At 42.0% G+C, this 72,089-nt stretch overlaps 1 protein-coding gene across 1 annotated transcript; it reads right to left on the bottom strand.

Annotated features, from left to right (window-relative positions):
- Positions 1–12,131: 12,131 nt before the first annotated feature.
- LOC117522108 (carboxyl-terminal PDZ ligand of neuronal nitric oxide synthase protein-like) lies at positions 12,132–70,497 on the bottom strand. Its single transcript, XM_034183485.1, has 10 exons — positions 70,230–70,497; positions 59,889–59,960; positions 32,257–32,349; positions 30,727–30,785; positions 30,538–30,646; positions 24,121–24,250; positions 23,701–23,828; positions 19,807–19,968; positions 15,908–16,076; positions 12,132–12,737 (listed from the first exon to the last, which is right to left on the bottom strand). The coding sequence occupies exons 1-10, from the start codon at positions 70,332–70,334 to the stop codon at positions 12,217–12,219; spliced, it is 1,548 nt and encodes a 515-aa protein (XP_034039376.1). The 5' UTR covers positions 70,335–70,497; the 3' UTR covers positions 12,132–12,216.
- Between the last annotated feature and the right edge of the window lie 1,592 nt (positions 70,498–72,089).

Raw genomic sequence — 72,089 nt, 5'->3', positions numbered from 1 at the left:
TTATCTCCATAGAAACTACCCAAACAATCTTTCATACAAACTGTTTAGGGACATTACAGTGTTGTGGTGGAAATTACGGCAATAGTGTGGGACAACTACATTTTGTTTTAAAAAAAATCACAACAGTTGTATGACATTGAACACCCCAATTATGTTTTGATTATTTTACTGATATTTTATTGAGAGATATTTTAAAACATTACAAAAAATGTTTCTTTACTATTCATTTTTATCATTGAAGATCAAAAGTCTGGGAGTGGGACAAGCACAAAATGGCAATATTTGCATATAATGATGCTGAAAAGGTGAAAAAGTCATCATAGACTACTAGAACAAATTTCTTAACACACTTTCATTGTAAAGATAACTATAAAAGTGTGAAATTTCCCCTTTTTTCTCTTTTTCATACAATATGATCAAAGGACATAATAAGTGCCCGTAGTCTAAGAATCACCCAAAAGTGTTGTACAAGCTACTTTTTGTGGCTTCACAATATGGACACTGTGAGGGACACAGGCCTGGTTTCTAATGTGACCTTTAATCTACTCAAAATGAGGAATACAATGGTTTGGTTCTTGGTAAGGGGCAGTAAATTACATGAAAGAACCGGGTAAAAAAATAACATACTGAACGGGGTAATCCTGGTTATTGTGACTCAGCTTGTAATCATGTGATTGTAGGTACCAGTGTGGTGAACAATCACTGAACATCCAGATCAAGTCAACAATTATAGGGGTCATGTGGTGCACTGTATGAGGGCAGGTCAGGTTTTTTTTTCTGTATTTTTGAGGGGGAGCCTCACTGGTGGGCTTAAGGACACCACTCGTTTGGCACTTAGAAAATGTGTGGCCATTCGCACTGTTAGCATGAAAACTGTCAGTAGACATTCACTGTCGAGCTGAATGTGAAATTTGTCTAAGTGCCCCATGAGTGGGGCTTTGCAAACAGACACAGTGACATGTTGGTGAGTGCGTTGAGATCTGTGGTTCTGGATGTCCCAGCTGGAGAACACATACTGTGTTTGTATGGACATGAACTAACAACTGTCCACTGTGGTGCGCTTGTGTCTGTTTGCTGTCATCACGTGGACATACATAAAAACATATATTGCTGTTGCAATGGGCTGCAGCGAGCGAGCGCACATCACACACATTGACAGGCTACCCCAGGTGATCCGGACCGTCAGATCATAACACGCAGTAGGCGATCTGAATGTCACGTCACCCACATGAGCTCTGTTCCACATGACGTGGTGTCTGTCCTGCAGTATGCCGTCGACAAGACAGGCGTGTTGGGCCAGACGCGTTCGGGGCCAGCTGGACATGCTGCCAGCACCTGTGGACATGATAACAGTGCCCTGCTTCGTATTCATGTGATTTCATGACTGTACGTCTGTGACCATGGGTCATCTACAGAGGAACAGAGGAATCATGCTTGTATTTACCACTTGATCAGAGGGATTCAATAAAATGTGGTGTTTCTATATAGTGTGTGGTTGGATTTTTTTAAAGTACGTCCATGTCCTTCTTGATATCAGCCATTTTTCCAAGCCTTTTACAGGACAGCGATGGTAGTTCAGTAGTAAAGTTTCTGACTGGCAATCAGAGCTTTTGGAAATTGCAGGTTCGAATCCCGTGGGTGGCATGTCTTTAATTTTTTTTTTCACAGCAGCTGAGCGATGGGGTTCACATGCTGCAGCTGCTCGCACTGTGTTCCCGCGTGCACGAAACCATTGCATCGGCATCGTTCATGCCTGCCAGTCGGCTCAATGTTTTCGTGGTTTGCTCATATGCGCTGTTCCGCTGTGATTTGCCCAGATTTGTGCTTATTCGTACTATGTGTGAAGGGGCCCTTAGACATGTATGCCCATCATTTAGGAGAGAATAAGTCAACTGTCCTATACTAATATGACCCCAAAGATCGACGTGATATGTGCGAAAATCTCTATTGTGGACGAACAGCCTGAAAATGACCACGCCCTTTTTCGTCCAGAGTGTTACTTCAAATACAGCTGTATTTTCTAAAATGCAGCAGCTACTGATTTTCCAAGGTATTCACTATGTTCAGAATGGTAAATGGACTGCATTTATATAGCGCTTTTTCATATGCATCAGATGCTCAAAGCGCTTTACAGTAATGCCTCACATTCACCCTAATGTCAGGGTGCTGCCATACACACTACACACCAGGATTTAAACCAAGGATCCTCTGGTCTCAAGCCCAACGTTTAACCACAAGACCATCACCTCCCCATTACATGTTTAGAAGGGTCATTGAAGAGTGTAAAATATCTAATTTTGATATTTTAAGAAATAGCCACTTGAGGATGACTCCAAAAGCAAGTCAATCGCTATAGTACCTCATCAAAAAACTGTCAAACATTAGACACGTTTACAGCCTGATACAAACCAACATTTTGGTCTCTGTAGTTTCCCCATTCATGTCAAATGTACTTGGGGTAATTTTAAAAAAAAATAAATCATTAGTTTAAGCCGTAATGTTCTGTATAAGTAGAGGTGTGGTTGCTCTGATTGACAGGGAGGTGTCAGTGTGTGTGTACTTAGTCCAAGTAGCCAGCTGAAGCTGCCAGCAGTGGACTTGGCTGCATTTGTTATTTCTGAGCATTTTATTCCAAATATCTGAGATAATATAACTTGCTGTGCAATTAATTCTAACAGACCACCGAAGAAGTCAGTACTAAAGTGTGTTCTGCAAGTGAAATTTTAGGGAAATTAGAGTTCCCACCAGGTAATTAGAAATTTACACATATATTACGCACTCCAAAACGGCATACACAAGGTTAGATGTGATCACTTTCATCTACTCTCCCTCTCACACACGCACGCCAGAGAGTGCACTCTGCTTGATGTGCTGCGTTCTTGTTGGCAGGCTGTAGGTTGCGATGCATATTATGTTTGCGCAAAGTCCGTTGCAGAACTGACACTCCATGCCAGTGAATGGTTTCTTTTTTCCATGAGCTTTGCAGCAGGATGCTTCAGCTGCAGTACAGTCTGTGACTGCTACACAGCAAATACATAGGCAACGGGCCACACCATGCCGTCTTGAATACAGTGCATCCAGAAAGTATTCACAGCTCTTCACTTTTTCCTCATTTTATGTTACAGCCGTATTCCACGGAGTAAATTAATTTTTTTTTCCCTTCAAAATTTTACTTAAAAAAAAAATAATCCTAAAACTCTTGTCATTACAGGATATTGTGTGTAGAATTTTGTGGAAAAAAAATTCATTTCATCCATTTTGGAATAATGCTGTAACATAAGATGTGGACAATGTGAAGCATTGTGAATACTTTGTGGATGCACCATATTAACAGCACAGCACACTTACCCACTGGAGAGATCTTAAAATAAATAAATAAAATACTCCACCCAGAACTAGTTGGGGTGTATCTCACTATAGACACACACACACACACACACACACACACACACACACACACACACACACACACACACACACACACACACACACACACACACACACACACACACACACACACACACACACACACACACACACATTCTCCCTGTGATTCTTTGAGCATCAGTCGTAATTTTTTCGCTTTTCTGTCTCTCTTCCCCCTCTAATATCCCTCACGTATGGCAAGAAACATGTATAGGACAAGCCAAAAACATAGTACGCAGACGTCTGGCCTGGTCATGTTGCTGATGACATGGACAATAATTAACTTCACTAAAAGGTAAACCATTTTGCACAGAGGGTGCACTACCATAACCTACATTTCATAAATCTCTACTATTAATTGTAATACATTTATATGCTGGTGTTAATCGGCTTTTGTTAAGAAAAAATGCAACCTTAATTTTTTTAAGGTGCCATATGCCAGTCACAGTTTTCCCTGTGTGTGTGTGTGTGTGTGTGTGTGTGTGTGTGTGTGTGTGTGTGTGTGTGTGAGAAACCCATTGATTTTTTTTCTCTGTCTCTGCAGGTGAGGTTGAGCTTGGTTGTAAATCACACAATATTTTTATGGGTCAGGTGTTGCAGATTGGCTCCCATGCAGGATTGAACAGATACAGGTGTTAAAAAAAATGCTGACCTGTGCATCACTATGTCACGGTTATTGAAGTGATATGCCAGTCATTATTTTTAATGCTCTCTCCCATACCACCTGTTATACATCCACTGGCCAGTCCACAGATCTATGCATTAACTGGCCAAACTCAGGTTGCCTTACCTCTCAGCCTTAGTTAATCTGGCAACTTCAACATAAATGGGCATATTTGGACCTCATTTGTCCCATTCAGATCACATCAGTCTTGTTCATAGTCCACCCATTTACCATTGTATGGGTTGGCTGAGAGTTAGGCAGAGTCTATTGTCTTATTGATGACACCAGTTCTCCATCACAGCTGCTCCACATTCCAATCATGGTGCCTGTCACTTTTCTGCTCTTTTTGTGTCACTATTTAAATTGGTTACTGTTCTGGTTTGGTTGCTGGATTATTTTCTCACGTTCCTCATTCTGTGTTGTTGCCTGTTGTTGTGCTACTCATTGCTGCTGTTGTTCTTCCTGACCCAAAGATCAACACCCCTTCTTTCACCTGACAGTTCTGGACTGCAACCCCTCTTTGGACAGTTATGAAACTTTTTCTGGTAAATAAAGCAGTTTTTCTTCCATCCACTATGTGGCTGTCTTGTCTGCATTTTGGGTTAAATTAAGATGAATCACAACAATGTCATTTCTTATTTTCTTTTCCTTGAGCAGATAATCTGATCAGAAAAAGATGGCATTGATTTGTTTGAAATACACAGTGGATTATAGTTGATCCAAAGGCACCTTTGATAGTCCAGAGGTAGTCATTTTGTAGGCAGTCCATGTGAGCCTCTACTTTGAATATAACCCCCTTCGTAATGCAACAATTGAATTCTTTCTGAGCAACCGTGGCCTTCTTCAGAGGGGTGAGGATTCTTTCTATGTCTATGACACATAGTGATGGACACTTTACTCATCACATGTTTGGATATGCTTGAAATAAGCTGTATCCGATTTTGAAATCCTCATCTGATCCATTAACAAGATGTTAAATCTATCATAAACATACTTTTACAGCTAGGAATGAACATGCAACTGTTTTACCAAGCTATTAAAACTTCACAAATAGTTACCTTTTACGCTGTTCCAAAATATGTTCCTCATGGAGCAGGATAGAGGAAACAGTCTTCTGTGATTCCAGAAGTGATTAGAGGTGTTTTCAACATCCAAACTCTGACAGAAAATGATTAATCTGCTACAAAATAATGATTTTATATACAGCATCCGGCGCACAAAGCAGGCGGAATTGTGCGCAAGAGGGCTGAGCCTGCCCAAAACGGTCCTCTTAGCTCGGATAATGGGCTTTTAGCAGCTTCGTCCTCAACACACACGCCTCTATAATCCTCGTTAGTTGTCGTAGTAATTCATACACAAAATTGTCCCACGCTGTTGTTGCTAAATTTTGAACATCTTGAAATTAGTGTCACACTCAGAGAAGAGTCTTGTTAACTGAAGATACTGGCTCTAAGAGCCTCTCAATTCTCCCACAAAAGTTGAATAAATCCCCTCGTAGCGGAAAAAAAAAAAAATGCTGCGTAGGTCATTATTCATCCTTCATTATTTGGTGTGACCAGGGCTTAAATACCACCCCTTAAACATTTGACAGATACCTGCTGACAGCACAATACCCAATTTTATTGCTGTTCTTCAAAATTCATGTCCAACTGTCCATCTTGTATCACTGACAAAATATTTTTTGAACTGAAAATAAAAAAAGCAACTTAATCACATGCAAAGTGTGTGTGTGTGTGGGGGGGGGGGACTAAATCCAAAATATCCATCAGCATGCACTCATCCACTCTTAACATTTTTATCCATGCCTTTTGATACTGAGACATGCCAACCAGCTCTAATATACTGGTTTGTATCCACAGCCCTGAATATCGAAGACAATGTATTGAACTGGTTGTTGGATTGTTGTCCTTCTGACTGCAGCATGAAGCCAGTTTTGATTGGAAAGGGGCCTGGCCATTTTTTTCTGGGTGAAAAGGTTTTGTGAAAAACATTTGCTCAACTCAAGACAGAAGTATTTTTCCTCACTGCATATGCACACAAATTTTGCTGCTTGGCTATTTGTAAGTACAAATATTGTACAAAGCAACCTCACGATGAGCTGCACTTACACATGATGGCCTGGACATTGATGCAAATCATGATATTTTGCAAAACTAGAGACTGCCCTATAAGCAGCCAGGAGATGTTTAGGAGCTTAGAACAGGTCTTGGAACATCCACTGGTGCTGCAGATGGCTGAATCCATCACAAAATATAGAACTGCTCTGGACCCTGGTTGGCAACCACTCTGGCACACAAGTGGCACCATCCGTGCCTTCCACTGGAAGCTGTCTATCTGCCACATCCATGATACATGGGCGTCCCCTTTGCATTTTTCAGTTTCTGGGGTTCTCAGCACTGAGGTACCTTGCTTGCTGGATCATTCAGAGAAGTGTGTCACATGGCTTTTATGTAATTGCTGATGCTTCCTCACATTGCAAGTAGTATGCCTCATCTACGTCTTCTTAAGTAGCCATTTGTGTGATACAAAGTCCTTGCAAAGGTACCCAAGCATCCTCTAGACAGATCGAGTGCCAAAGAAATCCAGTCATCACTTTAGTACACTGAGTAGCGATCAGGTCTTACTACCATACACAAAGACAGGAAACACCAGGACCCCAAAGACTCACACCTTCATTTTCCTGCAAAGATAACAGCATTACTCTATCACTTCTTCCAAGGTGTCTCTCAATCTCAAAGACTGAGGTCCCACAGAAAGGTCTTTCACCGCTGAGAAAAATTAATCTCAACAAGTTCAACGTTTTCACCAGAAACATCACAGGCACTTCTAATAGGCTGAATCCAGGAAGTTGTTGAAGACCTGGATCTTTACCTTGACCCAGGGCAATCACAAATGCAGACATACTGACTCATTCAGGTACTAAAATGCTCCAAGCTATCTGTTGATTCCACAAAGATCGCAACATCATTCAAGGTCAACCGTACCTTTTCCTCACTGAAATGGTGACCTATGTTGAAGGACTCAAAAATCCAACCAATATCCAGTTCATAGAAGCTTTGACCAGAAAAGGAGCGAGACCACATCCCAGATGAACACCAGAATTTACTGGGAAGAAGTCAGAGATTCGACCTCCACTCCACATTGCACTCACAATACCTGTGTACAGTGTCGACTGGGCATAATGTTCAGCTACTTGTTGGTAATGCTACAAACTTTCAGGACATAAAAAAGAGCACCCTTGTCAATCGAGTCAAACAATTTGTGAAAACCAACAGAGCAGTTATTGGACACTCTGAGATCACCTTTTCCTTTTCAGAAACTCACCCTAGATTTCCAGCCCCTAAGAGGAGAACAAAGTGTTTGGAAGGACAACTTGGAGACATGGTGTAAAGCAAAATATGGCAGCATATACTGCAGTCTTATTAAACACTCTGGTAAGGGGGTTTGTGTCGTTTTATGATTGTTTTATGCACAATTTCTAAAAAAGGATCTCCATTTGTCCGGTGTGTCAGATATGCCTAGCCTACGCTGTCATGACATGAATGAGTAATGCTAAAGCCATTTGTTACATATTACCCTTTATATTGCTAACAAAACACAATGCAACACATACAATTCACACAAACATTATGAACAAATCCGTTACAAATACAAGTGGTTTCATGTCTTTGCTTTTTTACAGCAAAACCCAAAAACACCCGTGTCTAAGTGAGCACTGTCTCCTTGGAGAAAATATCTTCTAATAAAAATTAAGTCCCCTTTGGCTGCTCCCTTGTTTGCACTTGGGGTCGCCACAGCAAATCCAAGGTGGATCTGCATCTTGATTTGGCACAGGTTTTACGCCGGATGCCGTTCCTGACGCAACTCCACATTACATGGAGAAATGTGGCAGGGGTGGGATTTGAACCCAGAACCTTCCGAACTGAAACCAAGCGCATTAACCACTTGGCCACCACCCCTGCTGAAGAAAATATCTTCTAATCCTTCTTGATAATGCATGAAGGGTAGCAGACAGCTTCACTACTTTCAAGCAAGATGAAAGTCCAAAATTATTGTGTTGAAGAACAAATACAACTGTCAGTAATGCGAGCACAGAATGAAGTAATTAGCTACTGTTTTTTTACCTGGCTGGAGGTCAAAGTGCCCATATGATCAATGTGAAGTCTATTCCAATGTCCTTTGTGTATTTTTATGCAATTGTTGATTTGATGTCAGCAGTGGTGGGCACAGTTCCGCTATTCCGCTAATTATCAAAGCTAACATTTTCATTAGCGGATTAGCTTTCCAGATAACTTTGAAAACCATCAGCAGACCAATTAGCTTCCGATGAATTTAATTCCGTTATCTTTTAGACCGCTAACATATTTTTGGCGGCATAGTGAAGAAAGCTTAACAGTTAAACCAGTGCTTCTCAAACTTTTTTTGCCATGCCCCCCTTTGGACGGAAAAAATAATCCATGCCCCCCCCCCCCCCCCCGCCAATTCAGGGCTTATATAAAACAGCAACTTTAATACTCTTTTCAAATAAACTTACTTTTATTGTGTCACCAAACTGAAAAAGTGCTTTTAGATAGCAATAAAACTTCATATAACTTAAAGATAGATAACATGTAGATAACATGTAACTTACATTAATAATATTGCATAACAAGGTGTGCAACAATGGTCTGAACACAATAACAATTTGTAATATTATTGCAACATAAAGTGCCTACATCTGTGCACCTTCAATCTCAGTGACTACAGTGGGCCTGTTTTCCACTGCAGATAGCATCAAATCTGGGCTCAATACATAACAAAGCCACTCTTAAGTTCATGCTCAATGTTAAGAGTTGTCCTGTACTTGGTTCTTATGCAGGCAACAGCTGAGAATCCAGCCTCACAGAGGTATGAAGTGGCAAAAGGAAGGAGAATATTTAAGGCCCTTTCAGCAATGGCTTGGTACTGATTTGCCACCTCAATCCAAAACTCAGTCAGTGTCTGTGTTGTGAACTTCAGCCTGAAGCTCGAGTAAGTGGTCAAATCAATGAACTGCTCTTCTTCATTACATTGTAGGCCAGTGGGTGGTTGTGCTTGAAAAGGATTTCTCACCCAGTCATAGTGAGCACAGTCATCTGGGAAATATTTTTGGAAAAAATCCTCAAGAGAAGAGATATGACCCTTGAAACAGTTCATATCTGGTGTAGCATCCAGGTGGTAGCTTTCTACAAACTCACTTAGGTTCTCAAATGAGTCAATGTTTCCCCTTTCAATGCGTTTTCCCCACATCTCCAGCTTTCTTTTAAAGCTGTTAATTCTGTCTGCCAGGTGAGGGAGATGCTTCTCTTTGCCTTGTAGCTGCAGATTTAAGTCATTTAACTTTGCAAAAATGTCACTGAGATATGCCAGTTTCATTACAAACTGCTCATCTTTAAACTTTGATGCAAGGTCAAACGTGCTGCTCTTCCATGAAAACCCGAATTTCTTCTCTCAGTTCAAACACTCGAGACAACACTTTGCCTCGGGAGAGCCAGCGGGACTCACTGTGAAACAACACGGCTGAGTGTCCTGCCCCCATCTCTTCACAGAGTGCAGAGAACATGCGTGCTTTTAGGGGTCTTGTTTTGATGAAGTTAACTGCGCTCACAACATCAGATAACACCTCGTTTAATTCACGGCTCAGTTGTCTTGATGCAAGTGCCTCTCGGTGTATTATACAGTGCGTCCACTGCGCGTTTGGTGCCACTCGGCGTATCAGTGCCTGCAGCCCCGACTTGTGTCCTGCCATCGCCTTTGCTCCATCTGTGCAGATTCCGACGCAGTTCTCCCATTTTATGTTGTGTTTCGTCAAATAGTCACTTATGATTTGAAATATTTCGTCAGCTGTGGCCCTGTTTGTTACGTGTTTACAAAACACAAAATCCTCATTCAGGGAGGCTGGCGTGAGAAAGCGAACATATGCGATGAGAAGGCAGTCTTTATTATTTACTGTGGCTTCGTCCACTTGTAAAGCATAACGGGACTGTCTCACTTTCTCTGTTAGCTGCTCCTCCAAATCATGTGAAATGTCATGTATGCGCCTGCTAATCGTGTCATTAGACAGGGGAATGGACCTCAGTTTCAGAGCGTTTTTCTCGTCTATCATAGCAGAGACCATATCTATAGCTGCGGGGAGAATGAGCTCTTCTGCAGTCATGTGTGGCTTCTTGCAGACAGCGATTCTGTAAGCAACTTTATATGATGCTAGTTGTGCCACGTTGTTAGTTGAAGCTACTTTGGTAAAGGTCATGTGCTGCTTGTTGTAGTCTTCTAGTTTCCTTTGGAAAAACTCGAGCGGCTTGTTGACATGGGAGGGATGTGTTGACTCTATGTGTCTTCTTAACTTACACGGTTTCAAACTGTCCGCTGCAAGTGTTTTCAGACAAAGCACACACAATGGTCTCTCTTCTTCTCCGACGAGTCTTGAAGTAAATCCGAGAGCAAGGTATGTTTTATCATACTTCCGTGACTTAGTCTTTGATGAAGGTATGCTGTTTTCATCATCTGTTGTCTTTCGCTTTGCTCCTCCTCTGCATGTCTCCATCGTGACACCCCTCCCTGCCTGCAGCGTGGTGCAACCATGGAAGCGCGGTAGTTTGGTGTGCTCTAAAATGGGTCCGTGTTGCTGCACCTTTCAACATTTCTTTTCCGCACATTTTTGCAGCGCATTTCCAGCCCGTTTACGTGCCCCCCCGATGCCTCTCCACACCCCCCCAAACGGGCGCGCTCCACACTTTGAGAAGTTCTGAGTTAAACCATTTGTAAAGTCTGAAATCAAAATTGTACTGCCTGTCTGTCACAGGTTTTGCAGCAGACAGACAGCCATGAATAGTAGAGCTCTATCCTCTGCAGTCAGAGGAGAGCTGACTACCAAAGACGAAAGAAACAGGAGGGAAGGGAAAAAAAAAAATTCCCTTCACACCATACAGACCTGCTGGTCATTTCACTGGAGTCTTGCACAGGCAGACAGTTTTGACTTATGGTTCTAATTTTAAACAAACTAATTGCAGACATGTTATTGAAATTAACATCAGGTCTGTCATTTTACAAAGTGAAAATATCAGCTATGTTTTAGTTTTAAAGTAATGCACTAATTTTGAAGGTTTTAGCTTTTAGACACACATGCCACATTGCATTATGGGTACATTAGTTTCTTGACATCAATGGTTGGCTTGTCAGTATAACACACAGTTACCAGTAGATGGTAGTCTGAGCAGTCCCACATTTGCTAAAAGTGACGAAGGACTTAAACAGAATTTTCAGTTTTCAAATGACCTTTTTTTTTTTTACAAATGAAAAAAATTACATATTTACAAATACAGAATTATTTGTAAAACCCACCACACGTTTCAGTAACTGTGTGTTACACCCATCCAAGCCAACCACTGACGTTAGGAAACTAATGTACCCATAATGCAATTCGGCATGTGTGTCTAAACGCTAAAACCTTCAAAATGACCAGGTCTCTTTTGCTGAGATAAGGCGGATCTGACACAGAAGCACTGATTCGTTGTTGTGTCAGTAGCTGCCGTGTACTGAAGTCAATACTGAAAATGATCAGTTTAGCTTTTATCTGTAACTTCCACTGAACATTTTAGGGATTTATCGGTTTAGCTTTATAAAAGTAACCTTTTCAGTTAGCGGATTAACGGTTACTGAAGCTAACTTTTTGATTAGCTGTGCCCACCACTGGATGTCAGAAACCTGCAGTTGCTGACTCAAATGTTGACTTATCCACATTTGTGCAACCTCCAATGTCAGTACAGCTGATGGTGACACATAGACTACAGCAGTTTTAAGAATAATAATCTTTATGAAATAAGGCCTGTGTTTGATAATTATCTTAAAAATTAAGAGCAAATTATCAGCTACACTATTATCATATCTGTTTTTAAAATTTTAATTAGTGAATGCCAATGCTGAGACAACCATCATCACAGATGGGAAATGACAAAACTTAATTTTAATGAAGACAGAATATTTTGACTTACTACAAGCCACACAAAATAAAAAATATGGGACCTACAACTGTGATGTGGTATTTTAAGTCTTTCAGACTTTAGATGGTTTCTTCAAATATACTACCTGGTGCAGCTTGAAGAGCATGATTACACAGCCATCTCATCCCCTAAGCAGTCTGGCAGACTCTCTGAATTCAGCACATTTAAGAGACGAGCACCACCATCTGGCCCCGCTGGCTCAACCTGCCCCAGGCTTTCCCGGTCATCGCTCTCATCTGTGTTTGATTCGTACTCTGATCCGATTCCAGATTCCCTGAACCGAAGCAATTCCAGTGCTCCCAGAACTTGCTCCCCCAGGACTGAACTCTCATCCAGTACTCCATCGCTAGGAGTCTCGGCTGGGTCTTGGCCCTGGTTTTCTAGCCCCCGAGAGGAGAACCGGAAACACTGTAGACGTACTGCACTGCTGCTGAGCCCCAGAGGACTGGCATCAGTGACTGTAGTCCCAGGAGAGCGGGGAAGGGGGAAGACCCAGGTGTTGTTACTCATCTGGGTTTGTGGCTGATCAGCCAAGGGAGCCGATGACGATGTTGGGATGAATGGTTCTCGGAATGCACTGGGGGGTTTGGCGCGGAAAGTGATTTCCAGAAGACTGTCCTGGGATCCCACTGAGCACAAACATCAGAACACAAGACAGAGAGAGACATTTGTTAGGAAATAAAGAACAGAGAATTTAAATGTGTAATACACAAGATGCAAAACATAAAGAGGCGTAATTTGAGAATTCATAACGAAGGGCAGTCTTAAGACAATCCTCTATGTTTGGACTATGTGGATACTTGCAGAATTAATTAAGAGGTAAGAAATGTTATACATTATGTTTTACTATTCACTGTGAGTACTCAACAAATTCAGACACGTCTTCTCCAGGAGGAGAAGATGTGGGGATGTTTTTCAGCAGCAGGAACTGGGAGACTAGTCAGGATTGAGGAAAAGATGAATGCAGCAATATACAGAGACATCCTGGATGAAAACCTGCTCCAGAGCGCTCTTGACCTCAGACTGGGGCAATGGTTCATCTTTCAGCAGGACAGTGACCCTAAGCACACAGCCAAGATATTAAAGGAGTGGCTTCAGCACAACCCTGCGCAATGATAGTTTTGCCAAGCTTGTGGCATCATATTCAAGAAGACTTGCAGCTGTAATTGCTGCCAAAGGTGTATCAACAAAGTATTGAGCAAAGGGTGTAAATACTTATGTACTGTACATGTGATTTATTAGTTTTTTTTTTTTTACATATTTTAATAAATTTGTAAAAAAAAAAAAAAAACTTTATCATGTTGTCATTACGGGGTGTTGTGTGTAGAATTTTGAGGGGGAAAAATATTTACTCCATTTTGGAATAAGGCTGTAACATAATAAAACATGGAAAAAGTGGAGCGCTGTGAATGCTTTCTGGATGCACCGTAATATTTAATGAATGGTGCAGTGCCGAGTATTACTGTATGATTCTACAAATCTTTAGCCAAAGGCAGGTGGTAGCATTTAAAGTTGGGTTTATAACCAGAGTTATTAAAATCATTGTTGTGGTTTCTGCTAATGCAGCAGGTTTTATTCTGCAATATTGGGGTGAATGTGAGGCACTGATGTGTAAAGCGCTTTGTGTCTGATGCAGATGGAAAAGCGCTATATCAATGCACCATTTACCATTCATTATTACAGCCTGATGAAAACTTATCCACATAACATGTCCTGATTGTGGACAACGACGTCTGAAAAAAGTTCCTTGTCGTGGCTGAAGAGGCATAGTGTTTTAAAAGAAGCCATGGCAACTGGCATATTTTCCATTGCATAAACAACAAGTCAAAAGGTTGGCCCCTTCAAGGGCCAAGAGTTGTATGGAAAAGAAAAAAATAAGCTGAGAACAAAGAAGGCTTTTTTCTTTTCCAATATGGTCTTAAAGATGTATAAAACAAGACATTTCAACAATATAATATGTACATACATAGACAAAATTACACTTCTGTTAAAGAACAACCCACAATGGTCACTGAAATAACTTCAAACTCACAAAAGCAATAGAAAATAAAATGTACTTAAAATTAACTAATGAAAATAAGACATTACTTTTGAATTGTAACTAAACAGAATCATTTTAAAAACAAGTTATTTCAGTGACCATTGTGTGGTTTTCTTTCTTTAACGGAAGGGTACCAACAATTTTGTCCAAATGTATCATATTTATTTTGTCAAAACGCTTAAAAAAGAAGCCATGATGCATTGAACGTTATAAATTAAAAGAACATACAGAATACATGACCCCTCTGATGTGTGCATAAAGTAAAGATATAAATATATTTTGAACATCTCATAAAATTTACACTAGGTTTCCTTAAGGACAGATTGTTATGTGGTTTCTTTTCACTGAGAAGCTGCAGTTTTATCATATATCTCTGCTCTGCTGCCTGCAGACTGCTGAAACAATGTAATTCATTTAAGTAGAAGTCTTTCATGCATTATAAAGCAGCTGCAGTTTACAGTTATAGATAAGAATTCCATTAATTTACAGACAAGTGCATTCACTGTTATGCCTGCTTTAATGCATCTACAGGCTGGAATGTTTAATTAAATTTCTTAACTTACAGTTCTTGGAAATCTGGATCTGAAATTGCTGCGCATGTATTCAAGCTTGATGAGGAATTCATCACATTGCCAGCTAAGGAATTTTGTGCCAGGAACAGGCCCATTTTCCAACAACATAGCACAAATGCACTTTACTTCAAAATAAAACTTTCACATATAGGAAAAACAAAACAGTAAAAACAGCAAACAGATGGACAAAGTAAATTTCAAGGTCAGGAAAAAAAATTATATATTAATGGTATGCTGAGGGTCAGCTGCCTCTGTTATTATTTTGTTAACAAGCAAGATATCAAACTGAAACTGGTATCAAAGTAATGCTCTACCTATAGACTATAGCTCCATCAAACAGTTTTTATCTGCAATTTCAGGCATGTGCACAATCACGTTTGATGTAACACCTGCACACAATAGTCAATAAAAACTGGCGACGTACACGGGCATGCATCGATGAATGAGTGTTGTCTATGGTGACCCTTGTATAAATATTGGTACAGTCAGAATTTTTGGAACACAGCAACACTCAACTCACACGAATACAGTATGTGGACACTCTGAAAAGGCTGCATGCACGCTTGAAGTGGGTTCATCCTGGAAGAGACGCAGTTCTTCAGCGTGACAATTTTGGTCCACGAGTTGACAAACACAGGATGTATTGCAGCGACGCAGATCTTAGTACATCCACCGTACAGTCTGGATCTTGTGCCCTCTGACTTTTTCCTTTTCCATAAGCTGTAAGTACACTTGAAGGGACGCTGTAATGCGAATGATTCTTCAAAACATTGTGTGGCATTGACGTAAGTGCGTCGAAAGGGAAGGTGACTGTGCCAAAATAATGAGACTACCTGATAAGAATATTCCACCTTTAGGCAGATACAGTATGCAATCCATGTGACTAGCTTTCTTGTTACTGAAATAATCATGTTTGAGCCAGAACCTTTCAGCTGACCCTTGTATGAAAATGAAGCCCTAAATATCAGCTGATTGGCATGAGTTATAAGCAGGGAGAAGAAAAAAGAGAGCAGTGCTGAACCTGCTGAAACACCTGCCATGGAATAATTAATATAAGAGAGAGGAAGCTATTAACATAGGAAGGAGACTAGTAAAATGATGAAGAGAGGTCAAATGAAGAAGGATGACTAATAATAATAGAGACAGCGAAATAAAAACTGAATATAAAACCAAAGGCTGTACTCACTAGACACTAACTGGCCAGCAGATCTGAGCTCCAGCTCCTGGATTTGTTTTACCAGCAGTGAAATGTGCTGCAACAGGTCCGTGTTCTGCTGCAGCAGCTTCTGCACCCTAGCCTGAGCCTCGGCCCGTGCACACGCCTCCACAGACAGCTGCTCCTGGAGCACATACACCTGAACACACACATAAGAAGAGGCACAGTTACATGAGTGTACAAGTCAGATAAACAGCAAAAACTATAAGACCAAAGAGGGGCACGCAACATCTGCATCTTACGTGTTTGATACAGAGTCATCCGAGTTACTTTCTGGGGATACAGTGATACCATAAGATATGACTTTAGTTCTACATAGGGCCGGAGGCCCTTTGGTGCTGGTGATTATTCTGGGTTCCTGTAGCATGAAGCACATGTGAGTCTACTTCTCCCTCTGGGAGGAATGCTAGTCAAACACAGGCAAGGCTGGTATCCACTTACAGCTGACAATGCAGGGACATTACAGATGAAGCTTGCTGTCCAAGGAAAGAAACAGGTAGCATGATCAGAAATTGAACCCAGGTCTACATATTGTTAGCCAACTCCTTATGCCACTGAGCTACCTGCTCTGCATTATATGGTTAAGATAAAAAACAAAAACCTGCTTCATCTACTTTTTGCAGATGATGTGGTTCTATTGTTTTCAGCAGGCAGTGGCACTGAGCAGGTTTGAGGTCGAGAGTGAAGCAACTGGGATGCAAATCAGCACCTCCAAATCTGCGACCATGGTCCTCTGTTGGAAAAGGGTGGACTGGCCCTTCTGGATTAGGGGCCAGTTGGAGGAGTTTAAATATGGAAGAGTCTTGTTCATGAGTGGGGGTAAATTGAAGCATGAGATCAATAGACTGAGTGGGGCAGCATGTGATGTTTTACGGATGCTGTACCGAACCACTCTGGTGAAGAGAGGGCTGAGTCAGAAAGTGAAGCTCTCAGTCTGCCAGTCGATTTATGCTCTTATCCTCACCTGTGGTCATGAACTTTGGGTAATGACCGAAAGAATAAGGTCGCGGATACAAGCGGTAGAAATGAGATTCATTCATTGGGTATCTGGGCTTACACTCCTGGACAGGGTGAGAAGCAAAACTATTCGGGAGGGACTTGGAGTAGAGCTCCTGCTTCTTCAAATCAAAAAGAGCCAGCTGGGATGGTTTGGGTATCTGGTGCAGTTCCCCCCGGTTGTCTCCCTAAGGAGATCTTCCAGGCACAACCAACTGGGAGAAGGTCCCAAGGAAAATACAGGACACGCTGAAGGGATTATATTTCCCAGCTGGTTTGGGAAGGCCTCCAGATCCCCCAGGAAGAGATACAGGACTTGGTGGAGGATAGGGAAGTCTGGGATAAGCTGCTTGATCTGCTGCCACCGCAACCAGGCCCAGGTAAGTATCAGAAAATGAATGAACCTCTGCAACAAAAGTTTTTGGGTTATTTTTGTTTTCCTGGCCCATGTTGGATTTATTCTATGGTCTAACTTGATGATGTTCATATTTGTAAAATCGTTTAGAAATGTCTCCGATGAGACGTCATAGTGGATATTAAGTGTCACGTTTTCATGTCCTGATTTGAGACTGAAGGATAAATTAATGTACTGCTGCTCATCCACACAGCAGCAAATAAGAAACACCATTACAGATTTTACTGTGATGGATGAAATATTGTTCTGCTGCAGGGAGATGATTTAAAGTTCATCAGGAATAAATTCAAAAGAACCAAAACACTGAGCCAAGTTTTTTTTTTTAAATCATCATTTATTCGGAAAAGTAAACACTCCTGCTCATGTTTTTGATGGAATTTGAAGTCAGTTGACATTATTCAAGTTATTTCACACAAATCAAAATCTGTCTTTGGGATGAATTTACTTCAAAGTCTCTCCATGCAAATTCGATATGTTTATTTATTGAGCTTCTCTGCTAAATCTGCATTTTATAGTTCCTTTTGTTACATGCACATGAAATATTCATGTGGAGGAAAATATGATAAACACTTAATATGCTCGAAGAAGTCAAATATTGATGTGAATTGATGTGATTGATGTGCGTTGTTTAGTGTCCCAGAAATCCTGGCGTTGGCAGTGGATGGAAAAATCCATGCTATGACATTTCCCATTCATATAAATGAATAACAATCAAGTTTAAACCCAAATCAGTGTTCATTTTGGTGACTTAATGAACAGTAGATGTAGTTTTACTTGTCTCAAATTTTATTTTTGTTCATTTTAAGACACTATCAGTTGTTATAAAAGCACAAATTGCTGAAACCAAATGTTTGGATAAATGTAGAAAGAGAACAGTAACAGTCCAATGCAAATATGTGGTTTTATGGAACAGTAATAACATTGTTTTCTAATCCAGGTGACAGACTGTATATTATAGTTCTGTCATCCATCCAATATGGGAAAATATGCTTTTTATGACTAAAATGTGACTGAGAAATAGCTCTCATTTAGCTTATTAGTTGCACTAGATTGCACCAGACTGTATGTAATGTTCTATTTTTTGGGGAAGTAGGTGCAGCAGCTCCAAAGTCATAAAAAAATTGCAGGTTTGTTTTTCCAAGGGACTCACATCACTGTGTGCAGTAGCTACAAGAATAGTGAAGCAGATAAGTATGATTTCTGGCCAGAATTGTTCACTTGGTGATGCAAGCATCAAATTTGACATGAATATTCTTCATAAATCAGTGTTTGAGAAAAAAGTGCTGGCCACTTGAAAATCCAATATGTTGGCTAGGTGGGGGTCAGAAGAATTACACAGGGGTCAAAATCTATAAATGATCCAATCATATTGAAAAGTATAACACATTATTTGTCTGATCATAAATATTCCAAAAAGGTATAGATTGGACTATCTATGTCTGACTGTTACGGAGTTATGGGGTAAAAACAGTAAGAATGGTGACAAAGGTCAGTTTCAGTTTGTACAGGGTCAAAAGATAAAGTTGCAACATTTTTTGTAAAATGTGATGCAAATTATTGGTTGAGTTAATAGGGTTTTAAAAAGGAATAGTTTGCACCGTGTATCATACTCAGCTGTCACATTACAGGGTAACATCTGTCACATCAAAGCAGAGAAAAAAAAGAAAAAAACAAGCACTCATAAGGACCAGGAGTGGAGGTGCAGGGCTCAAAAACTAAGTCAGTATAAAAATATAGCCAGCAACACTCAAGTGTCCTTCTTAATAAAAGTTTTAATGACTCACGGCAAGACGACAGGATCAGGAGCACAGACGCGTTTCGACTAGGTCTTCATCAGTGTGTGACACACTGATGAAGACCAGACACATAATGTGGTATAGTTTTCAATATGATTGGAGGATTTTTAGATTTTGACCCCTGTGCAATTCTTCATTGACCCCTACCTGGCCGCCATATTGGATTTTCAAGTGGCCAGCACTTTTTCCTCAAACACTGATTTATGAAGAACATTCATGTCAAATCTGATGCTTGCATCACCAAGTGAAGGATTGTTTCAGTTATCTGCTGCACTAGAAGCAGTTTTTAGCTTACCCCCATGCCATTACATTGTACAGCTGGTTAGCTCGTGACAGCGTTTGTGTTCTTAATCAACAAGCACTAAGTTTGTTTTTGCACTGAGTGAAAAGTGGACGTCCAAAAGACATATCATCAAGTTCAGGATGAAAATTTCAAACTTTGTTTTATAATACAGTCCTACTCCTGGATTACTCCTACACCGTTTGTCCTCACATCCACACATCCACATGTTCCGTCTTCTTAGGACTTTATCAGGAACCAAAGAGGACATAATAATAATAATAATAATAATAATAATAATAATAATAATAATAATAATTAATTAACTGAGAATGAAAAATGTCAAGAAAGGTTTCCAGGAAATGATTATTTGTATTAGTACCTGTGCCAAGGCTGCCAGTGCCTGCTGTTCCTGCTGCTGCAGTTGTTTCTGGAGGAGTTGGACATGGTGCTCCGTGGAGCACGTTGGGTCAGCGGCTGCCTGACTAGACACTGAGGCTCCGAGGATGGGCGAGCTCAGCAGGAGAGATGGGTTCTGGGATATCTAAAGCAGAGGTGACAGCATGCCATGGAATATTACTACGTAATGCGTCGCTTTATATTTTAATCTGTGTACTATAGAAGATGCACAGTGAAGGAGCACAGAGGTGAGGTGCTGACATGAACGTGACGACATGATTTCAGAGACTCTAGCTGTAATATGTACAAACAGATCAATGCGGAAATTCTATGTAAATAAATCCCAAATGTGAATGTGGAATCTCTCCTGCACTGAAGCAGTGAGTCCAACTTTTTTAATTTGAAAGGAAAAAAATTGACTTTTTGTTGCTGAGACAACCAGAGCTACTCAGTGAGAGCTATCCAAAAGAATGAAATGTGTCACAGAAGTCCTTCCACTTCTGCTGGCGATCTCTACAAACTACCACAAAATTACCATCTTTGTCCAAAACGGCTTTCTTTCTTCTGTATGTATATTAAACACAGGGAAGTGTGGTATATTGTTCAAATTGATGAAATACTAAAGTAAAAAGGAAGGCAGAGCAAATGCACCATGACCACTACATCTATAAAATAAAGATCAATAGGCTGTGGCCAGAATGTAGTACGTCAAGGCTGCATTTGATGGAAGTGTGGTGTTTTTATTTATTGATTGATTTTTTGCTGCCGTTTTGATAAAATAGTTCTTTTCTTATATAAATATGAGTACAGAAAGAAGTCCTTGGTCTTTGATCCTCTGTGATAAGAACACCTGCAAAATTAAACACCAACATTTTACACAATTGAACTATTTTGTGGTACATTTATATAAATGTAATAAAAAAAAAATCACATAACACAGAAACAGAGACACTTTGGTCTCTGAAGGGACAGGGGGTGTGGCTGGCTGCCAACAGCAACAGCTGTTGAGATCTCTGGTCCTGGACGTCACAGCTGTAGAACACGTACCGTGTTTTGATGGACATGACCTTACAACTGTCCACAGTGACGCGTGTGTGTGTGCTTGCTGTCGTCACGTGGAAATACATAAAACATATATCGCTTTTGCGATGAGCTGGCGCGTGCGCACAGCGTGCACACTGACACCCAGGTGAAACGGACCATCAGATCATGTGGACACAGCAGGCGATCTGAATGTCACGACTGTCTGACAGGCCATGCGTGTCCTGTGAGCGGTGCGCTGCAGGACTATGACAAGCCAACAGTGCGACAAATACACCACTTTCAGTCATGTATCACCAAAAATACACTGTAACAAATGTCATTTTGTCAGTTATTACAGCGCTTTCTTCGCCATAATTAAAGACGACGGAATCTTCCTCTTCATCTACATCATCTCATTTCTCTCTTTTTAAAAAAATACGTTTATCTCCTTGTTGATTTTAGACATTTTGTGCTCCTGTTATAAGACAGTGATTGTAGCGCAGTGGTAAAGTTTCCATCTGTTAATCAGAGCTTTTTTCGCTTTGTAAGCATCTTATATCCGACAGCGTTGTTGTTGTTGTCATTCCCTGACAGCTGCGCTTCACATCCTCTTTCTGTCGCGTTCGGCTGGAACATACACGGTTTGGAGCCGCTGATTATTTTTACCGTGGCTTCCTTTCATCAGAAACTTCCTCATCTTCTTCAAAAACAATCGATATGTCACTTAAATCTTCGCTATAATCACACACTATGCCTTCTCTGTCCGTGTCTGCCGTATTGGTAAACAGAGCTGCACTGTGACACATTTACTCGCATGACGTCACATCCATCGCAGCGACAAAGTAGGTCAACTTGGAGGCGGCAAATTCAAATTCTCAGATGGGTAACGAAATGTCTAAATCCTTGTTCAGTGTAATTTTATGGTAAAAAAAAAACAAAAAAAAAACAAAGACATGTGGAAAAAGCTTTTTTTATTCTTCAAGAATATGTCAAAACGTCATGGCGTGGCAGGGACACTTTAACAGTCAAAAACATTTGTAAAACCTAAAATCAAACATTTCAATCCCTGTCGTGTGTAGATCAGTGGTTTATAGCAGACCGGCTGTCACTTGCTGATGATGTCATCATTAAGCACAAGACGTGACTGGCCGGTCGATGCAGGGAGCATTGTGGGTAGTGTAGTTCAGGTTCACTTTGGATGTTACACTGTTACCATCCGCTCGACACAAACAAAATTTTAACTTTATTTTATTTTATTTCTTTGTGGCACGGGATAATTCGGTGGGAGAGAAGACATCTCATGGCCCAGCTGTGAGGGACTTTTCTTCACCGTTTACACACCGTTTGGATAATCAGGACGCTTCATGTGGAATATTTTCTTCAGAATTTAATGAATGTTTTACTCTGCTAATCAATGCATTATGGACGTATTTCGGTTTTTTAAGCCGCAGGGTTCAAATCGTATGAAAAAAGCAGCAGCTTTTGGTTCATAAATGACAGTGTACGTATCTAACACTGAGATAATACTGTGTTTTACTATTTTTGAAAGATGATGACAGTGTTTGGGCTTTTATTTTTTTAATTCATTCATTTTTTGTGCATTCTTTTTGTGTTTGTGATCCTTGAATTTACCCAGCAGCCCCTGTGGCATTTAAAGTGAAACTGCTTTATCAGAAGCTAACAGTGTAATCTGATGTGGCCACGTCCAAATGAATACTACAAGTTATCGGTTATCTGTAATAAAGATAAATTTTTTAGCAGTTTATCGGTTTAGTGTCATAAAAGATAACTTTTCAGTTATCGGATTCATGGTTATCAAAGCTAACTTTTTGGTTAGCTGTGCCCACCACTGACTAACCGTCTACTGTTTCACATTGACAGCTAAAGTTGTAGATTAGCCATTTTATGTTAATTGATGACTTTAACGGGCATAACGGCCTCGCGAGCAATGTTGCCAAGAAACGGCTCCAATGCGCAACAGTTTTGTTTACTTCCGGGTTGGTTGTTTTTATGAACTATCCAGCCTTTGTTTTGTTAACTGGCTTTATTAACATTTATGGACACAAATGAACTGGAGAACGATGTGCTTAGCTTGTAGCCTAGCAATTCTTCTTCTGCACTTCTGTTGAGCCTTTTTGTGCACACAATGACGCTCAGCGTAACAGTGACGCCCGGTGGCTAATAAACACACATCACATGACAGTTGTCTGTTGGAACCATAGCCAAAAGTGGAGGCAGTTCTCCTTTAGGAGGAATATGAGCAATGTAGGATTGTTCCATCAAGTAGTGATACATGATAGTCGCCATGTTTGAGGTAAGACACTGAAGTTTTGTCGACTAAAATAAGATTAGCCTCCTCTGTACCAGGCTAAAAACCTTCGGGTAACATAAAACCTTAGCCAACTAAGTGCTTTGTGCAACGAAAAATTAGTCAACTAAGTGAGTTTATTCAACTAAAGATTAATAATGTTAATCTTGTAATCTGGTGATAATGTTAAAGCTGTGTGTAACATAATACATACCTTTTGGACATTAGAACAAGACACCTTGTGGACGAGCATCCCCCCCCCAAACCCCACCCAGAGGAACTGAAGCATTCGTAATGTTACGTGAACAAAGTGCTTCATCTCAGGAACCTGTCTTTGCAGCAGTGAAGCATTACATGTCGTAAATAGCACATTCCATACAGGGATTAAAAGCTCCTTAGGGTGATGATATTTTAGTGGCCGTGGCACACAGATTAACCATAAATTTCACTTTGCAGACTGCGTCATCTCTGCAGGGGCTTATAAAGGCTCAAGTGTGCTTCAGAAAAGTGACGCTGAACTGATCAAGGACATTACATGCAGGCTACCTTGCCGTCACTCCCGAGGGCACCGTCCCTTTTGCTCCTCTCCGGGTCTGATGAGGAAGCACACTCAATACTCTCCTCTGTCGTGGCCTCAAGGTCAGTCTCCTCTGAAAGGGCAAACCTCTTCTTAGCTGCAGGGAGGAGATTTTCTTACATCCTGCAAAGCTTTTTGATTCAGAGACATCAGACAAAGAGCTGGCAGGAGCCCATACAAGCAAAGCCTTCGATCCTTGGCACGCCTCACAAAAACTACTCTGCGGCAAAAGCAGGTTTTAGTTTGTGTGAGAGACAAAGCAAGAGGGAGACGAGGCATTTTGTGGAGGAAAAAGGAGATTTATCTTGTGTGTGTGTGTGTGTATGTGTGTGTGTGTGTGTGTGTGAGACAGGATGACAGCAGCAATAGGAGTGCAGCAGGTGTGTCACCTGGAACTGCCACAGATTCCTCTGCCTTCCCCTCTTCATCATCCTGGTCATCGATTTTCTGCTCTTGGTTCAGCTGGTGACACACGTCAAACGCCTGTCCCACTGTCCGCACAATCCTCATGGCTTGAGACTGGGACAGAAGACAGAACACATCTTTGTTAGGGATTAGAGACCACAAAAAAGGCACACAAGAAGGAAAAATATTAAAACAAAGCAAAGCAAACTTGACTTATAGTCATATTGGTCGTGTTACTCTGTCTCAAGTTATTTTTTTATTTATTTCCAGGGAAGCTTGCTGGCTCCAGTCACTGTGGTCCTGCTTACTGGTCCCAATTATCAAAATTATTTTTAGATTCTGGGAAACTCACACTGGTCTCTGCAGTCACAGTGTTCCAGATATTGGTCACACTTATTAAAATTATTTTTACTTTCCAGGGAAGCTGATTTTTCTGGCTCCAGTCACTACTGTGTCTTGCAAAAGTATTCACCTCCTTGGTATTTCACATATTTTAATTTGTTTATGCCATTTCAAATACAAAAAGTAAATCAGGCTTCTCAGTATAAACATTTCTAAAATTGTCTTCCTTAATTTAAACTCAAAGAAAATCTCTACAATTTGATATAAATTAATTAAAAATATAAAAGCCAAGATGATGGGTTGCACAAGTAATGGGCCCCTTTAGTATAATACCTGTAAATAATCAGTTTTATTGCCAGTTTTCTTCAGACAAGTCAGGGGATGGATACATGAACATTTCCAAGTCACTGAATATGTCTTGGACTTTATTTACATCAGTTATAAAGAAATACAAACAGTATGGCACTCTATGGTAAATCTGCATGGAGTAGACAGTTCTCAAAAACTGAGTGACTGTGCAAGAAGGAGAAGAGTGAGGAAAGACACCAAGATGCTCAGACAACCCAGAAGAAGTTACAGGCTTCTGTGGCTGTGATTGGAGAAATTATGCACAGTGCATGTTTTGCATTTTGTATCCCCAGTCATACAGCTTTATGAAGAAGTTGTATAGAGGAGGATTTTCTTAAAAAGAAGACCTGAAACTTCAGCTCCAATTTGCCAGATGGTACATCTGAGCAGCAAGCCTAACTAGAGCTGATGTTTTGGTGAAAGAAAATCTTTGACAACAGTGTCACGGCTGTGTCATCACATCTTAGTCTGATCTTGAAAATCAGGTTGTAAAATATTTTAAATGACAGATACAGAATAAGGATACAAAAATGAAGAGAGAAAAAAAGTTAGAGAACATGCAAATATAAAGAAAATGAATCACTGTTGCACACAGACACCGAAAAGGGAGAATAAGGAAGAATTCTAGGGACCCATGACTGACAGGGGCCCAGAGAGGCCCCTAATTTAATTATAATACTGACAAAATTATATGACACTCAGTTATAAACTTCCAATCACACATATATTTTATTTACAGTGTACTGGTAACACTAATTTTTAGGGATGTCCCGATCCGATCACGTGATCAGAAATCGGGCCCGATCACATGGTTTCAGACTTGATCGAAATCGGACGTTGCATCCCGATCAGGAAATCGATATAGATTTTATCCTCATTATTTTGATCAGCGCTATTTCAGGCTCATTATTGCAGATTAATGGGCCTTTCATGCGTCGGAAGCGTCAGAGGCGTGAGACACGTGAGACGCGTTGCTTTAGAGGCGTCGCTTTAGCTCGGCTTTTGATGCAACGCTTCTGATGGGAGCGCGCATTGCCGTTTGTCGGCAGGCTGACACGGTCAAAGTTCAACCCAGTCTTTTTTTTTTTTTTAATTGTACAAAAGAAAAAACACAAGTTCAACCGGACATTCTCACACACACGTGCGGCTGAAACCGATTCCAGAGGAGAAAAGGGAACAAGAGTTGCACAGTGAATTTGGGAAGAAGAGATGGAATTGTAACCCGGACAGAGGTGGGGGGAGTTACGCGCGCAAAGTTTCTTTCGCAGAACTGCTGTTTGTGTGTTTACGCACTCAGCCTGACGCCTCAATGGAATGACAAGAGGATGATGGACACTTTCCCACTGAAACTCTTGCTCAGTCATCCTTCTGTGCGCAGCAGGACCCGGTGCTGACCAAGTCCTCAGGACGACGATCTGTCATCTGATTAACAAAAAGAAAAAACAAACTGTACTGTGATCGTTTGTCTGCAAAACGGAGTGAGAGATGATGTGCGCACGAGTGATGTGCGCACTCATCACATTCAGGAGCGTGCCTTAAAGAGCTTCCGTCTTCATTCACGTTCACTGCGCTGCTCTGAACTTGTTGAACACTGATAAAGCATCAGAGGGACACTGAGGACTGTCAGGACGCAAATGTAAGTTGTTTTTTTTCTTTTATTTTTCAAGTTGACTTTTGAACTTTCGATGCTCTGAGCTGTGACGTAGCCTCACGCTGTCCAATAGGAACGACGCAAAACACGGAAGACTAGTGGAAGAAACCACTGATCTGTACAAATGGTAAATGGACTGCATTTATATAGTGCTTTTCCATCTGCATCAGACGCTCAAAGTGGTTTACAATTATGTCTCACATTCACCCTGATGTCAGGGTGCTGCCATACAAGGCGCTCGGGAGCAACAGGGGATTAAAGACCTTGCCCAAGGGCCCTTAGTGATTTTCCAGTCAGGCTGGGATTTGAACCACAGATCAGTGCAGAAACCACGTATCTGAAGAAAAATCCTTGGAAATGTTTTTTGTTATTGTTGTTTGTTACCTCAAAATTTCTGATTACTGTTTAAAAAAGTTTAGAACACTTGTAATTAAAATAGCTAAATCAATAAATGGTTCTTTAGAAACCTTTCATCTATAAATTAAAACCACCTCTTATTTCAGATTACATAATTTCTTGTTTAACATATGGAACCTTGGACATTTATTTTTAGACAAATAAAATAACATGGAAATTTGTACATTTTTTAAGTCTGGTAGATTATTACTTGATTGTTCAAGCTACTCAAGGAGAAGTGCACTGTTTAAGTGGCAGCACCCTGACATCGGGGTGAATGTGAGGCATAATTGTAAAGCGCTTTGAGCGTCTGATGCAGATGGAAAAGCGCTATATAAATGCAGTCCATTTAAGTGATAAATAATAAAATAAGGTGATTAAAATGAAATTATTATATATTTAGCATTTGTTCATTGTTCATTCAGTTTTTTAAAGTATCGGATCGGGACTCGGTATCGGCAGATACTCAAAATCAGATGACTCGGAATCGGATCGGGGCCAAAAAAACCTGATCGGGACATCCCTAATAATTTTATTTATTTTGGAAACATTTCACAACACCCACCCCTCTCTATTTATGTAAAATGGTTCAGTCCACCTGCTCTGTTAAACAGATGCAGAAACTTTTCACAGACAGTGAGTGGAGGAGCAGACAGCAGGATGCCTCAGAGCTCAGAGAGACAAAAGAAGAAAGAAAAAAGCTCAGACAGGAGAAAGAAGCAAAGGGTCGACAGTATGTCACCCAGTTCTTTCATAGGCAAGGTGGGTCTGTGATGGAAAGTTCAAATGTCAACCTGTTGTCTGTTCCTAACTTTGTCCATAGTTTATAAGCTAGCTCATTTTTCTCCCCATATTAGCTCATATTTCTGAAGAAAACTCTGGATTTATACATTTCACTTGTTTTATTTAACTAATCAATGCAAGCAAATATTTAGCAAGCTGTTTTGCTGAGGAAGGTTATGACCAGCTGTATGTTGAATTAATGGATTATTATGGAGAAAAAACATTAAAGAATAAAAAAAATCATTCTGAAATAAAAAAGCTGATAGTTTGTTTTTATTTCAGAGCAATAATGGTTAAAAAAAACATATCACTGAAATATAATATTTGGGACAGTCATACCCTGCTTTGTAGAATGAACAGAGAACATTTCTAGTGTGTGCAGAAAGAAATGATTACATTTTCTGGAAATCAGATTAAATAGCAACAGCCAACCTCACATATGTATTTTTGTCAGTCTAGAGTATCAGTCTTGCTGCAAATAACTGAATCTAAATAAATTTCATTGTATTTTCAGTGCTTCCCCTACCATGTAACTGTCAAATGTCATTTTCTCTTCACAAATATAGGACTGATAGCCAAAAATATAATTAAAATGCACAACTTTATGTAAAACAGTATTAAAATTTTCCACCCACTAAGATTTCTTTTCATGGGGCCCAAAATCCCTGGCAGCGCCCTTGCTGTTGCAATTATGGGGAACTTGCAAATGTGAAGGCACTGTTAGTACATTGAAAACTGAGTCTATTGTTGTTGCTTTCACTTATCAATCATTAAATGTCATTAAAAGGAGACGTGATGTAACAGAGTGGTAATTGTTTAAGCAAAGCATCATCAGCACCATCCTACCAAAAAGGTTTCAGTTTACTATCGTGACCTTTAAAGATTTAAAGTTCATTCTGTCCTGGTGCTTGTATCAGATGGTTGATCTCCTCCTGCTCAGCCATGGATTTGGTCAGCAACACCCAAATACAGAGCTGCAGCTGGGAGCGGGGTATCACCGGCTGGGTCTCTGACAATGTGGTGAGTGTTTGACAGTGGTGGAAATGTCTCCAACTGCAGAGTGAAAAACCCTCTCATCTTCTTCCCACTGGAATGATTAGTATTCAGCTTCACTAAGTCACGCTGTCTGGTATCCATGGTGAAGGGAACAGAGCCAGCCTCACTAATACATTGTCTGTCACGGTGGAAAATTGCCTCAGCTTGGTATGCAGATATGTGGAGACAAGCATGTGCTCCATTTTCACATTTCAATACAACACAAGTTCAGTTCAGCAGTATTGTAACATATATCTGTACTGAGTCATGAACAGGCGTGGACCATCAGGGATGTCTATGCTGGCCAAGATATTGTGAGAATCAGAAAATTTATTTTCATAATATCTTCATTCAAGTTACATGTACTTTACAAAACATTTTTCCAATAATTTATGCATTTATTATTTTGTGACATTTACTTATATGCAATGAAAATATGCAATGTTTATTTGAGATGCTGCATCATATCATACTGTGTTTAATTGAGGGAGGATAGCTCTGAAGGCCAGTGTGTTCAATGCACAGCCGGCTACCAGTATTGCATGCACATTTAGCTGAAGCCTAAATGAGATGTTATAATGCTTTGCTTAAGGGCCCCTTCATACATAATACGAATAAGTACAACTCATGGCGACTCATGGCGAAACAGTTCATATGAGCGAACCACGAAAACATTGCGCCGACGGGCAGGCATGCACGATACCGCTGATACAGTTCATGCATGCTTGAACACAGTGCAAGCAGTATACAGTGTAACCACATCGCGCAGCTGCTGTGAAAACAAAATAAAAAATACATGCCATCCATGGGATTCGAACCTGCACTTTCCAAAAGCTCTGATTACCAGTCAGAAACTTCACCACTGCGCTACCATTGCTGTCCTGTGAAAGGTGGTGGAAAAAACCTGAAATCAACAAGGACATGAAGGAGGTGCGTTCTGTCTAGGTGCTGCAGCCAGGCGTAAAGGCGAAAGATCTTTTATATATTTCCACATGAGGACATGCCTCACGGAGGAATGTTGTAAGTTCATGTCCTTCCAAACACGGAACAGGTTCTCAAGCCGGGATGTCCTGGAGCAAAGACCTTTACAGCTGTGGGTTTGAGCGGACACGACCACCCCGCCCCCCCGTCTGTTCAGCGCCCAGACCAATGTGTCTCTGTGTAATGTGGTCATTCATTTTCGTTATTTGTTATGTAATTGCATATGTAGGTATTGTCGTAATTATTTATATAACTGTCCTGGTGGTGGTTTCTGTGTTTGTAATGTATGCACTGGGCTGTCATCCAGCTGTCAGTGTGCTGCGATCAGCTGACAGGCCCCTCCCCGTGCTGTGTGCGATCAGACCTCGCTGTCTGGCCCCCATGTGATCAGATCTGTACATACATATAAGCGTTCTATGCAAGTGTGAGACACATGCGCCACATGTGTGTGTCTTTTTACAAAGCCACACTCATGAGGCACTTAGACAAATTTCACATCCAGCTCGACAGTGATCGTCTGCTGACTGTTTTTGTGATGACAGTACGAATGGCCACACATTTTCTAAGTGCCATGCAAGCGGTGTTCGATGTTCGTGTGTGTCAGTTGGAATTTGGCCAACACCTGCCATGAGAGGGTTCGATGGGCTTTCACAGTGACACTCTGTCTTTCAGCCGTTGGTGTATGCAAATAGTTGTAGCAACAGGTGAAGCCATGTTGGAGGCAGCTATGATTTTACACATTTTGCATACAATTCCTGCTTCATGCGCACTTCATGCACAATTCGACCAAATTCGCACTATGTGTGAAGGGATCCTAAGATTTATCTCTTTGAACATTTGGAGTTGAATGAGGAATTTTTCCTACCTTCCTCTTGGACTTGAACACATTGCAGCGGAAAACACTGCTCTGTCCGTCTCTTGCGATATAACTGAAGATCTTAAGGTCTTGGGCATCATGTGAGACGTAGAATATCCTGTTGATGACAAAGAGCAGGTTACAAGCTGCCTGATGGTTTGGTTTCAAGGGTATATGGAGTAGTACAAGAGACCTCACCTGTCGATTGGGTCCTGTGTCACCACGACTGTATTCTCATCCCACGACCATCCTTTTCTCTGGTTTAAGAAAACACACAAGGTTGGAAATGTGAGTTGGATGAAAAGTAACTCATAATGCAATTAGATAAAAAGTACCCTGAGAGTACAAGAATGCCACCCAAACACATTTTTAAAGTATCCGACAAAGAGAAGAAATTGTATGTGGGTTTTTCCTGATCATAATCAATAACATTTCTGAACTCATTTTTATGAAATTAGCTATATTCTTATATATAAGCATGGTGTATTAAATTTGTCCCTGACATCTGACAACACTGACTAATCCTAATCAAAATCAGATCACTTCTTCCTACCTGAAGGCCCACTATACCTGCCACATCTTATCAAAACCGGATTAAGACGCAAGATATCTTGACAACTTACATACAGACAAGGTTACTTAGAAGCCAAGGTGATCATGAGTGTATGACTCCGGCAGAGACACTAGTAATCAAAATTAAATCAAAGGGAGGATTTTAAAAAGCACGTACAGGTGTTATAGGCAGTTTAGCTTCCCCTGGCCAAATGAGTAGATTTTTTTTTTCTTTATAACATTAAACCAGAATTTAAAAAAAAGATTTCTTTGTATTTTTTATTTCTAGTCTTTAATTTCATATTTTAAAAATCCACACAACTTGATATAATTTTTTATAAAAATACTGCCATACTCTTTCAGTATCATTTATTTTAAGTGACAATCAGTGCCTTGGGAATATTCATTCATTCATTCATTCATCTTCTACCGCTTAGTCCAATTAAGGGTCGCGGGGGGCTGGAGCCTATCCCAGCAGTCATAGAGTGCGAGGCGGGGTACACCCAGGACAGGACGCCAGTCTGTCGCAGGGCCACAAATAGACAAACAAACACAAACACAACCACACACACACCTACGGACAATTTCAAAGATTCCAATCCACCTGACCCGCATGTCTTTGGATATATATTATATATATATATATATATATATATATATATATATATATATATATATATATATATATATAGGTCCTTCGGCCAAGAAGGAACAAATATTGAATTGGCATAATTTCTTACATCACCCCTGTGCAAAGGAATAACTCATGCAAACAGATTCTTAACCATAACCAGACCACCATGACAATTTACTTGTCTCTCTGTGAAGTGTTACTGATTGCAAGACTGAAAGGTTCCATGAAAATCAGTACATTAGATTTTCAGAAATTCTACTAAGTTTTTTGAAGCTCAGGGAGATTTTTTATTTTTAGTAATCCGGACAAGACTAAAACTACGGAAGCGTATTGCATTCACTGGATAAAAAAATTTGAAAGCTGATCTCTGATAATTAAGAGATCAGCAGTCAAAGAACACATTGTTACGAGATCAAGATCTTGTAATTACGAGATCAGCGGTCTGATTTTTTTTAATCCAGTCAATGCAATATGTTTCCGCATAAAACAAACAAACTCAAATGAAATATATTTCAACAGAGGTTACATTTTGAAAAACTGACCTTTTTCCTTTTGCGCATAATCACTTTGACACAGTCAGTTGATACAACAATGTTGACCTTCTTTTTCTTGACATTCTTCAGTTTAAATTCATACTGTGGAAGGAGAATGATATTCAAATTAATTCAAGTTCAGCAGAAAAAAAGCCCAAAAGTTAAGTTCATGAAAGTGAATATCAAACATTCAACACCACACAGCACCAATGAGCATGTTGCACATCATTACTGAAAAGATATTGAAAATGGGAAATAAAGACATTAGGAGTGAAGATATTTTTTACTTTCTTCTGCTCGGGGGGGATGTGAGATTGAGCAGACATTGGGAAACTGTCAGTTTGTATTTCTAGGAGCTATTTTAGCATTCAGACTTTCCACAGTGTGGCAAATGTATGGGACGCTTTCATCTTTCTCTGTGATTAATGCTGCAGTCTGAACCCTGTGCATCCACTGCACCAAACACCACGGCAGGCTGATCATGTCAAATAATATGTTACTTTTACAAATGCAACATCAAACATCAAAAGAGGGACTGATTCGGTTTGTGAAATTAAAAAAGGAACTGGTGATGTAAACCAAAATGAATTTACAGCTTGTACATCAGTCAATGACTTCTGCAACATCCAAAACCACTTCACTTAAATGTGTCACAAGTGTTTGCAAAATATTTTGTTTTACATAAGCAGCAAAATCTGGTATTGAAAAATAGAAGCCTACATGGAAATGCCAAAACCTGCAAATCCTTGAATGGCCACTTCAAGCTGGCTACAAAAGTGAGTCAATTCCCATAGAGTGGATAGGTCAATACCCATAAAACCCCATGTTAAAATGTCCAACTTAATAGCAGAAATAAATATGTCTACACCCTGGTACAAAATGGTTTTGGCCTTGAAAACTACTTCACCAGATAATGACAATTAAAATCCACAACAACAACTCATCCCTTTAAGCAACAGTTAGCTACACAGTTGCGCTAGATTTAAGGAAAAAAAAAGAAATAACTTTGCAAGCATCACCACCACCAACCACTGCAAAGCAGCCAAACATGTTTATCTTTGCACTCTCAAATCCAAAATGCGATCTTTGCTTTTACGCAGCACTTCTCTGAGAAAATTTCTAAGAAATTAAATAAAACAAAATAGCCACACCAGACAGTTTTGTTGAGTTAGTTATCCCCTTAACTATAAATAGACTACATTTTCCATCTGCATCAGAAGCTGAAAGCGCTTTACAATTATGCCTCACATTCACCCAAACACACTCACACACTGATGCCATTGTGGTGCCATTCAAGGCGCTCATTACACACTGAGAGCAACTTGGAGATTAAGGACCTTGCCCAAGGACACTTAATGATTTTCCAGTCTGGTGGGTTTGGAACATCTGGTCTGAAGCCCAGCACTTAACCACTAGACCATCACCTCCTAAAGACCATCACCGGGAGTTGGTGATGGTCCTGGGGAGGTGTTAGCACCTCCCAGTGTTAACACCAATTATGTCCTTCACTCTAGCAGGAGCCGATCCCTGGGCATGTGTGTGCGCGTCAGTGTGTGCGCATTTGGAGTCCAGAGCGCAGATGGCCACCTTGTCACCCTGCACAGTCTCCTCTTCCTCAACGGGGACACAGATTCAACCTGTCATCTTTTATTTTCTTGTCTTTTAAAGTTGTTTTATGCCACAGTCAAACATGGCACGTGATGCTCAGCGTCACAGTGACAGCCCAGTCAGCCAGCTCTGAGACGCATTGACGTAGCGACTGTGGTCGCGGTATAACGTGTAGAATGAGCATGTAATCACACATCCATTCTCAGTCCACCGCATGTGTCAGAGGATTCATCTGCAGTATCATGTTATCATGGCTGTTAGACCCCATCCAGACTGCTGCAGTGCGCGTCAGTGTGTCACTCGCTGTGACACACAGTGTATTCAGTGTGGTTTCACAATGTTCATGTCTGCTGCATGATGAATGAGTGCCACAGACTTTGCACATTACAATATTTCCTTTGCAAACCTGAACAGGATGCCAGTTCAAATGCCATTCATGCTAGCAGTCACACAGCAGTATGACCACCATACAAATATTCCCCAGTTTGAATGCAGCACCATGACAGTAGAGTGCCTGTTCTCTACATTCGTGCTGGCTGTACCAATTTGGTGTATTTCCCTAAGTGCCAGATGAATGCTGTCCGAGGAATTTGAATGCAGCTCGAACGCAGTTCGAGTGCAAGTTGAATTGCTCGAATGACATTCGAATGTCCATTCAAATGTCCATTCATACAGCAGTAAGACAAGGAGATGATGTGACCTTTTTCGGGAGTTTAGCCCACAATATTTGTGAAAAAGTGGCATAAGACAAACTACTCTTTGAAGAAAATGACTTCTGGCTTCAAATAGCTCTGCAGAGTATCTTTAATATTTCTTGTCATATTCTGTCATCACCTTCACTTGCTTTGTTGTTACATGTCCATTTGTTTCAGTATAGCTGCTCGGGTGAAAGACACAAGTCCCATCATGCTTTGTGAGAGTTTGTGCCAACTCTCCTTCCATACATCTCAACTAGAACTGGAACAAGAGGGCCATCTGTCTCCTGGCCCTGCTGTCAGAGGGAGATGGAGTGGGGCACAGGAGGCATTCGTGCCACATTTTCAAGTACATCAGCCTGAAAATCTCTTTTCTGAGTGAGAATAACACTACAGAAGAACTGCACTGCAGATGGTGCAAAGACATGTCAACTTTAACCTCCTCTCTGTGTCACTGTGAGTAAGCTGGACTACTATTTTTACCCGAGGCCATCAAATATGGTCATTGGGTATTGCAAAGGCTTTACGTCCGTCCGTCTGTCTGTGCTCAGCATAAGTCCAGTCCTATTACTGCCACAGTCTTTAAATTCACAGGGAACATTCTTGGGACACAGACCTTGGACAAGTTCAAAGATGGCTAACCTTGACCTATTTTAAGAGGTATTTAAAGAGGTTAAAAGGTTACATTCTGTTTCATTGTGCTATATATATATATATATATATATATATATATATATATATATATAGCATTTCATTGTTACGCAGATGATACCCAGCTTTATCTATCCATGAAGCCAGAGGACACACACCAATTAGCTAAACTGCAGGATTGTCTTACAGACATAAAGACATGGATGACCTCTAATTTCCTGCTTTTAAACTCAGATAAAACTGAAGTTATTGTACTTGGCCCCACAAATGTTAGAAACATGGTGTCTAACCAGATCCTTACTCTGGATGGCATTACCCTGACCTCTAGTAATACTGTGAGAAATCTTGGAGTCATTTTTGATCAGGATATGTCATTCAAAGCGCATATTAAACAAATATGTAGGACTGCTTTTTTGCATTTACGCAATATCTCTAAAATTAGAAAGGTCTTGTCTCAGAGTGATGCTGAAAAACTAATTCATGCATTTATTTCCTCTAGGCTGGACTATTGTAATTCATTATTATCAGGTTGTCCTAAAAGTTCCCTGAAAAGCCTTCAGTTAATTCAAAATGCTGCAGCTAGAGCTCTAACGGGGACTAGAAGGAGAGAGCATATCTCACCCATATTGGCCTCTCTTCATTGGCTTCCTGTTAATTCTAGAATAGAATTTAAAATTCTTCTTCTTACTTATAAGGTTTTGAATAATCAGGTCCCATCTTATCTTAGGGACCTCATAGTACCATATCACCCCAATAGAGCGCTTCGCTCTCAGACTGCAGGCTTACTTGTAGTTCCTAGGGTTTGTAAGAGTAGAATGGGAGGCAGAGCCTTCAGCTTTCAGGCTCCTCTCCTGTGGAACCAGCTCCCAATTCGGATTAGGGAGATAGACACCCTCTCTACTTTTAAGATTAGGCTTAAAACTTTCCTTTTTGCTAAAGCTTATAGTTAGGGCTGGATCAGGTGACCCTGAACCATCCCTTAGTTATGCTGCTATAGACTTAGACTGCTGGGGGGTTCCCATGATGCACTGAGTGTTTCTTTCTCTTTTTGCTCTGTATGCACCACTCTGCATTTAATCATTAGTGATTGATCTCTGCTCCCCTCCACAGCATGTCTTTTTCCTGGTTCTCTCCCTCAGCCCCAACCAGTCCCAGCAGAAGACTGCCCCTCCCTGAGCCTGGTTCTGCTGGAGGTTTCTTCCTGTTAAAAGGGAGTTTTTCCTTCCCACTGTCGCCAAGTGCTTGCTCACAGGGGGTCGTTTTGACCGTTGGGGTTTTTACGTAATTATTGTATGGCCTTGGGGCAACTGTTTGTTGTGATTTGGCGCTATATAAATAAAATTGATTGATTGATTGATATATATATATATATATTGCATAGCAGGAGTGACAGCCGATCAGAGTACAGCGGCACCATGATCAGTGGTGGGTCTGTCTAAAATCGCTTCTTTGATGTGTTAATATAAGGTTTTTCGTACATTATGTAAAAGCTAGTGAGAAATAAACCCTTCTAAAACTGAAAATGCTGTTTTTTTGGAACCTAATAACACCTCTTAAGTGCTTTAGAAGACATTTTGCTGACGTAAGCATGATGGCATCACATGCTGGTTTAGCTAGCTGCAAAACTCTGTTTTGTTTGTGTGTTAACATAACCTCATTTTCACATATTATGCAAACGTTATGGAGAAATAAACATGTCTAAAACTGAAAACGTTGTTTTTGGAACCTAATAACACCTCTGCAGCAAAATCCTGGACGTTAGTATGCACGCTAACTTTCACTAACTCAACGCTAACTTCTTATGGAGTTAAATTTGTCTAACTAATACCCGTAAATGCACAGAGAGTGATGGTCTACAAATATTCCTTGATTTGCACAACTTCTGCTCTTGTCAAAAGCTCATGTACCCGCACACGTAAGGCCTCCTGCAGATGCCGTTAAAACATAAATATTGTTTTTGATTAATTAATTTATTGATTGATTAATAGAGGAACTTTATTCTGTATTTTAACGTTTCCCATAATACCCCTGCACTTCCCAGAATGCACCACAGTGCCAGCAGAGTTCCGTCTCACAGCCAGTGGTGGGCACAGATAACCAAAAAATTTACTTCGATAACAGATAATCAGATAACTGAAAAGTTACCTTCGATGAAGATAAAACGATAGACCACCCAAAAATATATCAGAAGTTACAGATAACCAATAAGTGATAAATTCCAGTATTGTCTCTGGTACATTTGCGACTACTAATAAACTGAATTTGAGTTTTCACACCACGATCGCTTCTGCTTGCATCAAAAGCGACAACAGACCCAAACAATGAGCCCACACTTCTGTCTTTGAACATCTTGCCAGAAGCAAGCTGAGAGCAGCCAAAGCCCAGCTCTCTACCCAATCACAATGCTCCAGTCAGGCGGAGTGTTTGGAAAATAAAGCAGTGCTGACTTATGGTTTTGATTTATAAATAACATTAATACAGATAGAATAACTCCATTAATGTCAATTCTGTCATTTGTACAAAGTTAAAATATAACATATATATTTTAATGTTGAATAAAGTACTAATTCTGAGGTTTTGTAACAAACACAGACAGATCGCAAAGGATTCTGGGTAAAATGTGCCTCTGTTAAACACTGATTGGTTCAGTCATCCATTATGTAAACAAACACATTAATGTGACATGTGTCGTGTGTTGGTGTTTACAGATAAATGTGCTTTTGTAAAATATAAAAATTTTTTATTTGTAAAAACAGGCATTTTTACAGAGCCCTGGAAGTGTCATCGCAAAATGTTTTGCATGTGGAGAGAATGTGCGCTCATTTTATTATATTGTGCCGTGCGCACGTTTTATGATGTTGTGCGCATGTTTTATGATGTGGTGCGCACGTTTTATTATATAATTGAGCACACATTTAATTATATTGTAAAACGTGCACTCAATATTGTCTTGACACATAGATGTTGGCTTTACACTGTGCGAGTTTTGGCTCTTTTTCAGATTATTTTTCATTCATGTGAGAATTTTTTGGACCGAGTTTCAGGTTAAATGCGCATTCTGCATCGTGTAGTGTACATGGAGTAACAAGCTGCGTTTAACATCTCATGACCACCTCCTGATCACTGATCGTATGGTCGAATGAAAATCAAACCTGTTTAATATTATTCTGGTCAGCCGTCGTGAGGGTATCCTGCTGCTGAAGAGCTACAAGCGTCCAACCGCTCACACTTGCGTCTCACGTCTTGCAAACCTGACCTGCAGCACAGCTGCAAGAGCTCAGCTCATAGGTATGGAAATACATTCATGCCAATAATAATGTCTGAAAGGAAATGCTTTTGACAAAACTATCAGATTTTATTTGTTTGTGTCCAGAGATCAAGGATCCACCATGTAGAGTTTATTATGTCCAGAGTTTAAGGATCCAGTAGCCAATTTCATATTTATTTACTTCAACACTCAATAAAATGTTGTTCAATTTCAATTTAATCAGCTTATAAAGCGCCAAATTACAACAAAAGCCGTCTCAAGGTGCCTCACAAAGAACAGTTCAACATAAAAAAATTAAAATAAATAAATAAAAATAAAAAAAATTCAAATACCTAATTAAAAACAGAAGTAAAAGAATAAAACGTAAAATAAAAACTACTCATAAGAAAGAGAATAAAAACAGATTTTAAGTCTTGACTTAAAAATGTCCACGGACTCCGACTGCCTCACTGAGAGCCATGTACTGGCTAACTGAGAATGAGATTGCCCACTCAACAAACTTCCTCAGCCTTCTGGACATGATGAAGGGACTTGGGCTGTCGTACCTGGCTTTCCCCCTTTGGGTACCCCTAGAATGGCCAATTTTTAGCTTGAATTTCAAAAGCTTCCCCCATCTTGGCAGCACCCCCCCGGTCGCTTCACTCCCTTGACATTACCACGTTAAAATTTTATCCTAGCTAGAACCCTGTATCTGATATTTTCACTTTATAAAACTTCAGATGTGACAGCAATTTTAAATAACTTGTCCAAAATTAGTTTGGTTAAAATTTGAACCATAACTTAAAAATGTATGCCTCTGGATGACTTGGGTGATATTGCCAGCGTATCAGTATGGTGCTAAAAGACATTTTTTTTTTTTTTGTGACTGGTTCTCCTTTGCCTGTAGAGGATAGGGCAGTTTCTCATAGAAGCAGCTCTCTTCTGTTTGCAGAGAGTAGAACTATACTTCTGTTAGGAAACTTTTAACAGGTAGGTGCTCAATGATTTAAAATTTTAAAAATGTTTGTCGCTGTTCAGCTTTGTTTACTACGTTATCGGCCTAAAAGTTATCGGACAAAAATTTAATGGAAGATAATTAGTCCGATAATGGTTTTTAAAGTTATCTAAAAAGATAATCCGATAATGAAAACACTATCTTCGATAATTATCTCTTATTGGATTATCGGAACTGTGCCCACCACTGGTTATTGGATTATTGGAACTGTGCTCATCACTGCTCACAGCACATGTAAACAATGGCTAGCGAAGAAATGGATGGCGCCGATTCAGTAAGTTCATGAGCGATTATGATGATGACACAATCTCTCAAGGTGAGAGGGTTATCTAGAGGAGATGTAGCACCTGTGATGAACTTCTGCCATGCCCCGATGTTGTCTTGTTGTCCATACTTCAGGAGGTGTGGTTACATTGTGCCCTGAACCGGAACTCTGCTGAAACCAACCTCTTGCGTGAGTCACGGGCCGCGAGACAGCATGAGATTCACAACTGCGAAACACTGAATTGAACATGTACAATTTGTACGTAAGGCACTAGGATCTTAATAATTAATTAAACAACTGCTAATTATAAAGAACACAATGCTCATACGGCTGAGAGTATTTTAAGATTATTATTTTTAACATATTTAGAGAGGAGCAGATTTGTATTTATGCTTTGCATTCTGATGACAGCAGGCATACTGTTCAGATCCTGCAACACTTTTGTCAAACAGTATGACAGCTTCAGCACTCATTCTCACGTGATTACACGGTGTCTATAAGCAAAATTTAGACTTGAAATGGATCGTTTTACACTTCCTTTTACATACAGTTGTGCATACAGCATCTGGACCTCTGCTGGATGTGTGATACTCCTACTTTGTCTGTGATGTATCAGTGTGGTCTGTGGGAGAGAGAGAGGGCGCCTCTCCTTTTATTTTGTAACAGGCACAGAAACAGGTGCCTGGAGTTATGAAAGGAAATTTCTAAGTCAGTTGTTGGTTTGTGGCCCATGTCAGATAGAACAATTATGACAAAAGTAGAAGGAAAACATTTTCACATCAACATTATATAGAAATGACCAAGAAATGACCAGAAGAAACATTTTATGAATGCACTGAGAGGTGTTTGGAATACATAAAATCAAACAACAACACAATTACCCAATGAGGGGAGGTGATGGTCTAGTGGTTAAAGCGTTGGGCTTGAGACCGGAGGATCCTCAGTTCAAGTCCCAGCCTGAACAGAAAATCAGTAAGGGCCCTTGGGCAAGGTCCTTAATCCCCTAGTTGCTCCCAGGGTGTAGTGGTGGCCTTGTATGGCAGCAGCCTGACATCGGGGTGAATGTGAGGCATTATTGTAAAGCGCTTTGAGCGTCTGATGCAGATGCAAGCGCTATATAAATGCAGACCATTTACTATTTACATTTAGCTAAATGCAAAGTTGGGAAGTGAAATTAAATCAAGTTGAAGAGGAAAATTTGCTGTTGGAGAAAGAGTGGAATTTTCTGAAAAGCACCAGAAGACAAACATCAGTGTGGGGTTTCAACACCCAAAGCATAAATGTTACACATGGAAGAGCCCGTGCAACTTCATTAGCTACCAGAGAGATTACCTGATGAACAATGAACAGTATCAGATCAGGGTTAAGGAATGAAAAATCATTTCCATTAGCAGATATACTGCAATTTCAGGACTATGAATAATGCTTTATTTTTAACTTGTTTCTAACCGTATACTGATCTAAATGAGGTACTTTCTGAACAATAATGCAGCACTAAACTGGATGCCAACTGCCATAAAACAAGAAGTACAAGATCTGAATGAAGCAAATGTGTTGGGTCTTACAGAAGAAGGAAAAACTTGATGAAACTTCTAACACCTGTTGTAGATCCTGATATTATACAAATAACGAATGTTTATGAGTTCAATGGTACGAATATTTCATTAAGTGAAAGATGGAATGTTCCATTCAATGAGGCAAAGCACTGACATTGTGTACTTCCTCACTCCAGCGATAAATGATGTCAGAAATGAGTCCAGTCCTTTTCATCCGAAGGGCCCTGTCCCACTGGGGAGAGGATTAATTGCACATGAATTGAATACACAAATTATGGGCATTCATTTTCGTCCGCAACAAAAATGGCTAAAAATGACAAATGTCCCAGTATGAACTATGGATATATTAATTATGGATATATTAATAATGTATAGTGAATATATGATGAACAATCACAGTTGTATAACGCATGTAGTGAGGAAACGGATCCGATGCATTGCGATTATCACAGCAGTATTACGGGTGTATTATGAATGCATCGCTCACGTGTTTGCACGTGCACGGCATCTGCATTGTGGTCATAAAAGAAGCGCACTCGCTCCTTTCGGCATCACTATTCACACCAACAATACAGCCTCTGGAGCATTTGCTGGACTTGGACAAGTTGATTGGAGTAAAGAAGCAGTGAACAGTGCGAGTGGTGACGAGTGGCCGATCGCATCAGAGCGCAGCTCGTCTGAACGATTATAACAAGATGTTAAATCTGTTATAAACAGGAATAAATACTGTAACAGCTGCAGACAAGAAGGAAAAAACATGCAACTGTTTTATCAAGCCTTGACAATGTAAACAAGCCAAATAATTACCTTTTTAGCGCGACCGCAAACAGCCCAGCTACAGCTTCATCTGTGATTCAGGATGTGATTAGAGCCATTTTCAACGGCCAATTTGCACAATAAAATGATTAATCCACCACAAATTAATTATTTTATATACGCAGCATCCAGCGCAGAGCGTGTGGCAGCTGGTAGAACAAAGAACGGTGTCCAGCTGTGAACACAGCGCATCTGATTTGCATCCGCCGCAAATCAGATGCAAAGCAGACATAATAAAAATGCTTTATTCGTGGCCAATCTGTATGCAGTCGCTACAACTTATTTTAGTTCGTGATGTGGACATGATAGGCACGCAAAATATCCGTTTTACACACTGTCCCAGTCCGCTGCCAAGCCGCAAATCCCCGTCAGTTGCGGATATCAGCAGATGATGGCGAATATACAGCGCACAGATTGAGTATGTATATGTATGTATTGTGTATGTATTGAGTATGTATGGAGTATAAATTGAGTATGTATGGAGTATGTAAGGCGGATGTCATCCTCAGCCAAAATTTTGTGCAGCTCAAAAATCCTGGTAATGGAAAAACGTGCCTCTGAAGATAATTGCGGATGTGTGCGGGTGTCGGCCAACTCATACAAGCATGTTTCACGTGTATTGCGGAAGCGAATATGAGCCAATTTTGTGCGCAATCCATACGCAAATCCTCCTAAACGCCAGTGGGACAGGGACCTAAAAGCTGTTCATACCCAAAGATGTGCATCACAAGGGTGCGCACTATAATACTCACTCATCTTCAACCGCTTACTCCAGTTAAGGGTCACAGGGGAGCTGGAGCCTGTCCCAGCAGTCATGGAGCGTGAGGTGGGACTCACACTGTCGCAGGGCCACATGCAGACAAACAAACACATTCACCCCCGCATGCACCCCTACGGACAATTTAAAGTTTCCAATCTAACCTGTATGTCTTTGGATGTAGGAGGAAGCCGGAGCACCTGGAGGGAACCCACACAGATACGAGGAGAACAGAAAGGTCACAGGGTAGAATCAACCCCATGACCTTCTTGCTGTGAGGCAACAGTGCTAACCACTAAGCCACCGTGCTGCCCCACATATAATACATTTTTATGAATTCAAATATGGAATCAACAACCCAAAATAATCAAAGCAAAGTGAAAACACGGATCACATCATCATGCCTTTTTTTAAAATAACAATTGTACGTCACTGTCGTCATTTCCAATGTTAATGCACTCCTCATAACTAAACATTTGGACTGTGGCAACAGCAATGCACCGGTCAGGATACTATGACCTTATATCATTCGCAGGCCCCTGGAATTAACCCTCTGGGAGCCGAGGGCATATTTTGGACAGTTCACTCGCCTGGCATAAATGTTTTATTATTGCTGTTAACAGCTCTCCCTGCATCCCACAATCAAGTTTTATGTCTCTTTTTTTTCAGGACAACCTGTGCTTTCAGAATATATATGTTTTTGTTGTGTTTTATAAGTATAATAAACGTTTACAATCAAAAGTAGGCAAGAAAAAATAACGTGAAAAATAATTTTCCACACACATTTATTCAAAACACACAGCAAACTATAATAAAGAACTGTTTTGACACTTTATAAAGGTAATTTGAGGTCTTGTGTGAAAGACTGTACAACAAAAAGGTTCAAACAATAAACACAAATGCACATTTTGATCAATATATACAAAATGGTCTATGCGTTTTGTAGTCCATTGATATGGTAAACAGTGCTTTACGCAGAGAAAGCAACAGAGTTATCCAGTAACATTCACATGAAACTAGTGGAGCAATCCTGATAGTTACACACTCTTTGTTTGAGCACGTGAGATTGTCATCAGAGGCTTTCCGTGTGCTCCTGCTTTCACTGATCGCTGTGCGTAATGGTGCAGAGCACACTGAGTATGTACTAATAGTATGTACTCATTGGAGCACCAAGGGAGCTATTCAAACAGGCCAACTAGTAACATATCACTCCTGAAAATGATCTTTGGCTTTTCATGTGAGGTAAATCTGCCCTACGATTGGATTTTGGAAAACCATGTGACGGTGAACCAATTCTGATTGGACGCTCACATTGTACACGTCATCACACAGCTTCTATGAGGAGTACAAAGATGAACGATGGCTGGCTCATATCATTCAAAAGTTATTTATAATTTAGTAAAGCTTGGTCTTAGCCATCGTACACGACGGCGTCGGCCCAGAGGGTTAACAGAATGCTGGAAGACGTTGCAAATATCATATGATTGACCAAAGGATTGAGATAATATCATATCGTGATGAAACTTGTGATTTATACCCCTCGAGCCTGATTTACTTGCATGGGCAATCCAAATTTTTTCATGTTGGGGCAGAGACAGTTTTTGCAAGTGATTTATGAGTAAATGTGCAATTGATAGCGGGTGATAATGTGACGTAACAGCAATATGTACAGTAAATGAGGATTGTGCACATGTTAATAAAATTAAATCAGCCACACTTTAAGTTAAATTAGTGGACGCAGGTGCAGTGCATTGATTTATCCAGATCTAATATATGCTGAAGACAACTCCGTAGTAAAATAACAGTACATGTTATTACATGGACTTAATGAGTGACAAACAGTACTCTTCATCTATCTATGTGTCTTTTTGCAAGGAATGTTTTCACAGTTTTTGCTCTATGGCAAGATGCATTATCATCTTGAAAAATGATTTCATCATCCCCAAACATCCTTTCAATTGATGGGATAAGAAAAGTGTCCAAAATATCAACATAAACTTGTGCATTTATTGATGATGTAATGACAGCCATCTCCCCAGTGCCTTTACCTGACATGCAGCCCCATATCATCAATGACTGTGGAAATGTACATGTTCTCTTCAGGCAGTCATCTTTATAAATCTCATTGGAATGGCACCAAACAAAAGTTCCAGCATCATCACCTTGCCCAATGCAGATTCGAGATTCATCACTGAATATGACTTTCATCCAGTCATCCACAGTCCACGATTGCTTTTCCTTAGTCCATTGTAACCTTGTTTTTTCTGTTTAGGTGTTAATGATGGCTTTCGTTTAGCTTTTCTGTATGTAAATCCCATTTCCTTTAGGCGGTTTCTTACAGTTCGGTCACAGACGTTGACTCCAGTTTCCTCCCATTCGTTCCTCATTTGTTTTGTTATGCATTTTCGATTTTTGAGACATATTGCTTTAAGTTTTCTGTCTTGACGCTTTGATGTCTTCCTTGGTCTACCAGTATATTTGCCTTTAACAACCTTCCCATGTTGTTTGTATTTGGTCCAGAGTTTAGACACAGCTGACTGTGAACAACCAACATCTTTTGCAACATTGTGTGATGATTTACCCTCTTTTAAGAGTTTGATAATCCTCTCTTTTGTTTCAATTGACATCTCTCGTGTTGGAGCCATGATTCATGTCAGTCCACTTGGTGCAACAGCTCTCTAAGGTGTGATCACTCCTTTTTAGATGCAGACTAACGAGCAGATCTGATTTGATGCAGGTGTTAGTTTTGGAGATGAAAATTTACAGGGTGATTCCATAATTTATTCCTCAGAATTGAGTGAGTCCATATTTTTTTCCCTCTGCTTGGTCTAAAAAAGTAACCGTTACTGACTGCCACAATTTTTTTTCTTGATTTCTTATAGTGTTTCTTAAAGCCAGAAAGTTGCCATTTGAAATGACTTTAGTTTTGTGTCATGTCTGTGATCTGCTTTTTTTCTACAAAATTAAACAACTGAATGAACATCCTCCGAGGCCGGTGATTCCATAATTATTGCCAGGGGTTGTGTATATATATATATATATATATATATATATATATATATATATATATATATATATATGTTGTCATGTTAACGCATTAATTAACGCCAACAATTTTTTTCATCACACATTAACGAAGTGGTTTTTTTGTAAGAGTCTGTTGCTCACAAGGCTTTTGTTTTGCAAGTCTGTTGCTGAATGCTGCCATGCTCACAGGAACCGGTGTGACGAGTCCCTGACTGGAAAAGAAACTGAACTGGCAGATAAACCAACCAACATTGAGACGGGCACAGAACTTTTACATGGTCATTTTCATTTTAAAGTGCTTCTAGATGGCGTAGTCGACAGAACCAAAGTTATTTGTAGCCACTGCAAAGCTGAACTTTCTTATCAGTGGAGTACTTTGAGTCTTAAAATTTACCTAAATGCAGCACACACAGCTGATACCAGCAAATGATTCAACAAAACACACTGTGGTGCGAGGCTTTGGAAGACAAGGTTGCGTAGGATTACTTTGAAATGTAATCCAAAAGTAATCAGATTACAAGTAATCCAAATGTATGTATAAGATTGATAAAGAAAGGCGAGAGAGGCTTGTAAATGCAACAGTGAAATGGATTGCTACAGACTGCAGGCTGATTAGTGTTGTGGAGGACGTCGGTCTAAGAGACATTCTGAGAATCGCAACAAATGATGGCATGTATGAGATTCCCTCACGACGCACCAGAAAGGAGAGGCCTGCAAAAGCCACAACTTTACAATGTGCACCTGCTGTTGCTCTCACTGGGGATGACTGGACATCACTGGGTAACCATAATTTATTTTTATTACCTGCAACTGCATAAACAAAATTCTGCAATGTTTGCAGAACAAATGTTATGGCAGTTTCATTTATATCTCAACTCAACTCAGCTTTATTTATAGAGGACTTTTGAACAGCAAAAACTCAAAAGTGCTGTACATGAAAGCCATAAAAACAACAAAGCAGCCCAACAACAAGAAAAACAAAAATAAACAAGCAAAACAACTAAAACAGAGCAAGTCTCATAGTGTGTTAAATAATAATAAAATAAAAGTGGATTTTAAGATTGGTTTTAAAAACAGACAGTGAAGAAGCCTGCCTAATGTGCAAAAGTAGATCCGTCCAAATTTTTGAAGCTGCAACAGAAAAAGATCAAACCCCTCTGAGCATTCGCTTGGACCTTGGTACCTCAAGAAGCAGCTGATCAGCTGACCAGAGGCAGCATGCAGGGGCGTGGTGGTGAAGCAGCTCAGAGAGGATTCAAGGATTCAAAAGAAGTTTATTGTCATATGCACATAGGAACATGTTCCCTGCACAATGAAATGTGTTTACTGCATTTTACCCATCCTAATTGCCAGTTAGGAGCAGAGGTCGTCTTTTTGGCGCCTGGGGACCAGCTCCAGATACACAACAGACGACAGACAACAGCCGAGACTTGGATGTGTCCAGTGTCCAGACAGACAGCCCGGAAAGGCCGCCCTTGAGGCGCCATCAGGCCTTATCTATCCATCCTGGGGGGGGGGAATCCCAGTCCTGAATCAGTCCACCAGAGTCTCAAGGTCCCACAGTCAACATCTCAGGACTGGGAAGAGAGGGAGGCAGGGGAAGACAAGGAGGTGGAGGAGACGAGGAGCGAGGCTATCAGGAGTGTTCTTCTGGGGGAGGATTTCATCCCAGAGGCCTTGAAGGACAGCTGGTGTTTGGAAACCAAATAGATATCCAGATTAACAGACGCCTGGCAGATTCCACAGTCTGAAACTTCAGAGTGGCTCCCAATACATCTGAATAGAGAAGAGATGTGGTCTTACAGACGATCAAAGCGGTTTTCCAGTGCAGCCATTCTCCCCGAGATGGATTCCAACGTGCGGTTGACACCCGTCAACTGAGCTGACACTGCCCTTCCAATCGAATCAATCATGTGGGGCAGCCTGGACGGACCAATTAATGCCACCTCCACCTTCTTAATTTTCCGGTAAATGGCCCTACCAGAGGTAAGGCCATTTAAAGATTTAAAAATAAATAAAACAATCTTAAAATGAACTCTAAAGTGCACAGGCAGCCGGTGAAGAGAGGCCAGGATCGGTGTTACGTGCTCTCTCTTTCACATATGGCAGAACATTTAAAATAAAATTGTGCTATACACTACTTTTGAATTCATTTTTATATTTTGCGTATAACAATGTGATTAATCATGGAAATCATGTGATTAATTGTGATTAAATCTAATATATATATATATATATATATATATATATATATATATATATATACACACGTGGGCTGTCCGTAAAGTATCGGTCCTTTTTATTTTTTTTTAAAACTATATGGATTTCATTCATATGTTTTGGGTTAGGGTTAGTTTGAACCCTCGTGCGCATGCGTGAGTTTCTCCACGCCTGTCGGTGACGTCATTCGCCTGTGAGCACACCTTGGGAAGGAGTGGTCCCGCCCCCTCGTCGGAATTTCATTGTCTGGAAATGGCGGAATGAAAAGGACTTTTTTTCCCATCAGATTTTTTTCAGAAGCTGTTAGAAACTGGCACCTGGAAACCATTCGAAAAATTTATCTGGCTTTCGGTGAAAATTTTGCGGGCTTCACAGAGAATAAGGACTGTTAACTGTCGCTTTAAGGACCCCTTTAAGGACGCTTGGTGCACCGCGCTCCGAGCTGCAACAACGCGGCACAAAACACCGTATCATTTCTAAACGGATAGCTCTGTGGATACGAGACGTCGTGTGCTCTTTCTCCGGTAATCACAAGAGCTGGACATCAACCATTTTCCGGCAGATTTCACTTTTAACCAGAGATTTTGTCGTGGAACGCCGCGTGGAGGCTTCGCGCGTCACGACCGATTCGCTTGATGAGCGAGACAAAGAACGCCTCCGTTTTGGCGTGTCAGAGGACAGGTTTGGACATGCCTATCTCGGCTTTCAATGCTTACCAGTCCAGTAAGTATCAGAGAAATTATGGAGAGCTAGACATGTCCAAGGCCAGCTCAGAACCTCCATGACCAGTAAAAAATCAAGGACCGAGACGTCGCCCGGTATGGCGGAGCCGGGGTCCCACCCTGGAGCCAGGCCTGGGGTTGGGGCTCGTGCGCGAGCGCCTGGTGGTCGGGCCTTAGCCCATGGGGCCCGGCCGGGCTCAGCCCATGCTCACAGCCCCTGGTTGTTGGGACATGGAATGTCACCTTGCTATGGGGGAAGGAGCCTGAGCTTGTGCGGGAGGTTGAGAGATACCGAAGCCTTCGGGCCGGGGACAGGTCTCTCACCATTGTCTCGGCCAACGGGCCGAGCAGCAGTGCAGAGTACCCGACCTTCCTGGAGTCCCTGGGAGGGGTACTAGATAGCGCTCTGACTGGGGACTCCACTGTTCTCCGGGGGATTTCAATGCCCACGTGGGCGGCGACAGTGAGACCTGGAGGGGGGTGATCGGGAAGCATGGCCTTCCCGATCTGAACCCGAGTGGTGTTCAGTTGTTGGACTTCTGTGCTAGTCACAGTTTGTCCATCACGAACACCATGTTCGAGCAAAAGGGTGTTCATAAGTGCATGTGGCACCAGGACACCCTGAGCCGAAGTCGATGATCGACTTTGTAGTCATGTCATCTGACCTTCGGCCACGTGTCTCAGACACTCGAGTGAAGAGAGGGGCAGAGCTGTCGACCGATCACCACCTGGTGGTGAGTTGGATCTGCTGGGAGGGGAGGAAGCCGGTCAGACCTGGCAGGCCCAAACGTATCGTGAGGGTCTGCTGGGAACGACTGGCAGAACCCTCTGTCAGCGAGGTCTTCAACTCCCACCTCCGGGAGAGCTTCTCCCAGATCCCAGGGGGAGGTTGGAGACATGGAGTCCGAGTGGACCATGTTCTCCACCTCCATTGTCGATGTGACCGCTCATAGCTGTGGTCGTAAGGTCTCTGGTGGCCGTCGCGGCGGCAAGCGGTGGAAGGAGTACTTCAAAGATCTCCTCAATCCCATTGTCACGTCTTCCAAAGCGGAAGCAGAGACTGGGGACTCAGAGGCGGACTCATCCATTATCCATGCCGAAGTCACAGAGGTGGTTAGAAAGCTCCTCGGTGGCAAGGCTCCTGGGGTGTATGAAATCCGTCCTGAGTACCTTAAGTCTCTGGATGTTGTGGGACTGTCTTGGCTGACACGCCTCTGCAACATCACATGGCGATCAGGGACAGTGCCTCTAGATTGGCAGACTGGGGTGGTGGTCCCTCTGTTTAAGAAGGGGGACCGGAGGGTGTGTTCCAACTATAGGGGGATCACACTCCTCAGCCTCCCCGGTAAGGTCTATTCCAGAGTACTGGAGAGGAGAATTCGACTGATGGTCGAACCTCGGATTCAGGAGGAGCAGTGTGGTTTTCATCCTGGTCGCGGCACACTGGACCAGCTCTACATGCTCCATCGGGTGCTCAAGGGTTCATGGGAGTTCGCCCAACCAGTCCACATGTGTTTTGTGGATCTGGAGAAGGCGTTCGACCGTGTCCCTCGGGGCACCCTGTGGGGGTGCTCCGGGAGTACGGGGTCCGGGTTCCTTTGCTAAGGGCTAGCCGGTCCCTGTACAACCACAGCAGGAGCTTGGTTCGCATTGCCGGTAGTAAGTCAAACCTGTTTCCAGTGCACGTTGGCCTCTGCCAGGGCTGCCCTTTGTCACCGGTTCTGTTCATTATTTTTATGGACAGAATTTCTAGGTGCAGCCAGGGTGTAGAGGGGGTCTGGTTTGGGAACCACAGAATCTCGTCTCTGCTGTTTGCGGATGATGTGGTTCTGTTGGCTTTGTCAAATCAGGACCTTCAGCGTGCACTGGGGCGGTTTGCAGCCGAGTGTGAAGCATCCGGGATGAAAATCAGCACCTCCAAATCCGAGGCCATGGTTCTCGACTGGAAAAAGGTGCTTTGCCCTCTTCAGGTTGATGGAGTGTCCTTGCCTCAAGTGGAGGAGTTTAAGTATCTACGTTCCGATCCTCACCTATGGTCATGACATTTGGCTCATGAGCGAAAGAACGAAATCGCGAGTACAAGCGGCCGAGATGAGATAGGGCCTTAGAAATAGGCCTTAGAGATAGGGTGAGGAGCTGCTCCTCCACATCGAAAGGAGTCAGTTGAGGTGGCTCAGGCATCTTTTCCGGATGCCCCCTGAATGCCTCGCCGGAGAGGTGTTCCGGGCACGTCCCATTGGGAGGAGGCCCCGGGGAAGACCCAGGACACGCTGGAGGGACTATATCTCCCGGCTGGCTTGGGAACACCTTGCGGTTCCCCCAGAGCAGCTGGGCGAGGTGTGTGGATCGGGAGGTCTGGGCGGCTTTGCTTGAGCTGCTGCCCCCGCGACCCGACTCCGGATAAAGCGGAAGAAAATGGATGGATGGATGTATATACACTCAACAAAAATATAAACGCAACACTTTTGGTTTTGCTCCCATTTTGTATGAGATGAACTCAAAGATCTAAAACTTTGTCCACATACACAATATCACCATTTCCCTCAAATATTGTTCACAAACCAGTCTAAATCTGTGATAGTGAGCACTTCTCCTTTGCTGAGATAATCCATCCCACCTCACAGGTGTGCCATATCAAGATGCTGATTAGACACCATGATTAGTGCACAGGTGTGCCTTAGACTGCCCACAATAAAAGGCCACTCTGAAAGGTGCAGTTTTATCACACAGCACAATGCCACAGATGTCGCAAGATTTGAGGGAGCGTGCAATTGGCATGCTGACAGCAGGAATGTCAACCAGAGCTGTTGCTCGTGTATTGAATGTTCATTTCTCTACCATAAGCCGTTTCCAAAGGCGTTTCAGAGAATTTGGCAGTACATCCAACCAGCCTCACAACCGCAGACCACGTGTAACCACACCAGCCCAGGACCTCCACATCCAGCATGTTCACCTCCAAGATCGTCTGAGACCAGCCACTCGGACAGCTGCTGAAACAATCGGTTTGCATAACCAAAGAATTTCTGCACAAACTGTCAGAAACCGTCTCAGGGAAGCTCATCTGCATGCTCGTCGTCCTCATCGGGGTCTCAACCTGTCTCCAGTTCGTCGTCATAACCGACCTGAGTGGGCAAATGCTCACATTCGCTGGTGTTTGGCACGTTGGAGAGGTGTTCTCTTCACGGACAAATCCCGGTTCACACTGTTCAGGGCAGATGGCAGACAGCGTGTGTGGCGTCGTGTGGGTGAGCGGTTTTCAGATGTCAATGTTGTGGATCGAGTGGCTCATGGTGGCGGTGGGGTTATGGTATGGGCAGGCATCTGTTATGGATGAAGAACACAGGTGCATTTTATTGATGGCATTTTGAATGCACAGAGATACCGTGACGAGATCCTGAGGCTCATTGTTGTGCCATACATCCAAGAACATCACCTCATGTTGCAGCAGGATAATGCACGGCCCCATGTTGCAAGGATCTGTACACAATTCTTGGAAGCTGAAAATGTCCCAGTTCTTGCATGGCTGGCATACTCACCGGACATGTCACCCATTGAGCATGTTTGGGATGCTCTGGACCGGCGTATACGACAGCATGTACCAGTTCCTGCCAATATCCAGCAACTTCGCACAGCCATTGAAGAGGAGTGGACCAACATTCCACAGGCCACAATTGACAACCTGATCAACTCTATGCGAAGGACATGTGTTGCACTGCATGAGGCAAATGGTGGTCACACCAGATACTGACTGGTATCCCCCCCCAATAAAGCAAAACTGCACCTTTCAGAGTGGCCTTTTATTGTGGACAGTCTAAGGCACACCTGTGCACTAATCATGGTGTCTAATCAGCATCTTGATATGGCACACCTATGAGGTGGGATGGATTATCTCAGCAAAGGAGAAGTGCTCACTATCACAGATTTAGACTGGTTTGTGAACAATATTTGAGGGAAATGGTGATATTGTGTATGTGGAAAAAGTTTTAGATCTTTGAGTTCATCTCATACAAAATGGGAGCAAAACCAAAAGTGTTGCGTTTATATTTTTGTTGAGGGTACGAGGGCTGTCCATAAAGTATAGGTCCTTTTTATTTTTTTCAAAAACTATATGGATTTCATTCATATGTTTTTACGTCAGACATGCATGAACCCTCGCGCGCATGCGTGAGTTTTTCCACGCCTGTCGGTGACGTCATTCGCCTGTGAGCACTCCTTGTGGGAGGAGTCGTCCAGCCCCTCGTCGGAATTCCTTTGTCTGAGAAGTTGCTGAGAGACTGGCGCTTTGTTTGATCAAAATTTTTTCTAAACCTGTGAGACACATCGAAGTGGACATGGTTCGAAAAATTAAGCTGGTTTTCAGTGAAAATTTTAACGGCTGATGAGAGATTTTGAGGTGACACTGTCGCTTTAAGGACTTCCCACGGTGCGAGACGTCGCGCTGCGCTCTCAGGCGGCGTCATCAGCCTTTTTCAAGCTGAAAACCTCCACATTTCAGGCTCTATTGATCCAGGACGTCGTGAGAGAACAGAGAAGTTTCAGAAGAAGTCGGTTTCAGCATTTTATCCGGATATTCCACTGTTAAAGGAGATTTTTTTAATGAAAGACGTGCGGACGGGTCCGCGCGTCGGGACGCAGCCGGCGCAGTGCGGCAGCACAGGAAAAACACCTCCGTGTTGATAACCATTTGTAAAATCCAGGCGGCTTTTGATGGCTTTCAGTGGAGTGAGTATATGAGAAATTGTTTAACAGCTGGACATGTTCCAACTTGTCCTTAAGGCTTCCAACGGAGGTGTTTTTCCTGTGGCGGAGCGTCGCGGCGGCTGCGAGCCGACGCGCGGACCCCTCCGCACGTCTTTCATTAAAAAAATCTCCTTTAACAGTGGAATATCCGGATAAAATGCTGAAATCGACTTCTTCTGAAACTTCTCTGTTCTCTCACGACGTCCTGGATCAATAGAGCCTGAAATGTGGAGGTTTTCAGCTTGAAACAGGCTGATGACGCCGCCTGAAAGCGCTGTGCGACATCTCGCACTGTGGGAAGTCCTTAAAGCGACAGTGTCACCTCAAAATCTCTCATCAGCCGTTAAAATTTTCACTGAAAACCAGCTTAATTTTTGGAACCATGTCCACTTCGATGTGTCTCACAGGTTTAGAAAAAAATTTTGATCAAACAAAGCGCTAGTCTCTCAGCAACTTCTCAGACAAAGGAATTCCGACGAGGGGCTGGACGACTCCTCCCACAAGGAGTGCTCACAGGCAAATGATGTCACCGACAGGCGTGGAAAAACTCACGCATGCGCACGAGGGTTCAAGCATGTCTGACGTAAAAACATATGAATGAAATCCATATAGTTTTTGAAAAAAATAAAAAGGACCTATACTTTATGGACAGACCTCGTATATATATATATATATATATATATATATATATATATATATATATATATATATATATATATATATATATATATATATAATATAACCAACATGCGTGAAAAAACTCACGCATGCGCACGAAGGTTCAAGCTTGGCTGACACAATCACACGTGATTCAAATCCATATGGTTTTTGAAAAAAATAATAAGGTCGGATACTTTTCTAATAGACCTCGTATATATATATATATATATATATATATACATACAGTGAGGAAAATAAGTATTTGAACACCCTGCGATTTTGCAAGTTCTCCCACTTAGAAATCATGGAGAGGTCTGAAATTTTCATCTTAGGTGCATGTCCACTGTGAGAGACATAATCTAAAAAAAAAAAAAAAAAAAAAATCCGGAAATCACAATGTATGATTTTTTAAGAATTTATTTGTATGTTACTGCTGCAAATAAGTATTTGAACACCTACCAACCAGCAAGAATTCTGGCTCACACAGACCTGTTAATTTTTCTTGAAGAAGCCCTCTTATTCTGCACTCTTTACCTGTATTAATTGCACCTGTTTGAACTTGTTACCTGTATAAAAGGCACCTGTTCACACACTCAATCAATCACACTCCAACCTGTCCACCATAGCAAGACCAAAGAGCTGTCTAAGGACACCAGGGACAAAACTGTAGACCTGCACAAGGCTGGGATGGACTACAGGACAACAGGCAAGCAGCTTGGTAGAAGACAACAACTGTTATGATTATTTATTAGAAAGTGGAATTAAAAACAAGATGACTGTCAATCTCCCTCAGTCTGGGATTCCATGCAAGATCTCACTTTGCGGGGTAAGGATGATTCTGAGAAAGCTCAGAACTACACAGGAGGACCTGGTCAATGACCTGAAGAGAGCTGGGACCACAGTCACAAAGATTACATTAGTAACACGTGATGCTGTCATGGTTTAAAATCCTGCAGGGCAGCAAGGTCCCCCTGCTCAAGCCAGCACATGTCCAGGCCCGTCTGAAGTTCACCAGTGACCATCTGGATGATCCAGAAGAGGCATGGGAGAAGCTCATGTGGTCAGATGAGACCAAAATAGAGCTTTTTGGAATCAACTCCACTTACCATGTTGAGAGGATGAGAACAACCCCAAGAAAACCATCCCAACCGTGAAGCATGGGGGTGGAAAGATCATACTCTGGGGGTGCTCTTCTGCAAAGGGGACAGGACGACTGCACTGTATTGAAGGGAGGATGGGTGGGGTCATGTATTGCGAGATTTTGGCAAACAACCTCCTTCCCTCAGTAAGAGCATTGAAGATGGGTCATGGCTGGGTCTTCCAGCATAACAATGACCCCAAACACACAGCCAGGGCAACTAAGGAGTGGCTCCGTAAGAAGCATTTCAAGGTCCTGGAGTGGCCTGGCCAGTTTCCAGACCTGAACCCAATAGAAAATCTTTGGATGGAGCTGAAATTCCAAACCTGAAAGATCTAGGGAAGATCTGTATGGAGGAGTGGACCAAAATCCCTGCTGCAGTGTGTGCAAACCTGGTGAAAAAGTACAGGAAACGTTTAACCTCTGTAATGGCAGACAAAGGCTACTGTACCAAATATTAACATTGATTTTCACAGGTGTTCAAATACTTATTTGCAGCAGTAACATACAAATAAATTATTAAAAAATCATACATTGTGATTTCCAGATTTTTTTTTTTTTTAGATTATGTCTCTCACAGTGGACGTGCACCTAAGATGAAAATTTCAGACCCCTCCATGATTTCTAACTGGGAGAAGTTGCAAAATCGCAGGGTGTTCAAATACTTATTTTCCTCATGAGCTCAGGTGCATCCTGTTTCTTTCAGTTGATTGAACATGATTTGGAAAGGCACACCCCTGTCTACATAAAATACTTATTCAAATCAAATCAAATACTTATTTTCCTGACTGTATATATATATATATATATATATATATATATATATATATATATATATATATATATATATATATATATATATACACACACACACACACACACACACACACACACACACACACATAGTGCATCCAAAAAGTATTCACAATGCTGCTGTTTTCCCACATTTTTTATGTTATAGCCTTATTCCAAAGTGGATGAAATTCATTTTTTTCCTCAAGCATATGCCCACAATACCGCATAATGACAATTTGGAAAATGTTTTTTTTTTTTTTATTTCTGCAAAATTCTTAAAAATACAAAAACTAAGTCGTCACAGTCTTTGTCATGAAGCTCAAAATTAAGCTCATGCGCATCTTGTTTCCACTGATCATCCTTGAGATGTTTCTCCAGCTTAATTGCAGTCTACCTGGGGTAAATTCAGTTGATTGGACATGATTTGGAAAGGCACACACGTGTCTACATATAAGGTCCCACAGGTGACAATGCATGTCTCGAGGCACAAATCTGGAGAAGGTACAGAAACACTTCGGCTGGTTTGAAATCTGTAAATGAAATACAAGGTCTGTGATAAAAGTAACGGACATTATTATTTTTTTCAAAAACCATATGGATTTGAATCACGTGTGATTACATCAGACATGCTTGAACCCTCGTGGGCATGCGAGAGTTTTTTCACGCCTATCGGTTACGTCATTCGCCTGTGGGCAGTCTTTCAGTGAGGAGTGGCCCACCCTCTCGTCGTTTCTTCATTGTTTAGGAATGGCTCAGAGACATGCTGCTTTGTTTGATAAAAATTTTTTCAAAAAATGTAAGGCACAACTGAGTGGACACCATTCGATAAATTCAGCTGGTTTTCGGTAAAAATTTTAACGGCTGATGAGAGATTTTGGTCTGGTAGTGTCGCTTTAAGGACGGCCCACGGCACCTGACGGCGATCTGTGCTTCGAGGCGGCAGCGTCTCGCCGTTTCAAGTTGAAAACTTCCACATTTCAGGCTCTGTTAACCCAGTAAGTCGTCAGAGAACAGAGAACTTTCAGAAGAAGTCGGCATGAGGAGTTTATTCGGACATTCCGTTGTTAACGGACATTTTGTAATGAAAGAACGTGTGGGCAGAGTCGCATGTCGGGCCGGACCCGACCGCGGGGGGTCGCGACAGGAAAAACACCTCTGTTGGAAACCTTAACGGGCAAGTTGGAACATGCCCAAGCTGTTAAACAATTTCTCAGTTACTCACTTGTTGAAAGCCATCAAAAGCCGCCTGAATTTTACAAATGGTTTTCAACACGGAGGTGTTTTTCCTGTCGCGGCGCACACAGATTCACACAGAATTTGCGCGCACGTCTTTCATTACAAAATGTCCTTAAACAGTGGAATGTCCGCATAAAGTCCTCATGCCGGCCTGTTCTGAATCTTCTCTGTTCTCTCACGACGTCCTGGGTGAATTAAGCCTTAAATTAGAATGTTTTCAGGTCGAAACAGGCCGACGGCGCCTGGAAGCACTGCTCGACGTCCCGCTCCGTGGGAAGTCCTTACACCGACAGAAACATCCCATAATCTCTCATCAGCCGTTAAACTTTTCACCGAAAACCAGCTTAATTTCTCGAATAGTGTCCACTCGGATATCCCTCACATGTCCAGAAAAAATGTTGATAAAGCAACGCGCGCCGTCCGCAGCAGCTATTCAGACAAAGAGATTCCGACGGGCGGGGTGGAGCACTCCTCACTCAAGGCCTGCCCACAGGTGAATGACGTCACTGACACGCGTGAAAAAACTCACGCATGCGCACGAGGATTCAAGCTTGTCTGACGTAAAAACATATGAATCAAATCCATTTATTTTTTGAAAAAATAAAAAGGACCGCTTTTTTCATCACAGACCTCGTAAGTTGGGATCCATCGGGACTCTTTCTAGAGTTGGACGCCCATCTAAACTGAGCAATCGGGGGAGAAGGACCTTACTGAGAGAGGTGACCAAGGACCCAATGGTCACTCTGTCTGAGCTCCAGCATTCCTCTGTAGAGAGATGAGAACCTTCCAGAAGAACAACCATCACAACCATCTCTGCAGCAATCCACCAATTAGGTCTGTATGGTAGAGTGGCCAGACAGAAGCCACTCCTTAGTAAAAGGCCAATGGCAGGCCGCCTGGAGTTTGCCAAAAGGCACTTGTAGTACTCTCAGACCATGAGAAACAAAATTTTCTGGTCTCCTGAGACAATGATTGAACTGTTTCAGGTTTGGATGAAACCAGGCACCATCCCTTCAGTGAAGCATGGTTGTCGCAGCATCATGCTGTGGGGATGTTTTTCAGTGGCAGAAACTGGGAGACTAGTCAGGATTGAGGGAAAGATGAATGTAGGGTGACCAGATGTCTCACTTTGTGCCACAAATTGAGATGATTTCCAGCATTATTATTGACAGTCAGGCTTCAGTTTTGAAATGCGTGTTTTAAAAATGTGTTTTGAACACACTTTTTAAAAACTGAAGCCTGACTGTTAATAATGACGCCAGAAACATCTCATTTTGTGGCACAAAGCGGGACATCTGGTCAACCTAAATGAATGCAGCAATAATCAGAGACATCCTGGATGAAAACCTACTCCAGATCACTCTTGACCTCAGACTGGGGTGATGGGTCATCTTTCAGTAGGACAATGACGCTAAGCACACAGCCAAGATATCAAAGGAGTGGCTTCAGGACAACTCTGTGAATGTCCTTGAGTGGCCCAGCCAGAGTCCAGACCGGAATCAGGTTGATCATCTCTGGAGAGATCTGAAAATGGCTGTGAACCGCTGCTCCCCACCCAACCTGATGGAGCTTGAGAGGTGCTGCAAAGTTAAATGGGCAAAACTGCCCAAAGATAGGTGCACAAACCTTGTGGCATCATATTCAAGAAGACTTGTCGGATGTACAGGTGATTTCTTAGTTTTTTATTTTTAATAAATATACAAACTTTGCAAAAACATTTTTTTTCATGTCATTATGGGGTGTTGTGAGTAGAATTTTGAGGGAAAAAAATAACTTTACTCCTTTTTGGAATAAGGCTGTAACATAACAAAATGTGGAAAAAGTGAAGTGCTGTGAATACTTTCTGGATGCACTGCATCTACACACAATATACTCACACAGGCAAATGTTAAAATGTATTATTAAGAGGACAACTACAGTATAGTGAGAGACAGAGACGACTACAAGATCGCTGACTTTGCTCTACAACACGCAAACGAGGAAACTCAAACAGCAAGCTTTGCTGCACCTTACACAAGGGATGATGATTAAGCCCTCTGGGTGTCACGGCTTGACCTCTGAGTGACACAGTAACTTGGTCAGATTGGATGTAACAGCTGACATGGCAGCTAAATCCTCTCTTCTTCTGCAGCCCTGCAGTGAAATGTAATGACAAATTCTACTAAAGCAGGGATTGAGACATGTTTTTTTTTTTTCTCTTGGTATCAAATATAAACCTACATTCTGTTTCTCTCCTCAGCCATGAAATCAGAGATGTACAATAAATCCGGCAGTGATTTAAACAGCTCCTGACAGCCCGCTGAATCTGCAGTGTGTGTAGTTTTACACAAACGATTTATGTGCAAGGAGGCCAGTAAGGATCCCCAAGTTACCAGGCACAAAGTGAGACATACAGCCCGGAAGAGAGAGAAAAGGAGCGACAACATGCTGTTAACTGCTGGACTGGTGATAATGTTGGTGGTTCCTGCCAGAGGTCACATTCAGCAGTCTTACTCTTATTCTCCTCATTGCGGCGACTATCTCCATCCTGCTGCCCGGCCGCCCCACCTCCAAACTGCCGATGTACTGCAGAATGTAAAAGGAAGAGAGATAGACAGATAGAGAGAAAGAGAGATGTAGTTAGGGTCATATATATTTGGACACTTCCAAACATTCATTTAAGCTTTATATGATGATATAGTGGAGCTAAATGAATCAATCAAACCCCTGAATGAATATGAGGTCAAAAAGTCTAAGTTAATTTAAATCAGCACAAAATAGAAGCCAGAAACACCAAACTGCTGCCAACAACCAAACTACTTCTGTCACTACAAGGTGAGATAAAGGTCCTTCTGTCTAACACCATGTCCACATTAACAGGGCACAATGTAAAGCCGCCGGTTATGAAATGACAAGTCACACCACTGTGGATAGCGCGAGCTGATTAAATGCATATTGAAATATTTTGACCGTTTGCAAAAATCGCATCATTTGTTGTTCTCTGCTGGAATTTGGGCTGAAATTAGAAAGGATATTTAAAGGTAAAAACAGACAAGTAGCGGCTAACAATCGAATGCGCGGCGAACGCATGTTGCAGAGGTGAACGGAATTTAAACGTATAAAGAAGAAACAAAATGAATGTCTTCCTGCTCACCTACAAAATGTTTACATGCAGATGATGTCTTGGATGCTAGGGGTGGGGGCATAAATACAAGGTCTGGGCACCACGCACACACCATTCATGCAACTGTGTACTTTGAGCAAATGATAAAATGGTAAATGGACTGCATTTATATAGCGCTTTTCCATCTGCATCAGATGCTCAAATTCACCTCGATGTGAGGGTGCTGCCATACAAGGCGCTTACTACACACCGGGAGCAATCAGGGATTAAAGACCTTGCCCAAGGGCCCTTAATGATTTTCCAGTCAGGCTGGGATTTGAACCGAGGATCTTCTAGTCTCAAGCCCAATATCTTAACCACTAGACCATCACCTCCCCCTTTCAAGATTACTGATCTAGGAATATGCCGCCATAATGGGATCAGAGGCCACCAGCTACCCAGGGCAGGAGGTTTGCCCCTGTAATGCTTACACCAGAGCCAACCCGCACAGAACCAGTGCAAAATCATGTTTTGGACTGGGAGTATTCACCCGCAGATGTCTCTCCGATGTTGTTTTGAGATAGTACACCATCGTCCAATGAAAACAGAGGCTTGTTTACAGCAACGGAGATCAAAGAAAAGTTCTAGGCTACACAATGAGGAGGAGGAGGCACAGGTGCTGGAGTGGGTTCTCCTGAACCTACTCCTGTGGAACCAGAAGTACCTTGAGTATGGCCACAAAGCCAAGAAGGACACAATGTGGGAGGAAAAGGCCACAGAACTGGTCTACAGTTTCAAACAAAAATGGCAAGTACAAATGTAAATAACTGATTTTTTTTTCTGTCAAACAGATGCATGTATAATTAAACCTCTATTTTTAGAGATTCTGCAGTGCACAGTGTGTAATGTCTTTGAAAATGGAATTCATAGTGCAACGCATAAATGTCTTTCCAAAAAAAGGGTCATAGTTTATGCCAGTAGTACGACTACAAACGTTAAGGTTATTTTCAGATTCAGCACTGTGGTGATTCAGAAGCAAAGCGCTCACCACATCATGTATTCATTTGATGACATAGTAAGTGCTTAGTTCAGTTAGTGCAGGGGTGGGCAACTTGTTCCAGAAGGGGCCAAGAGGGTGCAGATTTTCTTTGCAGCCACTGATTCCACCAGGTGATTTCACTGATTAACTGATTCCATCTGCTCAAAGTGATATTAATCAGTGAATTCACCTGGTGGAGTCAGTGGTTGCAAAGTAAACCTGCACCCAATTGGCCCTTTCTGGAACAAGTTGCCCACCCCTGAGTTAGTGAATTGGCCCAGTCCCTTCCAAGTCATTGGATATGATAAGTGGATTATGTCAATATCAGAGGCCCATTTTTACTGCTTTCCTTTATTTTCATCTACTGTTCAATGGATGACGTCAACCTGTAATTGGTCTGAAAGTCCAAACAGACCATGGTTCAGTCTGATTCACCTCTTTTGTTCAGATCATATTTTGGTCTGACCAAAAATGCTGGTTTTATAACCAGATAACACCTCTAAAGTGATTTGCAAGACATCTTTTGGAGATGTTGGGGGCACGTCCGGGGAACATCCATCAAGTGACAAAGCCAACTGTGTGTTGCCGTCATCTCTGTCTGATGTGATCGCTGGGTCAGGCACTCAGCATGAACACGCTTCAAAGTCTGTGAGTCAGTGAGAGCAGATTTTGGAATGGGGCCTCTTTCAGAGTTCCGATGGGTGTCTTGGTGGCTTCCCTCATGAGTCTCCTTTGTACAGGGCCACTTTTTACATTTCTTATTGACTACTTTAGCTGAACTCTGATGTAGCAGTTGAAATCAACTTTAGAGCTTTTGTTTGAGGGTTTATAGATTAAATAATGAAAACCAAGACACACCTGACCTGAATGTAAACAGCTCAGTAGCCAAATGTGTAGTTATTTTGCTCACAGTTTTGAATATAGGGGGTAACGGGGGATTCTGTTGCCCCCTGTTAAGATGTGGACCTCCCTAAGAGGTAAAAACAACAGTTGGGGGGGGGGGGGGGGTGTCAAATAATTTCTACATCCCTGTTACTTGTAATTGTAAATATTACAATATATTTCATATATTCATACCTTGAAGGAACTTAAAATGGAACTTAAAAGGAACCCCTAAAATGGACCGTACCATTTCTTACAATGGCTCATTTTCACTTCTCCAGTGCACGACAGAAGCCAAACGATACAACAGCAAGTTAATCTAAGTAGCTATCTAGCTGGTTTAATATAGTTTACTTTCTTACCTTCAGAGGTTTTGAATTAGATTGTGTCAGGTGTCTACAAATACATTAGCTAGCTAATGCTAACATTTGATTTACCCATAGACTGTATACAAGTATACTGTATACGTATGTTCTGGACAAAGTCTGCGTGACGTCATCCACTGTTTTTCTATAGAGACCCAAAACAGCCGAAATGACCCCTTTGTCTGGGCGTCACCATGTTGACAGCCCTGCCCACACTGATTCACAATAAACTCATTAATGGAGTGTGGGTCACTCAGTGTGTGATGAAAAAAAGCCTGAACCTGAACACACTCCCTCTCTTTGAGTCCGAAGCACCAGCTAACAGGCTAACCTCAGTTCAGGTGTTTATTAAATCATATTTTTGGGGCCTTCATGGTAATTCTCACAGTTTACTTTGGTCTGGACAGTTAAAGTTATGAGCCGCTTATTTTCTCACTGATCATGCATTAAGTGGATGACCTTAGATGACCTTACCGACACCTGCTAAACATGCTAACACCGTTAGCACACAATATTAAAAGAGAGGAGAGTTTCACTCAGCGCAAACATTGCAATGGAGATGTCATAGAGGCTCTGTTAGGACATGTCACCACACAACAAGCTCCATTATTCAGGTGTTTGTAATAAAATACTTCAAACAGACACAGCAACAACACAATAGGGCAGCGCAGTCTCTTTTGAACCCTGCATGATATCGCGGGATTTGACCACTTATGGTGACACCCGCTCTTGTGCAATATATACACAGCATAACTTCACACGGAAAAATGGTGTACTGTTTTGTTTTCAGCTGCAATCACTGAAGCAGTCGTGAAAAGTGCAGTTTTCCGAAAGACAAAGCAAAAGGGAGAGGTTGTGTCAGTAAGTGTTAGCATACACAGCTAACCAGAGTAGCTCCGCTCTCTCACCTGTACCACCGCCTTGACATGTTTGAGCTCTGGGTCATAAACAAACCGCAACATATGTCCACTATTCACCGCATGGTCACTCTTTCTTTGTATTTTCACTTTGTTTTTGTGTAATTTGCACAAAAATTCAGAGAAAGTGCCATGTTTCTGTCCCTGGAAGTAGAGAAATTATGTCATATGCACCTTCAAACGAGACTGCGCTGCCCTATAGCGAATGGCTGCTGCTGGAGGACTCTGAGTTATAGTCCGAAGCTACGAGAGGAGGAGTCTCTGAATTTAGCAGCTGTCACTCAATGCAACCATGCCCACAATTACAATTTTTTTAAACTAAGAAGTTAGAAAAAAATTCACCCGTTATACAGTTGGAGGAGGAAGCTGTCTACAATGACCAAAACTGTGTTTTGTACCAGGTTATAAACATGTTTATTTGTGCCCTAAAATTGGACGTTTTAAAATGGGTTTCTATGGGAATGTGCTCTGTTTTGGAGCCAGCCTCAAGTGGCCAGTCAAGGAACAGCACTCTCGGATCGGGGTCAAAATACGGGCTCGTGTTGCCGCTTGGATTTACCGAACATTACCAAAACCCTGCAAGCGATCCACACACAAAGAATTTGTAGTAAAGCAAGAGTCACCGCCCCAACCCGGCCCCCACAAATCAGTAACACAAAGTGTTGGGAGATCACCCATGATAAATATGAATGAAATTGGTCAAGCGATTCTTGAGAGATCATAGTAAGAATCAAAAATGAACGGACAGACAGATACTGGGGGATAATATACTAAAGGTAATGCACAAAATCCCCTACATATCCCAGGTATTTGCCAGCTGGGAGTCAGTGATGACACCATCGAAAACAAGACAGCAGATTTTTCATCCCAATAAATCCTCCCTGCAGAAATGTGTCTTATTATTGTTGTTATTCTAATCCTAACCGTCAGCCTAATCAAAATGCAAATGCATTTCTGGAGTTTAATGTGAAATGCATGTTTTGTAAATGAGAATCAGTTGCCCCATGATCAGTAAACCCCCTGGAAAATCATGGCACCCTGTTTTTGGTCTCTTTAACATGAGGGTGACCTTGCATGACCAAATGGTATGTGTTATGTGTCGACGCGGGTTGAGGAGCGGACCTGCGTCAGACGGAACCCAGCGCTACAAATAACCAGAAAAGCGGTTCCAAAAACAATATATTTATTTCACCCGCTGTGCTTAAAAAGTGTAAAAACAAAAATAGCATCCTTCTGGTGGAGTGACTGTTGGTACGCTCTCCAGCGCTCGCAAGGATCAAAGCCCGGCGCTCCTGGACCCACTACCACCGCCAAACACCCCCCAGGTGGACACGACAAACTGACTCTCTGTGAAGCAAAGAAGAGGTGAGGTAAGTCAGCAGTTCCAACAATAACTTTCAAAAGACACACGCCACCAGCAACACATTCAGGTCTGTATTTTTTAACTTTATGCAAATGAGCAGCTTCTCACAACAAGTGAAGGATCACTTATCCTGCACACCACAGCAGTGAGAAGCAAACTGCACAACTCTTATCACAATTCCAGTATACTGCGTAACAAAACACCAAGTTACTATCAACAATTAGTCGAACACTTAATCACCTTTAATGTGTGCTGACAGCAAGTGTCCTCACCCTTCCTTGCTTCACGGGCTCGATGTGTCAAACCCAGGCGCGGTCCTCAGCGTCTCACAAACGGACATCACAAGGTCGAGTTCCCGGCAGTTCTGCTTGAATCACACATGACTTAAATGCAGAACACCATCCAATTATCTGCTTCAGCTGAAAGTCTTTAAGGTTGCATGTGAGCACCAGTCACAGGTGCTACACATGATGTTGATAAGGGTGAGGACTCTTCAGCCAGCACCTTCTCCACAGACAAATCAGTTTCCATGCCACCTGAAGAGCAAAGAAAAGAAAAGAACACCAAAATATCCAGCCACACCCCCCAACACACAACAGTAGCCCCCCATCAACGGGAAGCCTCCCGGCGGCCGAACAGACCAGGCCCGAGAACAGCACCTCCCTCCGGGGTCCACGTCAGGAAGCAGACAGCACCATGCTCCCAAGGTCCACCACAGACAGCAGGACAGGCACCGCAGCTGGAAGGCCGGCTGGCATCAACAAAAGCCCCAAAACATTCCCCAGTACAATTCAACACACAGAAAAAAAACATAAAACCCACCCAAAACCTCCCCAGGGGACGGTCCCATCAAACCCCGGGAAGAAAAGAAAAACTCCCAAACGCAAAAACCCAACACAGCCCCACAAACACAATACAAACATAAATGCATAAAAGAAAAATAACAAACAACCCCCCCAGAATGACCTGCAGAGCCCAACCCCCCCCAGAAGGCCTTCATCGCCAGTTCCAGGAGGAACAGCCAGAACCATAATCCCACAAAGGTCCCCAGGTGTACATGGAGCAAACGGCGCCCCCCAGAGGACCGTACCATCAACCCCAGGAGGTACCCTCCCCACAACCCCGGAACCCCAGACCCGGTCACACTTGGCTAGTTGGCCCCAAGCCAATTCCCCCCCAGAGGACCGTCCCATCAACCGTGAAGGTGGAACCCGGAAGGAAACAGAACAAAATCAAAAATCAACCCCCGGAGGACTACCAAAAACAACCCCGGGGGGATGTAAAACGACCGTAAACCCTGTTACCCTCCCCGGCACCCCGAAAGACCCCGGGTCCCTCCCAGAGCCCCTCGGCGGCTCAACTTTGGCAAACGGCTCAAAACATTAAGCCGGAGAAGGGAACAGGAAAAAACTAACCCAGCTCCAACCCCAAGGCGCAGCAGAGAACCGGAAATACGTCCGGTGCCCCAACTCGACCATACCCCAGCCTCTCGGGAGGGGTGGAACTACCGAAATGGCGAACGGCAACAGATCGGCCCACCCCTCCGACTGAGGTAAGTCTCCACTGCACCACACCCCGGCAACACCAATGACGAACGGTACAAAGGCTCACCGAGGCTGGAGTGGAACCGGGCCCTAACCAAACCAAGAAAAACGCCTCTAACACCCCCCCCCCTAGGTGCAGAGGTCTTCTGAGAATGCTCAGCGTGACCAACCTGCACCACCCCACAACCCACAAGACAAACGGTCTTGGGGCAAGTGAGGTTGGGGTTAGGGATGTAGAGAAATAAAAAACAACAAAATAAAACGACCCAACAACCCAAACAGAAAATACCTAAAAACACATAAAAAATTAACAATTAAGTGAGCCCAGGCGGACTTCTAACCGCCTAACAATCACTCCACCAGATACGCCTCTGACTCCCCATACAATTATAACCCCTATTTAAAGAAAACAAAACATTTACTCGTGCTAGATTTTTTTTGATTTTTTTTTTTATGTGTGTTATTTTGCCTGTCCCAGAACACTTGGAGACACGTCACCATTATTTCTCTTGACGCTTACATGTAGGGGCAATACAGTAATCTCTGCTCATCCGAGCTGCATGGGCTCGTCAACAGGAGGAGCCAGAGGTCCCGTCGGAGGAGCTTCAGTGGGGCGAAGAAGAGGCGGCCCAGATCTGTGTCGGGGAAAGCCCCGAGACGAAAAAACCCGCTCTGATGGGCGTCCTCTCTCGCGTCCACGCTCCTTCATCCGATCATCTAGACGAATCACCAACGATATTAGCTCATTAAATCGTTTGGCTCGTCACGGACTGCCGGCTCGTCTTTTAATGACTCATTTAACCCATCTACAAACATTCCTCGTAAAGCTGCGGCGCTCCAACCTGACTGAGCAGAAACCAGAGAACATTGCATCACCGCACAAGGCTCCGGACGACAAACAATCGGTTCGGACGCCAAATCTCTGGGTGACGGAGTTATCTGCACTAGTATCGATGATGCCGCAGCTGGAGCAGCAGGAAGCGGAACGGCTTGCACTGCAAGCTCCGTAACACGGGCGTCTGCTTGTTTAATTTGGTTTGCGAGATGCTGTAATTGCTCCCATATTTTCTCCAAGTGTTCTTGAACTTTTTCGGCAAAAGGAACCGCTTCTGCCGCTGGGTCCATTATGGAATGGCCAGGAACTACTGTTATGTGTCGACGCGGGTTGAGGAGCGGACCTGCGTCAGACGGAACCCAGCGCTACAAATAACCAGAAAAGCGGTTCCAAAAACAATATATTTATTTCACCCGCTGTGCTTAAAAAGTGTAAAAACAAAAATAGCGTCCTTCTGGTGGAGTGACTGTTGGTACGCTTTCCAGCGCCCGCAAGGATCAAAGCCCGGCGTTCCTGGACCCACTACCACCGCCAAACACCCCCCAGGTGGACACGACAAACTGACTCTCTGTGAAGCAAAGAAGAGGTGAGGTAAGTCAGCAGTTACAACAATAACTTTCAAAAGACACACGCCACCAGCAACACATTCAGGTCTGTATTTTTTAACTTTATGCAAATGAGCAGCTTCTCACAACAAGTGGAGGATCACTTATCCTGCACACCACAGCAGTGAGAAGCAAACTGCACAACTCTCATCACAATTCCAGTATACTGCGTAACAAAACACCAAGTTACTATCAACAATTAGTCGAACACTTAATCACCTTTAATGTGTGCTGACAGCAAGTGTCCTCACCCTTCCTTGCTTCACGGGCTTGATGTGTCAAACCCAGGCGCGGTCCTCAGCGTCTCACAAAGGGACATCACAAGGTCGAGTTCCCGGCAGTTCTGCTTGAATCACACACGACTTAAATGCAGAACGCCATCCAATTATCTGCTTAAGCTGAAAGTCTTTAAGGTTGCATGTGAGCGCCAGTCACAGGTGCTACACATGATGTTGATAAGGGTGAGGACTCTTCAGCCAGCACCTTCTCCACAGACAAATCAGTTTCCATGCCACCTGAAGAGCAAAGAAAAGAAAAGAACACCAAAATATCCAGCCACACCCCCCAACACACAACAGGTGTGTGTGTGTATTTACTTCCAAAACTGAAGGTTTACAATTCAAGACCACCTTTGCCCATTCCCAACCCCAACCCCATGTGGAGTTGGGACAGCAAGGACATCTGGTGTAAAACTTACCAAATTAATATATATGGTGACCACAAACAGAAAAGGAAACCTTTAATAAAAAAAAGTGATGTAATTCCTACATGTGAAAACACATAACTACTGTAGATTATGACTGCAATAAAAAATTCATTACTGATTAAAAAATTTGTTTATGAGAAGAACAGTGGCGGCACCAGGACATTTTTGTTTGGGGGGGGGGCTGGGGTAAAAGTTGGAGGGGCTCCACAAAATGTCGTCAAAATGAACAATATATAGTAAACTGCTTTATAAATACCAAGGTATATGTTTTAGTCACCCGTGCTCCTCTAAAATGTGGTATCAATGCACACACACATCACTTAGAATGATTACAAGTTCAGTAAACTTGCACATAGGTATACAAACTGAATTCATTGAAATGGTGCTCAAGGCAATGCATGGAATCAACCTTACACAAATCGTCTATATCAAAGATTTATTGCCAATTTAACACCGAGGTCATAACCATTCGATAAAAGTAAGTAAAAGATATAGCCTGAGGAACTTAGTTGCAAACAATATACAAAAAAGTGATTCTTTATGAAGTTTGTATACAATCTAGTCCAAATATCCTTTGATTTGTACACTCTTAGAAATGAAACATACACTCTTAGGCATAAAATGTTGAATTTAATTGATAAAGGTAAGGTAACTTTTTCCATATAACATTGTTAATGAAGTGCAAAACAACACTGTCATTGACATTAATTAAATCAAATGAAACATTATTACTTAAATCCCAATATTGTTTTGCACTTAATTGACAAAGTTATGTGGAAAAAGTTAACTTTATCAATTAAATTCAACATTTTATTTCTTAGAGTGTACACGTGCTTTGTGATCCACAAACACAAATTTCTGATTTGTAACTTGTGTGTGGGTTTTTACAAATAAATGTTTATTTGCAAAACTGACAATTCTGTTTGTGAAGGGTGATTCAGCATTGGTGGATCACCAAATACACACATTCATCACTTTGCTCAGTTATGCAATATTGAGACATTCTCAGCGCAAAACAGCAGTTGAGATCCACAAATATGTCAGTTGCTATTCACATTATTGGTAGAATTATTGGGGGGGCTTAAGCACCCCCCAATAATTCCCCAAGCCCCCGCCCTTGGCGCTGCCACTGGAGAAGAAATTAGCAAAACAGCAGCCGTTAATTTTTTTTTTTCCATTAATAATTATTACAGATTACTGTAGTTTTCACAGCCTTCCCATTAATGGAAATATTTCACAGAAGAGAACCGCAACCTGATTATTAACTTTAAGTGCTCGACATAAATCAGTTTTTGTTTCCTTCAAAAATTCCAAACAATGATCATTTTTAAAAGTAAATGGTAAATAAAGCATAGCAGCATTAACATGCAGTAATGATGGCAACGACCGCACAGCGCGCGCGCGCACAGCATCACGTCAACATCTGTGACATGTTGCACATCTGGACAAAAAAACCCACAGAAAAAGTCGGTGCTGCAGCAGCAGCAGCTCGTTACCTTTGCCTCGAAGCACACCCCATGTTTGAACACCTCCTCGTTGTGCATGGGGATCCTCAGATCGTGCGCGTCGTCCACTAAATTATACTTTGTGATGCCTGGCATGGCTTTAAACGCGCCCACGCTTGTTTGACGACGCCGCTGCCAACGTGCATGTATGCGCAAAGCGCGCGCTCACGCTGCGCGGACGCGTCACTCCGGAAGTCATCGGTTGGTCGGACGTATCGATCGATCGATAGATCCCAATGCGATGGCTGATCGCCGCGTGCGCGCTAGCGAGCCATCTGTGGCACAGGGGAGGAGCAGTGAGCTTGCACCGCCGCCAGGGGACGCTCCACTTCAACACATCTTTGTTTTTCCTCTTCAAGTGTTGTTGTTGACGTTGATTTCTCACAGAGGAGTGCTATTATTAGCCTTTTAAAAAAAGCAAATGAACACTGAAGAATAATCCTTCCTCTCACGAGCGCCTGCGGTGTTCGGTAGGCTGACATCTAGTGGCATAACAGGGAACGCGCAAATCCTCACATCATAGAGCATTCAGGTGCCCTCAGGGGTCAGAGGCTCTTATTTCTCTCCTGGGGTTAACACTGGGAATTTATGCAAGCCGTTAAAAGTCCATTTATCTGCGCTGAGGGAGTCTCAAAGCTGATTAAACAGCAGAGCGAGTTCAGTGGATTTTACTCTTTGATGGCACAGCAGCCTGTTTTTGGAGCTTAGACCTGATTACTGCTGGAAATACTGAAGATGTGAAAATAGATCAGCACTATATATATATGTAGGGCTGTGCAAGCCAACAATAATTCTTAAAGATACACAAACCAAAACACTATGCATTGTCCATACACAGATCAGCCATAACATAGTGACCACCTGTCTCATACTGTAGGCTGTGCATATTATAAGAAAAATCTTAGAATTTCTCAAATTCTGAGACATTTCTTAGAATTTTCCCTTGGTAAGATGAAAGTTGTCCACAAAGCACCTTAGGCTTCAAGAGAGCTCCTAAGGTGTCAAACTGGTAAGAGTAGTGAGGAGGACATTAAATTATTTTCATTATTACGCATTTCCTAGTGAAGTTATATGATCAGTTGATTTTACTGCTCATTCATATGTAGGCGCGCAGAGTGCATTTATTTTTTAATTTCCCCTTCCCTTTCCATGACAACCAATCACAGCTCTTATAGGACCATGTCATACCTAGCAACAGGGTCAAACCTGCCTCCTCACTAAGATAGGAGTTTCTGTCAACTCCTTGCCCCGAGTTGCTCTCAGACACCTCTTGGGGCTCTCTTAGGCTGGGAGTCCTTGCCAGGATATTTTAGGCTAAGTTAGAAGCTCTTTGAAAGGACTTTGAGATGCACCGAGCATATGGGCCCAGGTGTTTATGTTCAGGGGAAAAGTTCATCAGCAACCCACCTGCTGAGGTGATTGGCTACAAGGCAAAACTGCAGTGTTTTGGCCCTCATTGCCCACCCCTGGTGTAGGCTGTGCATATTTCAACAAATTACTTTATGCCTATCTAAAGTGCATGCTGTGTTTGCATTTTGCTTAAGGTTACGATTAAGGTGCCTTGACACATGCACAAATGTGATCTGCTCACTGGTACGGAATCTACTGTGCAGGAGTGTAAACTCACTGTAACTCATTGTAAACTGTTATAAACTGTGCGTGGCTTCGCGCAAGTGTGCAAAGAAAATTTTGAAATGTTCAAAATCTCTGTCATGCATTAATTATGTGAACTTCAAGTGAACATTGTGCAAACAATTAAAAAACACTGTGTGTGAGTGATTGCGTCAGCACAGCGTATCACAGCACAGCTCAGCTGATCGATTATAACGAGATGTTAAATCGATCATTAAC

Source organism: Thalassophryne amazonica, chromosome 12 (genome assembly GCF_902500255.1).
Source record: "Thalassophryne amazonica chromosome 12, fThaAma1.1, whole genome shotgun sequence".
In the NCBI taxonomy this organism is placed as follows: Eukaryota; Metazoa; Chordata; class Actinopteri; order Batrachoidiformes; family Batrachoididae; genus Thalassophryne; species Thalassophryne amazonica.
Note: the sequence above shows the minus strand (reverse complement) of the source record. Positions and strands in the feature narration are given on the sequence as shown.

Coding starts and splice junctions, on each gene's coding strand:
- LOC117522108 (XM_034183485.1), bottom strand. CDS start 70,334: ATGCCAGGCATCACAAAGTATAATTTAGTGGACGACGCGCACGATCTG. Junction 59,961..70,229: donor GGGTGTGCTTCGAGGCAAAG/GTAACGAGCTGC, acceptor TACATTCTGCAG/TACATCGGCAGTTTGGAGGT. Junction 30,647..30,726: donor ACACAGGACCCAATCGACAG/GTGAGGTCTCTT, acceptor TGTCATCAACAG/GATATTCTACGTCTCACATG.